General features: G+C 39.8%; 3 protein-coding genes across 3 annotated transcripts; 2 read left to right on the plus strand and 1 right to left on the minus strand.

The window, feature by feature from the left end:
• Positions 1 to 338: 338 nt before the first annotated feature.
• On the plus strand, positions 339 to 7243 carry syt4 (synaptotagmin IV). Its single transcript, XM_037480625.2, has 5 exons — positions 339 to 661; positions 2302 to 2921; positions 3039 to 3362; positions 5347 to 5467; positions 5888 to 7243. Exons 1-5 carry the CDS (start codon positions 628 to 630, stop codon positions 6205 to 6207), a joined length of 1419 nt encoding a protein of 472 aa, XP_037336522.2. The 5' UTR covers positions 339 to 627; the 3' UTR covers positions 6208 to 7243.
• A 5725-nt stretch (positions 7244 to 12968) lies between these two features.
• Positions 12969 to 25521, plus strand: si:dkey-183c6.7 (urea transporter 2). The gene is made up of 8 exons (XM_037479279.2): positions 12969 to 14370; positions 14652 to 14841; positions 15285 to 15413; positions 16053 to 16242; positions 18769 to 18916; positions 23289 to 23423; positions 24227 to 24276; positions 24492 to 25521. The coding sequence occupies exons 1-8, from the start codon at positions 14244 to 14246 to the stop codon at positions 24672 to 24674; spliced, it is 1152 nt and encodes a 383-aa protein (XP_037335176.1). The 5' UTR covers positions 12969 to 14243; the 3' UTR covers positions 24675 to 25521.
• Positions 25522 to 25670: 149 nt separating this feature from the next.
• si:dkey-183c6.8 (protein O-GlcNAcase) lies at positions 25671 to 36301 on the minus strand. Its single transcript, XM_037479277.2, has 17 exons — positions 36068 to 36301; positions 34698 to 34749; positions 33292 to 33389; positions 33021 to 33151; positions 32778 to 32949; positions 32575 to 32673; positions 31517 to 31786; positions 30718 to 30804; positions 30058 to 30530; positions 29805 to 29979; positions 29536 to 29592; positions 29043 to 29128; positions 28767 to 28871; positions 28555 to 28646; positions 28229 to 28418; positions 27278 to 27437; positions 25671 to 26872 (listed from the first exon to the last, which is right to left on the minus strand). The coding sequence occupies exons 1-17, from the start codon at positions 36105 to 36107 to the stop codon at positions 26736 to 26738; spliced, it is 2424 nt and encodes an 807-aa protein (XP_037335174.2). The 5' UTR covers positions 36108 to 36301; the 3' UTR covers positions 25671 to 26735.
• Positions 36302 to 70754: the final 34453 nt, after the last annotated feature.

A 70754-nucleotide genomic window follows, 5' to 3' on the forward strand; every position in this document is an offset into this window, starting at 1 on the left:
ATAAATAGAGAGAGAGAGAGAAATATGGATGCTGATTGTTGTAAATAGTGGTGAAGTTGTTATTCTAATTACTAGCAACATCTATGTATCCTCGGAAGACTCCCTGGATAAAAACATTTAATGGATGCAACACCGAAAATCACATCTACAGACACAAACAGAAGTACAGCGATATAGACTTAGGCCGTTCAGTCCCAATCAATCAGGGGAATTGGCAGCCCCGTTGCGCTGCAACTGGGGTCCTGATTATTTCCTGGCTAGCCTCCGTCACAACTGCGTCAGCACTGATGAGCTAAGCGTTACCGGTGGGGAGGGGGAGGGGTTGGTGAACGAAGGGAGAGAGAGAGAGAGAGAGACAGCACACGAGGAGAGAGAGAAAGCGATCGAGGGTGAAGAAGGAACTGGGTGTTGCCGCCTCTGAGACACACTCACGCATCGCAGAGTAACAGCAGCAGCGTGAGGACATCCTTCCATCCGTCTTTTCGGGAAAGCAAGGCTGACTTTTCAATTATTGAAGCCTCAACAAAACCCCTTTCATTATTAAACGCGATCAAAGCTAAGATTTTGTAAGAGATTTTGAAAATCTGCGAAATCCGACGGAGCGTTTCAGCACCTTGGACAGCGAACATGGCACCAATGGTGGAGGAAGGAGCTCGGCTGGGTGAGTGAGACAAGTTGGAGTCATTCAATTGATACAGTTGTTAATGTGTGATTTTGTTGGTGGTGGACTTCGGTTTGGTTGATCATTTTGAAATTTTTACAAATCCCTTGTCTCAAAAGTATTACCTGGCTCTTTGTTGTAGTATCTTAATCATTTTAAGGTGCAAATTGGCCAGAACAAGCAGAGGTGTTTCCTTTTGATTCTCTTGTTTTCAAAAAATGTATGAATAGATATGTTTGAGTAACCTATTTTGTTATAAAATAGTCAAGTAAAAGTGAATGGCTTCATCCAGTGTGTTGTTCAGGGGCGTGTCAGGGGGTCCAAATTATGATTGGCCCCTCTTGTGCTATAGGGAAATCCTCCAGCTTCCATTTTACAGCTAGCTTAAGGGTGACAGCATAGCATCCGGAAAACCAACCAATGGACCACAGAGGACATGTTTCACAACATCAATAAAATATCAGATTATTAATAATATTATTATTAATAATGTTTTTGAGTACAGCAGGTTTTACTAAAGCACAGATGAAGCCTTTCCTCTCGATTCAGCAGCTCCCTCACCGCCCACCTATTGCCACATCCATCTGTCTGTTGTTGTTGTTGCCTTGAAAACCTCTCCACCCACGAAGTTAGGCAAAAATATTAATGACAAGGAAAGAGGGAAAACATTATATACGTTATGTGATCGGAAATTATACACAATACACAAGCTCACAGTCTTATTTAGAGGCCGTCCCTTCGGGTAAATATTGATTACATGCCGACAACTTTTACAGACAAATGTATGCCTGTTGTGACACATTACTGGTTACCTGTAAATTCTCACATGTCATTAACGGGAAAATAATAAGGAAAATGCATATTGTTTTTATATTTTGTGTTGGGATTTCCGTTTCACCATCACAATCACCCAGGCACCCAGGCTGCTCGATAAAGCGCCAATATGTGATCAAAAATGTCATGATCAAATACAAGTAAAATCTGGTGCAGATTGAACCACACGTAACAGATTTTCGTGACAAGTGGCCGACATTAGTGAAATTATCGGCCCCAAACCCCACCCTTTGCACTCCCTCTCTGTATGGGTGGTGACTGGAGAGCTTTTCCATTGGACTGCCCTCCTACCTGCAGGAAATTGTGTGCAATTCCTCCATTGAAATAGAACAATTAACTCATGAGAAGGCAGCATGATTAATCTTACTGATTACTGAGTCACAGTTCAAGACCACAAAACAAAGAAACCAAAGAACTGATACCCCACAAATATCACACTAATATCTCTACAGTAGTGATGCTACAGGAGACCAATTCATATTGTGAACCACAATATGCAGCAGTTTCCCAGTAGTTCATCATTTTCCTGTTGACTGACTATCGGCATGTGTTGGATATGAGCACCGTATTGATTTTACTGCTTCATGGTTGAACAGATTGCGTTGTCTTCATCTCCATCAGAGTGAAAACTGCGGCCTGCGCCAGTTACTCTCATGCAAGGGTTCAATTGCCTGAGTGCAACAATTAAATCTGTTGGGAACGATCTTTTTATGTGTTTATTTGGTGCTTGTTGCTCACTGTTTGTTGATTCATGTGGTCACAGATTTTTAATGAAAGTAATTTTCTCCCCCTGCCCTCCTCCACAGTTGCGGTGCCAGTAGGTGTTGCGGTGGTGAGTGTCTTCGGGCTCGTCTTCACTGTGTCGGCGTTTGCATGGATCTGTTGCCAGCGTAAAAACGCCAAGTCCCAGAAGACACCTCCCTACAAGTTTGTGCACATGCTCAAAGGCGTCGACATCTACCCCGAAAGTCTCAGCAACAAGAAGAAATTTGCTGCACACGCCACCATGACAGCTAGCGACACCGGTAAAACTGATGTTAACGGAAACTGCCACACCGTGGCGCCAATGAGTCCGACCAGCAACGGCAAACTGGCCTCAAGTCCAAACGATTCTAGACAGGCTCTCCATCTGGATCTGGAGAAGCGGGATCTGAATGGCAACTTTACCACCAAACCATTTCATCACCACAACCAGAAGGTGCGCAGCTCCCCAGACTTGGAGCTTCCCTCTCCCCACGCAGGGTTCACCCAACCTGAGGCGGTGGACCGCAGTGATCTGCCTTCCCCATGCAGCACCCTGTCCAGCCAGGCACCCACCCCGGCTGTGGAGAAGCCACAGGTAGAGGAGAGGGAGGGCGGACTGGGGACCCTCCACTTTTCCCTGGAATACCAGCCAGAGAAGAAGGCATTCATTGTCCATATCAAGGTACTGTCTGTGTTTGCGCTGGTTGTTTGACAGCGTTGTGTGTCTTGAAAATTATTTTTTTAATAAATATAGTTTCATCCATTCTTGTCTGATTGATTGATTTGATTTTTGATCCAGGAAGCCCACGGTCTGACTCCAACTGATGAGCAGTCGCTGACCTCTGACCCTTACATCAAGCTGACCCTGCTGCCGGAGAAAAAGCACCGGGTGAAGACTAGAGTCCTGAGGAAGACTCTTGACCCCGCCTTTGAAGAGACCTTCAGCTTCTACGGAATCCCGCTGGCCCGAGTGTCAGAGTTGGCTCTTCACTTCATGGTGCTGAGCTTTGATAGGTTCTCCCGTGATGAGGTCATCGGAGAGACCCTTGTACCCTTGTCTGGGATAGACTTATCGGAGGGGCGTGTCCTGATGAGCAGAGAGATCATTAAGAAGAATGTCAAGGTGAGATCTGGAACAATCCTTTTTGAACCTTTTGAATTCATGATTTGTATAATTTCTTAAATTAGTTATCAGGTTTCTTGAGCGCAACTGTTGGGTTTTAATTAATGACACATTTTGCATATTATTGCATGTAATTCATACCAGCTGTTCCTGGCAATTGGGAGGACTACAAACTTAAGCTCATTTACGGGGATTTTTTTTCTTCGTTTTAGAGGAATGTCTTGTACTTCAGTAACAGAAGCAGTTCTTTAAGAAGATTAAAAAAACATGGCTTCATTGCATTAAGTGTACTGGTGAATTTAAACGATGGATGACGATAGCGAAGTCTTTATCAAAGGTCTGTGGTCTAGTATATAGCATCGCAGATTGGTACTACGGGGTTTGTACATGAGCTCTCGTCCATTTGTAGGCGGAATGGGAGATGATATCAGGGTTATTGTAGATTCGTAGGCTGATACTTTACTCCGCTTTAATGGAAGCACCATGCTTCTGGCGTGGGAGGATATGTTGCCTGTTCCCAGGAGGAATGTGAGATATCTGTACTTTCTTTAAAGATCTCTGATGTGATATAGTACTCTAGAGAAATGCTGGGAAATGCGACAGAGTTCATTCCCCATCAGCAGAGCTCCTCTGTTATTTGATATTTTTCATCAAGAAGATACTATTTCTTAAAGTTGAGACCAAACCATATATTTTTTTTCAAATCCATTTCTCAATCGAGTCTTATGAACAGTTGACCAAATTTGTTTTAGCATCCACGACGCTGCTTTATTAGTGGGAATCGTCTCCTGAACTCTATTGTTCACTTCAGGTCTGTAAATGAAAAAGACTCTATTCATTTAATTAAACTGCAGTAATTTACTATCTATCAGCTGTAGTTATTCAAATATTTTTATTATTCTAAAGAGAACAGATGAGATAGAGAGACCCACTTTCATCACAATGCTAACAATCCCTTTTTGACAACTGGGCTTTAAGGTGATTAAGATTTGTTGATCCTCAAGATATTGAATATTTAACGTATCCATATGATGTACAACAGTATTCTATTGTTCTTGGATGAATTACCTCAGCATGAGTTATCTCATTTTTAAGCAGCCCTTTGCTTACAGGGTGGTGGCTCTCTTTGTCTGCATAGCATAGATCTAGTCTCACTGCTTTGTGCAGGTTAGTGTGCGTGTGTGTATGTGTGTGTGTGTGCCAATCTGTGTATGTATGAGCACAGAATCAATACATCATGTCTCAAGCAGCGTAGGCACTGCCCATCTATCCCGTTTTTGCCATCCTCCAGGGTGAAAAAAAGGAATAGATTAGAAATTGTGGGTGTGTCTGTGTGCGTGTGATTGTGTGTGCGCGTGTGTGTGTGAGAGAGACAGACTCTGCAGTCACTCGTTTTCTCATCTGTGATACATCTACACAAGAGCAATGCTATGGAAACACATATGTGGCACATTTGCATCTGTATCTTCAAAGACCAAAGTAGAGATCGTCTTGTGTGCTTCTTCTCATTGCCATGGCAACCATGAGATAACACGTCGCGTCCCATTAGGTGCGATCGCAGCATACGAGGCGTGAACTCCTTTTGGTGTGGACACAGACGTGAAAGCCCGTATGTGTATCACAAAGTTAGTGCAGAAAAGGGAGCCTCTACCTAGTTAGACATGATATGAGAGCATGACATTTAATCCATTTTATCCTCAGCAGTCACACCATTGGCAGTACAAGCAGCTGCAGGTTTCAGCACAAGGTTGTCAATAGTAGCTAATTAATAGCTGCGTTATTTATTGATGCACAGTGCAGCAAATAGTTACACCCCATTAGTGTTCATGAAATCCTTGTGTGCATTATTTTTTTTATATTACTACTTAGTACAACTTGCTTAATCGGGAAGAAACGCAGAACAAGGAAATGTTTTTAGCCTAACTCAACAATATGCTAATAACAAATTGTCTAACAATGACATCTCCCCCTCGTCTCTCTGCAGAAGTCCTCGGGCCGCGGGGAGCTGCTGCTCTCCCTGTGTTACCAGTCCACCACCAACACCCTGACCGTGGTCGTCCTCAAAGCTCGCCACCTGCCCAAGACTGAAAACAACGGACCTACAGGTACACACTTTCAGCACAACCTTTCTAAATGCAATCCGTTCACGTGTGCAGAAGCGTCCGCCACATTGCCGTAAACGGATGAGACGGAGATCATGTTCCTCTTCCTGCCAGGCAGCCCACACCACTTTGCATGCTGCGATAGTCGCGGAAATGACACCGCCACCGCCCTAAAGTAATCCGATCAGGATGTGATAGAGAGCACTTTAGTGACAAACACACACACACTCAAAATGTTTATACAGACGGCCTCTTTTGTCCCCATCACTAACATCCATCATCTCAGCTCTATTGATTACTGTATTGATCTGGCCTAGGAGCCTCTAAGCCTCTCTGAAACCGCTGCAGGGAAATTTCATATTCGTTTTTTTGGTGCTTTTGTTCTTACTTTGTTTGTCTGCTCTTGTTACTCCTTGTCTCTAGATCCATACGTCAAGGTGAACATGTACCAAGGGAAGAAGCGTGTGTGTAAGAAGAAGACCCACGTGAAGAAGTGCTCCCCCAACCCCGTCTTCAACGAGCTCTTTGTCTTTGATCTGCCCTCCGACGAGGGTCTGAGGGACGCCAGTGTGGAGCTGCTGCTGATGGACTCAGACGCGGGCATCTCGCGCTGCCCCAACACCGTCCTTGGGCGCCTGGTGCTGGGAACGTCGGTGGCTGGAACGCCTGGCGAGCACTGGAGGGAGATCTGTGACCACCCGCGTCGCCAGATTGCCAAGTGGCACGCCTTGTCAGAGGATTAGAACGCCGCGGTGGTGCCAGTGGATTCTGCCCCTCGGAGTCTGATGTGGTCCACCGCGTGAGAGATGGAGTGAGGATGGAGGGGATTTGACTTCCCGCTTGCCAGCAGCCATTGGACTAGTAAGGGCGAGGGGGGGGGGGGAGCAATTGTCGGGGGCAGGAGGGGGAGCTTTTGTGTTGTGGGCGGGGTCATTTCAAGTGATGTCATCATTCAATGAGTCATTCAATCATTCCGTTATTCACTCATCTTTGAAATTATTGGGGTTCAGCAGGCGAGGGCCGGGGGATGACAAAGAGAATCCTGTAGCTTTAAATAATCCCAAAGACTGTCACCGAAAATGACCTGGTAACGTGCAACGTCATCTCCATGGCAACAACCAATTGTCACTGCACCCGTGTGCAGTGCAAAATGTCTTAAATGTCGCTATTTCTCCTGCTCTTTTCTCCCTCTGCTCCTTCTTTTTCTCTTTCTCCGGCTCTTCCTCCTATAAATAGTAACCCTCGACCGTCTTAAGAAAACCAGAATGAACCACATCTGACAATGCTGTAAAAAATGTTGCATTACATTACATTTTATTTTGTAACGACAATGTCGTCCTCATAAAGATGTAGATTGTTTTAAAATATGTTTTTGTTTTGTACTCTTATGGTTATGTTTTGTAAGTACTAGTGGTATTTCATATATGATTACTTATTAAGTACAAAAAAGCCTAAATTAAGTGGTTTGCGAAAAGACTGGAACAGACTGAGTGCATTGGGGACAGTTAACTGTGGATGCATTTATGTGCGTGTGTTCGATGTGAGAGTGCTGGTACTGAAGCAACTATATATGTTTGTGTGTTTGTGAGTGTGTGTGTGTGTGTGTGTGTGTGTGTGTGTGTGTGTGTGTGTGTGTGTGTGTGTGTGTGTGTGAGAGCCACATGTTTTCTGTAGGTGTTTTGTCCCCCCTTACTGTGAGCACAAAGACAGCTGAAATGTAAATGTATGTACCTTACTATAAAATATGGCAAGTTCAAAGAAGATAACGAGTTCGGTGTTTTCATTTCAGTATGCAAATTTAGGTGTATTCAGAAGAACTTTATAACCACTGGAAGAATTTAGCTTCGTTTCGCTTAACTGATTGAGTTAAGGTTTAAACATGGTCACTTCCCTCATGATGCTTCCACAGTAAAAGCCTCATATTTTCTATGAATAATGAATAGTCTATCCTTGTCTGCATGTCCCCACTTTCAGCACCCTGGGGATGACATCATTGGGGCCGTTTCAAGGTCTGATGACGTAGTAACTGCTGAGAGGCTGAGTGCTCCGGGATGAAGTCGTCATTTCACAATTTAATATCAGCTAAGAGGTTTGGTGAAGTAAGCATACTTACCACTCTCCCCCTCTCTTTCACCGTCTCTCGTCTTACACACAGTTACATCATGTGTTTGCTGGTGAAGACTCTCGGGGAAGCGGGATGTTCTATCACTCTGCCCTCAGTGGTTCGGATCCGGGGCCTTCAGGCTGGAAGACGGCGCACTGGGACTGCTCTCTATTATCAGACCCCTGCTGTTATCTTTCAAAATAGACATGTACAACGTGCAGCGTTGCTAACCCATCGCTGTCTGACTTTTGTTCAAGGACATACTGAAGACTTTACAGTTTGATTGCAATCCAAAGGAAACTATGTTTGCAGAAAACATGTCCCCTTTTTCTTTTTAAAAGTACGACGTATTGACAGTCTTATAAACAGTCTGAATAACACTTAAAGTGCAGTTAAAAAATTCTTTTATCATGTTTTTGAAGGAATAATCATCATATTGCAAAACTGATACAAACATTTCTCTGTGGTAATTAAATGATATAGATGTTTATCTATGTATGGGGAGTTATAGCTGCCAAAGAGAGAACATAATGTGACCACCAGATTGTCACTGCACCCGAATGTTTCTTCTACTTTTCCATGGATCCTATTAATCAATGTGAAATAAACTGCTTAATTTGAGTATTCCGTCAATCTGGCGGTCTGTAGCCATCGGTGATGGACGACAGTCTGCTGGCTTTCATATCTGTCGCACTGATTAACAGCTCTGCAAGGCGAAAGAATTCAGCCGCTTTCCTGTGGACGTCCAATGGTTGGCTTTACCTTCCTGTCACACTTCCCTCTATAAACCCTTTACAGGCCAGAAGTCTGACATAGACCCTCTCGAGATTGATCCCCCCAATACCAACTGGGAGCAAATGTCAGTGAGGTAGGCTACAACTTGAGTTGCGTTTTAAAACACCATACACTGTCAACATAGAAGTGACAAAAAACATGTGGTTGATCACATGGCTACTATTTATTTATTGATAAATGGGGTGGTTTTCCATGAATACACCATCATTGTATCGTGTATGTATACCAGTTTTTCACGATAATTGGAGGGGAAAACATTATGTTTATCACTTGAATGTCAAACAGAATGAATACCTAATGTCGGGCAATGTCATTAACAAACCAAAGAAATAGTCTTCCTCCAAAAAGTCCCGTTAGAGGTTGTTAACAAATTGCATCCTCCAGTCCTTCAACCAATCAAGACACCTTGGGTATTTCAGCCAATGAAGAATGGAGTTAAGGATTCATACATGTTTCCGTGGCAACAGCACGAAGGCCAACCAAGCAAACGAGATAAACAACAAGATCCTGTTGGTTTTACGACACAGAACCAATGAAAGTTACAGCCACCTGGGGACCAGATTGTGTCTGTGTGTGTGTGTGTGTGTGTGTGTGAGAGTGTGCGCACAAACAAAAAGTTGCCTTAATATTATCTCGTCATGGCAACAGAGCGCTGTAGTGGCACTGAGGTAGGAGGGCGCTGGTGAACGTGAGTGGCAGAGACCGGGACAAACAAATTGGGCAGCAGGCATACGATTGATGCAGCGGGGGAACAGGTGGGAAGGAGGGACTGCGGGGGCGGGTAACTGAGCGGTCTCGCTCAGTCGGCCTGCTGAGGAGGCAGAAGAAAAGGAGAGGAGGCGGCTTGATACAACGGGCATGAAAGGAAAAGGCTGGCACGCCTGCACGGATGAGTATTTGTTTCCACTGACAGCTCCCAGAGTTGACGCTCCGTCACTAGTTTTTACAAAAAACAATAGTTTAGTCGAGGCTTCGAAGAAGTAAATGTATTGGAGGAGGTAGGCAACTCAACCATGACATTGACCAGTCTCTTGGGATCACTTCATCTTTCTCCTGGTGTCTGGGTGGATTGGCAAATCTTGAGGAATGCAAATCATGAAAATAGAGAGAATTTCTGATCCGTCAAACAGTAAAATACAATACAAGGACGTTCTGGTCTCTTGGGCGATGATCGTTGGGATTTACTTCAGCCCCCCCCTGCGACCCAGCGTGAGAGATGAGCAGCTTTGAAGATGGATGGATGCTCGTCATTTTCATCGCCTGGTATTTGCAGCAGCTTGAGGTGGTGGCTGATTGGTCCACAGGGAGGAAGGCAGAGGAAGATCAAGAAAACTACACGGTGTGAACACGGTGGATTGGTTTGAATTTAATTTATTGTTAACAGACGTTTTACAGCCCAAGGTGACAGCTGCCTTTTGATCTCACTATCTCTTTCTCTCCTCAATCTTTCATCATCTCATTTATAGTCTCCTTGCCTTTTGCTTTTACTTCTCGCTCTCGCTCCACCACTCTCTCCCTGAGCATTTCTCCCAGCAGCCTTGCCTTTTGCTCACAGCATCGTCTTTGAGATGCTGCTCTCCCTCCCCGTCTCACCACATTCCCTTTGGTCAGTAGGGGGCTGCCATGGAGAGCCATCAGTCACGCCCAAACACACGCACCCGTCATCTCTGACCCAGCGCTCCTCCCTGCCTCCTGCCATGTTGTATCGATTGTTGCTCACTTCTCATCCGGCTCTACCTTCAGAGGTCTTGTTCATCACGTTTTACCATCTGATATTTCTTTATTTTGACCAAAGGAAAATAAATGACTGAATACAGTGCTACACCATGACTCACCTATCAAGGCATTCAGCACACACACACACACACACACACACACACACACACACACACACACACACACACACACACACACACACACACACACACACACACACACACACACACACACATGCTCAACACATTTTACATTCTGCTCAGGCTTAAGGCCTAGCTCAGTTTAATCCGCTGCTTGACCTTTTGCTGACTCTCTATCACTCACTCCGAGTTCATGTAACTCAGTGAGTGCGTGTGTCTTCAGTCACAGTTTAACTGTGTTTTTTAAATCCATAAATGTAAAAAATAAAGAATAACAATTTACCAAATTAAAGTGAGACAGATCAAATGGTTGCAACATAACATATTGAGTTTTAGTAATAACCTCACATCTTCCATTAACGTCTGGAGTGATATGCCATCACAGTTAGACATTCATCCCCACTGCAGGACTAATAAAGGATTATCTTGTCAAGTTTTAATCATTTCGATCATTGAATGCTCCTATTAGTCACTTTTGTTATTATAAGAGAGCCTGTGATGCTTGTACGAGCAATCTTACAGCATTCAAAGAAGCTTTATTTAACATTCTGATCATTAACGTAGAGGCAAACACATATTATATGCAAATACATGAAATAGTAATATTTACCTGAGCAGAGAATAGAGTTGCTCTCCCTCTGTGTGGGTAATGTTGTAAAGCTCGCCTGAGTCTGCGACTAAGTGCAGCAGTCGTGAAGGGGGCACCTGGGGGTAGTTTTCCTCCACCAATTGTATTGTTATACTCAAACAAATTATCAGGAATCTGCTATAGGAACATAGGATATCAATAGGTCTCGTTCCCTCTTAATTGTATTGTTGTCCTTGGAGAAACAAATATGTGACAGGGCAAGCGACGCAGAATAGTTTCTTAATAAGGAAATTAGTCTCTTTTTATGTGTGTCTTTAACTTTATCCATAAAAGACTTTCAAATGCAGCTAAATAGATCAGCCAATTTAGATTTTTCCTTCCAACTTTTCCCAAAACCAAAATTCTCTGTCTAAACTGGATGCAAATTCAGGCTGCAAATGGATGGTTCTTGTGACGTCCCAGTAACTCTGACTCAATTAATCCATCCTCCTCCGCTTCTTATTCTCCAAATTTAGCAGAGGCGACCTGGATTTGAGGGGGTAAGTCAGTAAGCAGAGCTCAAAAGACAGGAAGCTTCCATGGGCTTAGTGGATGCTTACTGGTTTGTGATATGCATTTTCCTTCTACATTGAATTGCAATAACATAAACCTTCGGATATCCCATTTTCTCATCTCAGTCCTGTGGCCTTAGCAATGACCCTTTAAATGCTATTCACCTTAAATGATACAGAATCCTGTCCAACCTGACATTGCATCGGATCCAGCATTGCATTGAGAGGGAGTGCAGGGTTGGACTAAATCGAAGGTCAGGAATTAGAGAGGCTAGGCGGGGGCTATTGATTTTCTCGGTGTCATCGGCAGCACAAGCGACCTACACATTTACTGACACAGGAAAGAGAGGCGCAGACAGCAAGCAGGCCAACAATGTGACGCTCACTCACACACACAGGCTTAGCCTTAGTGATATTTTGTCTTCATCTGTTGCTGCTGGTTAATTGCTCAGCCGCCGGAAGGAAAAAGGAAGGTAATCGACCGGCTTGACACAGCAGTCACACTCACCTCCTTCACTTTACTCACTCAGCGAGCGAAAGGTTGAGCCTCTGCAGCCACGTTACAAGAAAGTTAATTGATTTAAATGAGGGTGTTGCTTCTTCTTTTGCACCTGAAAGTGGATTCCTGGGTGCATACCATACATTCATTCAATGCAAAATCTATGATCAACTGAAAAGGCTTTTTTCTAGAGCATTATTCATCTGGTAACGGGCCATTGTCCTCTGGCAATGAATGTGAGGAATAAAACTGTATTCAAAACATTTTAGTGTTTACTTCCCATAATGGCATTTGAACGTAGAGGAAATAATTGTTTTTTAAGGTCAAATGAGGCAAAAAACATTGTACATGTGTCACCTTTCAGACCTGAAAGAGACACAATGGGGTTGTTAAACAAATAAACAGGTGGCAAATACAAGAAGTAAAATCTGGGAGATGTTGTTTTCCCTCCAGCTGAGAAACAGCACAGAAGGAAGAAGATAAAATGCTGATCCAACATGCAGCCTTTTAGGGGATCACATCCCAGACTCCCTGTCAAGCTTTAAACGAAAACTGATGTTTTCACAGCCTGAGATCAAACAGCTGACATAAAGCTGCTGGATAAAATATTGGACATGGGCATCATGTATTCCTTGAAAAGCCAAATAAAAATGGATGGATTTTTTTGGATACATCATAAACATTTTACTGAGCAAAATCTTCACCACACAGACTATGTAGCACATGCTTTATTGAGTTAATAAAAGTTATTCAAGGTAATAGTCTTTTCTTTCCATAGAGAATTCATAACACTATCTCACACAAAAAGTTCTCTTTTAAGTGAAACCAAATAGGAGCGAAGGTCAAATAATGGTTTTAAAGGTTTGATGTCGTGTGGAGTGCTGCACTAACAAAGTGAGCTGTCATCAATTCTCCAGAGCTTAAATCATTTATGAGTTTTCTGCAAATTGATCAGCTAGGATTTTCTTCTTTATAGAGTAAACACAAAATGTTTTACAGGATTTATTTGGAAATGAGGAATATTTGGTCACCAGTATTTATTTATTTCATTATTTAGTTATGAAATGGCAAACTGTTACACAATAGTGCAGCCAATGCTGTATACTTCACTGTATATCCCTTCATAATGCATTGATTCACCTTTTGGTCTGTGTCTGGAATGGACCAGACACACACCGTGAATATTGAATGAATACTAATATTGACTGTAGCTGCAATATGGTGGCTTGCCCCAATGTGGTGTTTGTGTGCAGCTGCGCATGTCTGTGTGGTTCCACTTGACAAAACCAACACCTTCGCAGGTCAAAGTGTAGTCTTCCAACGTTCACCTGCAGCTGCTCTTCATGTTAAAGGCCTCGCAGTCTGTGATTGATGGAACGAGCTGAGCAGCACAGACAGAGAGAGGGAGGCGGATGCATTTATTGAAGCGAATAAACGATGGATCAAGCGAGGGAAACGTAGGAAGCGAGAGAGCGTGAGAAAGAGAGGGAGAGAGAGAGAAATGAGCTGAATGTGCCACAGCAGTTTCCACCTGCAAAAATCAGGCTCGGGAACTGAAGCGGCGCTGCCTCAGACCGAGTGAGGAGCATCTCTGTGATGCTATCTGACGTGCCGTTATTGCCTCGCCTCGTTGAACGCTACATCCACACATGGTTCTGCACAAGTGGCCACATACGCGCACACATCTCTCGGATGTCTGCTTTTTTTTGTGTTTTTGGAAGCAAAATCAAAACATTTCTCTGCTATTCGGGCCGTTAAGTGAGTGATGTCACTGAAGAAAGGTGAGGTGTGTATGCCCAACACAATCATCGACACATCCAGGCGCTTTTTAAGTCAGGTTGGTGTCAAAGCAAAACTATTGCCTCTCCGATATTAGAGAGGAATCTGGTCTGGAAAACTTCCATTTTTTCTCTGAAGGCAAAGCACCAGGGATGGCTGGGTTAGATATTACACCTGTCGGAAAGGCGTGAGATAACACAGCCATGTGTCACAGAGCTGTAAAAGGTGGATGATTAGCTCAAATGGACAATGGCCGGTAGAGAAAAGGGAAAGGAAAGGGGTGGTTTCAAAATAAGACAGATAAAGAGAAGGAGGAAGGGGTCTTCCAGTCTTCTTCTCCTGCACCAGACCCAATGGCGTTGGACTTTGTCCTTCTGCACGGCCGGAACAAACCTGAGTGAATATTTTAGCCGGCCCACTGGTCTGTTAGCCATCCTCTTAAACCCTCACTCGGGAGGAAGGAGGGAGAGGAGGAAAAGGCAATGACCGGATGCCTGAGAAGAAAGGGGAGCAAAAAGCAACAGCAGAGCAGACAGAGGGGCGAGGAGAACGAAAGAGAAAAAACATTTTTTTTTTACCACATGACTACAACATATTTGTCACATTATGTGGATTGATACCAAAACAGATGTGGAGGAGAACAGCAGGAATCGGGCCAGCCGCATTCAGCGTGTGATGAGCGGCCTGCTGTTGTGTACTGGGGACATGAAACATGTGGATACGTACATGCATGGTAGGAAAACTTTCACAACACACTGTGACTGCTTTATCCCAACATGTTTTCTGAATTCTAATCTTCAACCCAATGATAAAATGTGTTATATACAATAATCATGAACAACATAATCTTAATAATATGCAGACAGCACTCTACCTCCAAAATTAAACATAATCATGATCCTGGTTCTGGTATAAAAAAAAACCTTACCTCCTTAAGTTGGGAGTAACAACTCTTTTTTTCGGGGGGGAATTGCTTCCTATTGTGTAAAAAACATTTTCTTTCTGTGTCCTCAGACAAGCCGTTTGTGCTGCAGCTGGCGGTGTGGGGCCTGAGAGGCGTGGCCAGAGTGATCCTGGCCAACAACCCGCTCAGCGGGGCTCTCATTCTGGCTGCACTGTTCTGGGCCTCCCCCTGGCAGGGCCTGCTGGGAACTCTGGGTGTACTGGCCTCTACGCTAACAGCTGTGATCATAGGACAAGACAGGTGGACTGATATGCCCACGTACAGAAACACACACTAATGGCATAGAAGCTCATAAAGGTGCTCATTAAACAATGATGTCTATTTTTAGGTAATCAAACATCATTAAAATCCTGTCTGTTGCCTGGAAGCCAAGTCGGGAACACTAGCTTAGAATTTGCACCACCTTACAACTAAAGGGGATTGAGTGTTCTACTTTTGTGAGAATTACAGCTCCATAACTGATGGGCTTGTCTTCAGCTACACCCACCGACTCACAATTCTTATTTCACCTAATGGCACAATATTTACTCTATGCCATGCACATAATAATATGCCAATATGCAATCATTGTCTGTTAAAACTGAACTTGTTTCATGGGCAGATGCCAGATATGATCTTGCAGAAAATCACTGAATGACACAAATGAAATGTGAATCTTTCTCTTTCTCTTTGTGTGTGTGTAGTGCTGAGGTGCAAGGAGGTCTCCATGGTTTTAATGGCATGTTGGTGTCTCTGCTGATGGGAGTGTTCAGCTCAGCAGGACCCTGGTACTGGTGGCTGCTGCTGCCTGTCTGCTTTGGCTCAGCTATATGGTGAGTTTGGTATGTTTTATCGAGAGCCATCACCTTATATTACGTATATTATTTTACCTTGTAAAAGGTAATTGGGCTTCGAGGGCCTTTTTAGCTCACAGAGTCTACAAATAGATTTCTCTGTCACATCACTGGTTTCCTCAATGGTTTAAACTGATTAAATGGCACCTATTCGAATTTTGGAAATTATTAAAAAAAAGATTTATATTTTCCAAAATTATGGAAACTTTATGTAAAATGTGTAACCAAGAAGACTAATTTCAATAAAGTAAACTGGTTGAACTCATTTTGTGGTATTTTTGCAGATTTTTGTATTTACTGTAATAATTCTATCCTGTCTCCAAGGGAACAGAGACACTTTTGCTGATGTTAATTGATCTAGACAAATAATAGATTTTTCACAGGTTTGCAGACTGAATGCTAATAAGGAAACACACTAATGGCTCTACTCCCACCGCACCATCAAGGTGTCCCTTCACCTGTAACATGCAGCAAGAGAGAAATGGATACCACAACGAATCCATTTTGAAAAGGCTCATTAGCTGGAATGTGAACACGTATCTGCAAAAAGCTTATGAACAAAAAGTAATCAGGAATCCCGCTCTACTCCCCCGTCCCCACTACCGCCCCCATCTCCAGTGTCTTTCTGTTCAGCGGACTCTCCCCGGTGTTGGATCGCTGGGACTTGCCTGTCGCAGTGTTCCCCTTCAACATCATTATTGTCCTTTACCTCCTTTGTACCGGCCCAGACAACCCTTACTTTCCGCACCACCCGGCCGCGCCCCCGGGGCTGACGGACCACAACGGCACCGAACTAAGCGCAATAGAGGTGAGATTAATAAAATATTTGTTCTTGAGGTTAAACAGAAGCCATTTTTTAATACTTGGCATTAATAATTCCACCATCAGATATCAGATGTGGTACATGTGATGTACATACAGATCTTCAGATGATGTCTACTTTAGTAACGTTTTCAGACATAAAACGAAAAAGCTTGGAACTTCATCAGCTAATTCACCGGTCATCAGACGTTCACGTTACAAGAGCTGTCCAGATGTCCCCTGCAGGGATGTTGAAGATACTGAGGTTAATTTTGTCACGGTTTAGGTTTTCTTGTTTTATTTTGTAGTCTCATGTCTCTTGTGTCCCTGGGGTAACTTTTACTTCCTGCCTTGTCCTGTCTTCCCTGGTGATTGTCTGCAGTGCCCATGATTGTTTCTACCTGTGTCCAATCACCTGCACAACTCTCTTGTGTATTTAAGCCCTGTGTGTCTCGTGTCCTTTGCCGTGTCATTGTTACATGTTACATCACACAAGAAGACGCCTCAACAATCTAATTCATTTGAGTTGTGGAGCATAGATGTACTAAACGTATCATCATTGTAGAAGCCTGCTCTGACTGCTCCATCCAGGAATTGAATTTAATTCTATTGAATTAAATAATGTCTCCTTTTAAAAAAAGCACGCTTCCCTGCTCAAATGGAAGGTAAAGAAACAAAATGATCATTAGTAGTCTCAAAGGGAACTGTTGGAAGCGACTGGATCGTTTTTACAAGACAAACACCGAGCTGAACCAAGGGCAGTTATCTTCCGTTTGTCTGCCATGTTGCACCCAAAGCGAACAAGTGACTAATTGGAGCCAAACTATGAGTCATCAGTTACCAAGCAACAGTTACTGTGGGCGATTCTGTTCATAAATTAGCCCTAACGGTTTTTAATTGAATATTCTTAGTGATTGAAGCTCACAGTGGAGGTAAGGCATTCAACGTAGGGTCTGAGAGTGCAAACAATATTCAGAATGTGCGATGTACAGGGTAGTCTTTGTCAGTCCGGTTTCCAGGAAGGAAATACTGAGGTTGATTTAATAGCTGCTGTTACCTTTTGAAAGAATTAGCAGTAAAGCCAGAGGGCCTATTTGCTGCTGATGTCACCTTGATTTAAAATGCAAGCTCTAGAAAATAAAAAGGTTACTCTGATACACCAAATGGAAATGTACTGCTGTCACCTAGGACTGTTACTCATGAGACTTTGGCAAAAAGAATGCACTCTCACCAGCTGCTGCAGTCTGCTTTGATCTCTGAGAGCCAGCTGGCATCTCAATGCTGAAAGAGCAACCATTTGGAAACAGACTGAACTAATGTGATCCATTATTTCCCTCCAATGAAAACTTTCTCCCTCTTTTTTTCACTTCCCTCCATCTGTCCGTCTCTGGCCTCTTTTAACGCTATTCTTTTCACTTCATAAATTCTCTTTGGTTTGTTGCTTGGGGGATCTGAAAGCTTTTAAATACTTCCTCCTTAATGTCTTTGGCTCTCTTCCCCCCAGTCTGTGCTCTGCCATTCAATCCTTCCTCCGTCTCACTGGATCTTTTTTCATCAATTGGCCTCTTTTATCCTTTTCTCTCCATTATGAATCAATTAACAATTAACCGCTGGTAACCTTTTATTCATTATAATTACAATTTTTTTTTTACATTTCCTTCTCTTTTACCGCTTCTATTGTCCCATTTTTCTTTTCTCCTTTTTTTCTTCACCGCTCTCCATTTCTTCTTTTTTTCCTTCCCCCGCCTCCCGTCTATTTTCTGGCTCTTTCCAGCGATGGGTGTGACGTAGGTCCTATTTATATTTAATGTCTTCAGCATTCACTGCTGAGGAGGGCGCTCTGGCTGCACAACTACAACAGCATACTTTCACGCACAAAGAGTTTGTCTGCCTGCGATATAATTAAACACCATTCATGAAATATGCGTGACATGCAGATGCATCACAATAAATGATGTGCCTTTGTAAGTACTGTGATGCCACGATAGGAAGGGTCATCAATGGGAGATATTTCCTTTCTGTGGTTGCAGCAGAGACTACAACCCATCATGGCCACTGGTTAAAAGACTACAATTACCCTAGTCAGCAGGGCAGCAGGAGCAACGGCTGCTGCTGGGTTCATTACCCTAAGAATGCAGAACACAAACGAGCAGAATCAGGATGCACGCAAGAGGAAGAGGAGGGGCTCATTATGTGATGGTCAAGACAAGTAATGTAACTGAGAACTGATTACTGTACTAAGATGGGGGAGGTATATTCTTAGGAGTCTGCATGCGACATAGGAAGGGAAGCCATATCTCAACGGCTCAATGACTTCTGAGTGCTCTTCCACAGTTTGAAGGTTGTTCCTGCCAGAAAAACATGTTGTTGTACAAAGTACTAAAAATGTGTTTTTTTCCATGCTATTGAGTAGAATCCACAAATTATCATTATATTTTTGCGAGTTTGCTACATACTATATAAAATCTCTCTATATTAATTTAAAATGTGCTTAATTATATAATCCTCCCATGCTCTTTTCTGTCTTGCCCAGGTTACACGTGGCATCCTTCTGGGTGTGGGTCAGATCTTTGCCTGTGGAGCTTTGTGGCCCTCCCTCCTCATCCTCGGGGCTGTTCTGCTCTACTCTCCCCTGCTGGCCGCTCACGCTCTGCTGGGATCAGCAGTGGGAACGATAGCTGGTTTGTCTCCGCCTGAGTATTCATGTGTCCGTGGGGGAGAGTTAGCAAAGTGAGGATGTCATAATGTTCTCTTCAAGGGCGTTTGTTACTGTTCTGACCTCATACAATGGTTGGTGTCTTTCTGGTGGAAATAATCTGGGTTAAAGTTAAACATTTCCAGTGTCAATGGGCATCTTTTTTAATAAATTTTAAGTCTCAGTGAATAGATGCACTATGTAACATTTGGCTTTGGGTATCTGTGTTTAGACGGAAACGAAAACATTTTAGACATGCATCTAGTCATGGGGAGTACTTCTCAGCCTGTGAAAACAGTTGTGTAATAATGTCCTTTGTGGCTTTGGCGGAGCTTTGTGTTTGAGAAATAAGCAATCAGGCGAGTACTGATAACCACTGGCTTATGTACGAATATACACACCTGTGGCTGAGGGAGTCGTCTAAATCTATCACTATGACTATTCAGGTTGAGAGAGAGAGAAAGAGACATGCTCGATGTTTAAAAGATTTCAGCCCCTTCCGTCTGCAGGAGACAGTGTCCTAAAATACTTTGGTGTGTGTGTTTTCAATTATGACTCATACTGTAAGAAACAGAAGTGGAGTGAGCTCATATAAGACATACTTGTAGAAACACATGGTAACAGTAGCGGGCCCACACACACACACACACACACGCTGCTGCAATAAAAAAACAGTGTCATCAAAGAGATGGAATCTAATGACGTTTCTTAGCCAACACAGACAATGTGAATCCACAATCACAAAAACCTCTCTATGAGTCATTACTTTTGCAACCGTCTCATTCGTCTCCATCTTTTGGACTGACTTTTTGTCTTCAGTTTAATCGTTTTTCTTCAAGGACGAAGCTGAGGTGAAACACCAGAGGGCATTCAGGCAGACAGCCGATATTAAGAGTTGTGGGCATCCCCGATGAATGTCAGGGGAAATCACTGTGATTGTCTATGAGGAATCTCATAGAAAACCCAACAAGAAAACCCAAACCGTGACAATCTCATCACCTTGTTGATGCTGCATTCCTTATATGTGAGAAGGAGCCAGAATGACAGAGATACAGTTGCATGGGTCACACTGAGAGTGGCAAGAGACACCGAATTGGCCTGCGACAAGCACAATGAGGCTATACTGTACTTCGAGCTGCCACTCAAAGCAAAGTGGCGTAAACTATTCCCATAAGGGTTTTCCAGAGCAGTGGATCAGGGGCTTTGTGTAGACTAGAGCCTTCCACTGCGCATTCATGTTTTTGGGGAAAAATGTAGGATCAAAAACAATGTAGGATGTAGGATCAAAAACAATAGGGAAGAAAATGTAGGGCTAATGGAGAAGTCAACCTGGGTTTACCGTTTTATAGCTTTCTATTTATCATTTGACAAGAGATAAAAGGCATTTGTGAAGTTACAAACTGAAATCTGCATCCCTGGTTTGACATCCTGGAAATGCAGCAGCAGGGCTCAATGTGCTCCTGTAACACACGTATAGCTGCTGTAGAACACACATGCCATAATACGGGGATCAGAAATGACATTACGTTTTGATAACTTTAATCTGTGTTTTTTTTTATCAAGAAAGTACTTACCGAGAATTACTAATTATCTTAGAACTAAGATGGTGACCATGGTAACCATTTCCCACCATCACCATATTGGCATATTACCATTTAGCACAGAGTACCACCGTGTTCTAATAAATCCTCATAAAGCCACTAACCTTTATACAGTAAGTTAAATGATATAGCAATAATATAAAACACAAACTGTATTGGCACACTACTAAAAGCATTGGAAACATTCACAGAGAAAGAGGATTGCGGCAGAAAGTATTCATTCATTCATTGTACAGTATACTGTATAGTAGAGAGGAAATTAGCTGTATCCAGTTTTCCAGGAATAGCAAAGGCCAGTGAGTATGCAGGTATTCACTGTGGTTTAATGCAGGCAGCAACTGGACAAGAGGAGAGGAGATGATATGCTGCCTTTGATATGATAACAACTCTCTGACTCATTATATTTGCATAGACGCTATTGGACGGGGAGTGATGCACACGCACACACACACACACACACACACACACACACACACACACACACACAAATAAGTATACATACACAGAAATTTAGAAAAACAGTAAAAAATGTTCCTCCGGGCCTTCCCTGCCACATGGCCATTAGTCTTCAATGACACCCTTGTGTGGGCAGGGAAAGGCGTGGGGGAGACTGGAGTGGGGAAGGGACAGAGGGAAAAACTGGAAATGCAAAAGGGGAAATGTTGATGGTGACCAGGAAGATGGAGAGGAAGACAATGAAGTGTGGAAAGGGGAAGAGAGGAGTGTTTATAAGCAGAGGAGGGAGGCTGTGAAAGAGAAAAAAACAAACTGAGTGGAAAGAGGGAGAGGAGGATGGCAGAGTAGCCCAGAGAGACAGTGAGGAGGCAGTAGTGGGGTGTGGTCACTGCGATACAGGACCAGACTGCTAAACTGCAATGCCTGGTAACAAGGGAACCACAGCACAGTGTGACGGTCAATTAACCACCATTAATCTGAGACGGATATACGATGATATTGCATTTATACCGCTGACATTCTCCCTATCCATCTCTTGTTCAGCATTGATAGCTAAAGGTTTGGCTGCTATGTAGTGTATGGTTTGAAAGACCTTTTTTAACCAAGATGGGACAATGCAAATGACAGTAGTGGCTTCACACACAATTAAGTTAAGGATAATTCTCTCCCACTCCCCTAGGAGCATGTTCAACTTAATACCCGCTTTCAGCAAATAGTGGGCTATGCTGGACACTTTTTTTGTAGTCAGACAGCATTCAGTCATTGTTCATGCTATTGCTCTTACAGAGGAAAGGTAAAAATACATTTCTGCTTTAAGGGTCATATTCCTACAAATATAAGTACTGAATATATCAAGGAAATGTTCAGCAAGCTTTAAAGATGATTTCTTTCTGCAGCTGAGCAGTGGCAGCAGCCTCTGGGTGGGGCCATAGGACTGATGGCCTCTGATTACACACACACACACACACACACACATAGATGCAGTGTTTTCCCTTGCAGCTTGGTTTGCGGTGGGAGGCAGAAATACCCCAAAATGCTAAAGATTGCTGATCTCATCTACACAATGACGCCGTTTATTATGTTAATCCTTACCTGTTCAATTGCAAGCAATGCAATATATGCACTGCTCTGGTAGGTTTCCTCTTTGTCAATTATAATGTGATAGAAATGATCAATTCTTAGGTTGTCAGTGTTGAGGAAAGCTATTGTAAAGGTGTTTATAATGTTTTGTTTTGCAATATTTCATACTCATTGCACTCAAGAGTATTGTAAGCACAAATTGGAAATGCTCCTACAAAATATGGTTTGGTTTAAATAATCATATTCACCAAATAACACCCTTTGACAACCCCCAAAAATGGTGATGTGAGAGCTGAACTCAATTGTGTGTCAGTAGTTCCCCATGACATCACTGTTCGGTGTGGTTGTAGGTGCAGCACAGCAATGTCCTGACTCCAACCAGCAGTGAAGCTGTCTGTATCTGCAGTGTGCTCCTTGCTGCTTCTGAATGAGGCTTGCCAGCCTTTGCGGCTGATCTCTGTGGCCCAACTCTTTTTGATGACATCCTTATTCTCCATCCTGTGCGTGTTGAGAGACACGCTGCATCTGGAGCTTTAAGACCAGCGGAGAAAAGGTTGATTCTGGTATCACCGATATTTCTTTGGAGTCTGGCTAAAATTCATCAGACATTGACCTGCTGATCACACACACAAGGCTCTGCAGCACTACCAACTAAGAAACTGGATGATGAAATCAGCACTGGCATTGTTATTTTACTGTAATTACTTCTTATTCCAGGGATTTGTCTTCTCATTGAGAGCTTCTTCATTTTATCATGCCCTCATTTCTCATTACTACTTTCAGTGAAATAAAAACATTGAATGTAGTGGCTTACTGCAGAGGAGCCACGCATTTCCTCTATCATGCCCTACCCATCATCACCACATGGGATTGTGGCTGAATGCAGTCTTTTGCAAAGGAAAAATGCAATAGACAAAGGAGATGAATTACATCTCAGCTCCTCCTTAGTGCTGCATCACTTCCTGGTTCTGTTAGGATGTGAGGTAATTGAGAGGGCAAATCAACATTTCCTTATTAGGGTACAGTGCATGCAAACTACAATTTGAACTGAAGACAACCTCACAGGAGTGTGTGTCTAGCGCCACCATGTGGACAATGCTTCTTTTACAGTCAAATATCCGCATGCGTGTGTATTTACGTTCACACCAGTGACTCATTGTTTTTATGTAAAGGTTTAACTCTCACTTGGTGCGTGTCTGTGTGTGTGTGATTGTTTGATAGGTCTATCCATGGCGGTGCGTCATGAATCTCTGTACTCAGGCCTGTCGGGGTTTAATGGATCCCTGGGCTGCATGGCTGTTGGGGGACTCTTCTTCACCTTCAGCTGGAGGACACACCTCTTTGCCATCGCCAGCGGTAACGCACAAGCTCACGCAATACCTGCCATATATTGTGCATAACGACAGTGTAGGTGATCTCACATAAATAATTAATTGAAGTAGAACGACTGTAAAACACTTAGATCAAAACTTAAAGCTAATAGTGCTGAAACTAATGGTGTTCTCATATTGTCTCTGTCCAGGGTGCTGAAACACTCACATGCAAAGCAATGTACTGTATATCACATTGACAATAATGCTCGAACAAAACAAATAAACACCATTTAGAGCCTACAAAATCTTAAACTTTGAATCCTTTAAACAGGTTAGTGTATGTACATGTGAAGAGTGAAGAGTCGTATGGGGTTCTATTGATATTTCACATTTTTCCGACTACATAAGAGACTCGATGCAGCAACATTGCTCCGGCATTTTTCTGCGGAACTAAAGAAACTTGAACTCAGTTAGCAACAAATGTTTGTAATTGGTTAATAGTTCCTGTCCGTATGAGGCTTGATTTGATATAGTTGTTTTAGACTAGGCTGTCCTGTCTCATTGTGTCCTCATACATGAATACAGCAAAAATTAAAAATCATTCAAATACATTCATGTGTCTGAAATTGCAGCGGGGAGCACCGTAAGCATTAGTGCTGACCTGTTTGCCAGGTAGCAAATCTACTCACATTAGGTAAATTGGTGTTAATTGTGGCTTTCAGTTTTTCTCCGTAACAAGGTTAACTGCAGCCAACATCCGTACCTGTTACTGTATATATGTCAGCAAGAGATGAAGTAAGTCCATTGGGAATGTATTTGGCCTAATTTCTTCTCCTCTGTGCGCAGCCTTCCTCTCTGCGTATGCTGACATCGCTCTGAGCAATCTGCTGGGAACGGTAGGTACACACACCTCAAGCCGTATGTGTATGAAGCAGCAACATTTTGTGAACATTTTTCACTTTCTGGTATTGAATGATTTATTCAGATAGGTTAACTAAACATTAACAGCAATTGGGCTGTTGTATCCCTGCAAACTTTACATGTTTAGAGTCTTTATCACGCACACTGTTCTCCTTCACCCTCTTATTCATTAACATATTTCCTTCTCTAGGTCGGACTGCCAGCCTGCAGTTGGGCAGCTACTCTGACAGCTACACTCATGTTGCTGCTGACCGGCAGTTTAGCAGCATACCGCATCCCGATGGGTCAAGTCATGGCCCCAGAGCACAACCTACGCTTCCCACGGCAATGGGAAGCTGGAAACACTGCAGACATGGAGAGCACAGATGTATAACGTATTGTATCAGTACTTTTCTGTAGGATGAGCAGGACTAGAGAAAGTTATAACATTTTAGGAATTGATTGTATCAATAATAACCTTTTACAAGGTATAATAACAAATAACAGCCATTTAAGGGGAAAGAGAAAACATTTTAATAGTCATGGAATGAACAAGTCAGTTCAGTTATTGCCAATAGAAACCCAAACTGAATTCAACAGTGGTTATTTTTAACCCCTTCATTGACCCTGTAAAGACGCACAACAGTAGAGCACATGAACAACAGACACAAATGCAGAAAGACAGTGAGTACACACAGATGAAATGAGATGTGAGTGGTCAGCTGCCTCGGACAGGAAGTAAAAGGCAACCGTTTAATTCTTGAATCATAATTATGATTTTTAAATAAATTATTTTAAAATATAAAGTGAAGATGTTCCGTTGTTCATTAATTGATTTAGTATTTTTTGTCATAGTGCCCTATGTTACCTGTGTAAATTATTTTGCATATTTCCCATCAACATCTGTGACACCAAACACAAACAACAATACACCCCAGTTTAATGTAAAATGTTAAAATCTCATTTGAAAGGTTGTTTTTTTCCATTTATGTGAAGTCCACAAACAATACCCTCTAAAATGTTGCTTTACGTCATGCAATTCTATCTTAGTGCTTACAGGTTTTTATGTTGTACTGGGTTTTAAGTTCCTGTACTGGTTCTTTCATCACAAACTACCTCACAGACAATGGTGACGAGGTTGGTATCGAGACGAAACATACGAAAGTGACTCTCTGTCTGTGATTGATCAAGCAGGATAATACAAAAAGAAGAAAAAGTAGAAATATAAATACTAGCACAAACAGTACTTTTCTTTTAAGCTGCATTACAAAAAATGAACATTCATAGTTCTACTTTCATTTGAAGATCTGATTGTGAGTGCTCTTGTGCTTCTTTTAGAATGACGGTGTGTGTCTGCTTGTGTTCATAATGGTTCTGAAGGAAGGCAGAATGAATCTTAATTGGTATATATGCGTACACTTTGCACAAACACATTCAAAGGACCCACACAACACCGTGCATACTCATTGCTGATGATTACAGTATCTAAAAATCAATTTAGGGAGGTATTTATTATATCCAATTGAAAGTGTAAACCGATATGTGTATGTGGGTGTCTTTGTGTTTAATGTACGTATCGGCATGATTTCTTTCATGCACAATCTCTTTGAATATATCATTTTGATTTTGATGAATTTTAGCGTACATGCACTCACATCTTCTTGGGTTGTCTTTTTAGCTTTAATGGCTGAGAAATGTCCAATGAAAGATTTTCATTAATGTTGCTATGTTAGACCATTCCACTGAAATAAATGTCTGTTTGCATCAATGTCTGTATACAGCACATGTAATCTTATTACGTGACCGCTTTGTCTTTTATAATGTTTTGTTCTTCATGCATGTAAACAATCATCTAAAGTAATCAAGTGCAAACAGTGACGCTGTGCGTGCGTCCAGTCTGCAGTCAGACGCTATTAAAACAACAGGACAGGAGCTAGAAAACAACATCCTTACTTTAAAAATGAATTGTATCGCTTATGAACAAAATAGAGGGAGCAGAGCCCACCGGAAGGGATTGTTCTCTGTCAGTTTTAAGGAGTCATGTAAAATTATGTCTACACTTCATTTGAGCAACTCAATACACTCATGTCTGTCTGGTAAATAGGAAGCTTCAAAGTTTGGTCCAGGAAACCAAAACAATGAGTGAAGACGATATTGAGTTGTATGATGACTTGTTGTAGAATTCTTTGTAACATGACTAAACCTAGTAATCCGTAGCCTGGGGTTCAAATCCGAGAAGAGATTCTCACAACTCTGTGGAATGTTGGACTCGATGCTTATTTTATAACATTGAATCCTTCAGAATGCTTAGTATGCTTCCCCATTACTGCAGCCACACAGATTCAAGGGAGGTCCAGGAAAGTCTGTTAAAAAAGACTTAACTTCTTGACAGACATGTGTATTTGTGCATGTGTATTTACTGTTTGGGTGCAACGAGTCGGGTGTGTGTTTATTTTCACAGCAGCCTCCCCAACACCACTCCCTCTCTGCTCCTGGCTTCTCCTCTGAGGATCTCCAGGAAGCCCAGTTTTGTCAAGAACTCCAGCCTCTGGCGGTCTGTTGGCTGCACCTCGCAGAACACACCCTGAGAACCTACATACACAGGCAAGAAAGACCAATTAAGATCTTTTCCCCCGTCATACAAAAGAATGCATCACAAATACTCATGGTTAAAGGCAGAGGGTCATGTAAAAAGAAATGCATAATAGAGAACCTGTCATGGAACATTTTTCAAAATACAGCAATTCAACATTCAGGACTAGTGCCGGCACCGAAGCAAGTAAGTAAATAATTCAAAAGGACTGAATGCAATGGTAGAAATCATCTACAGGCAGCATATTTGGTAGATGCTCCTCTTAGCTTTGAGCCGGTGAACGTATTGCATGCCGCAGAGGTAATACGACGTAAATATTTTCCACAACATTTCATGCTGTACCATATACTTCCCTTTCAAGTTGACCCAACGTGATGGCTAATGAGTCCGCACCCTGTCCTTACCGTTGGCCTTGAGTGCAGTGAGGACGGCGGTGAGCAGGGTGCGGCTGACGCTGACGTCCACGAGCTCCGGCAGGGCGTCCAGTCGAAGCTGAGAGGGGAAGTGATAGAGGAGAGAGTCGGGGTACTCTCCCTGGTCCTCCTCCATCAGCTTGATCAGTTCCTACACAGAGGACAGCAGTGACACATGGACATTTGACCAATGTGTTGCTGATAAGTAAAACCCTGAAAGTTAACCCTGTCCTATTCCACTTATTTTCCCTGTCAGTTTGATGGAAGGTTGTGGAGAAGCCTCTGCCGCGCACATTCCTTTGTTGCTGTAGTTTGTAACAGCTGCCACTAGATGCTACTAAGGAGACACATTTTACGGATCACAGCTTATAAGAACTTGCAAGAAAAGCAAAGCATGAGTAACAAATCTTGTTGCAATAATAAGCAAGTATATTAAATATTGCTCTTGTGTTCCCTGTGGCTGCAGTGTGAATGATGTCAGCGTCCACCATGACGCACGGAGTGGGCAAACAAGTCCTCCACAGATGTCAGCGGCTGACAGAGCCTGGTGGTGAGCAACACCACCTGGTCGGTTTGGCTCTTTCCTTGAGATCAGTTTGTCGTGAAGCGACACTGTAACTAAGTACGTTGTTAACTCCCGTTAATAACAAAGACAAAGCACGAATGTAAGTGCGATGATTTCACAATTGAAAATATTTGATACGTCGTATTTAGGGGACCTGGAAACATTATTCTGCTGAAGTTCACCGCTAATTTTCCCTGTTTACCTGTGTGTGCAATTCACTTCCAAGTAGATTATTAGTCAGTCACAGAGGGAGCCAGACGGTGTGTGATGGGTGTAACTAAGGGTATGTCCATACACTCCAGTGCCCTATGTTAGAATACTTTTAGTAGGAACAAAAAAAGGGTTGTATAATGACTCCTTCCTCTCCACATATTCACCTGTGTGCTGGGGTGAGTGTTGCCCCCTTTATGTGGGTACTTGTCCCTCATGGCAGGCATCCAACTGGCCTGGCACCGTTTGGCAAACGAGCGGACATCCAAGATGCCCAACACACAGCCACACACACCCAGCTCGTCCTCCAGGATGAAGCAGTACTCGGGGCACAACGACAGGCATGGTCCAAAACATCTACGGAAATGAAAAGACATAACTCATTTAAAAATGTGTGTATATGTGAGTGTAGCACTCAAATACTATATATGTCTGTCGAGGATGTGTTTTGCGATGCAGACAATTCCTTTCCCTCTCAGTTTCACAAACACACCTATCTCCAACGATGTCCGGGTGAGCAACACTGGACTCTTGACCGCCCTGATTCCTCAGGTGGAGTTGGCGCACCATCCGATACATCTCCAACTACACACACACACACACAAAATAAAAAAGAACTGTAAAAACATTATTTCATTTTCCCTGTTGTTAAACACACCTCTTTGACATCAATGATATTGTAAAAACAATAACATGTAGGTTTACCTTGTCTTTGCTGTGGTAGGGCCTGATGTTATAAAGACGAGAGGTAGGGAAGAGAGGAGGAGGATGAGTGAAGAGTTCATTGTTGCTGCCTATTGGGAGAAGCATCTACACACCACACACACATACACAAACAAACAAAGACGTTAATCAGTCATAAACGGTTTGGACTTCAATGACACATATTCATATATTCATAATTTAATAATAAAAACGTGCATAAAAAAAGGAGGATTGATTCATAAAATGTGTGGAATATGACATGCAAACACACCCTACCTGCACCTCCCCAGAAACGCCCCCTTTGAATGCCCACGGTTCAGATTCCACTCCCAGCAGGTCTGCCCCTGTGGTCTTCCCACACACTACCACAAACCAGAATTGATTGTCAGTCGGGTGACATCATGTGGATCGGGCCAATAACAAGCCAGTGCAGATTGTAAATTGTTGCACAGCCAAATCAAGTTTAAACATTTGTGCCGTAGACACAGCAAAAGTGTGCCATTTTTGTACAGCAGCTCCCAAAGAGGTTTAAATGCTTCAATAATTTTTTTTAAGTATAAGGGTGGCTCAGCCATCACTGCCCTATTATCGGATGAGCATCATTAAGCCAATACTGCAAGATAATGATTGGATTTGGGGTTAATATTGGAAACCTTTTCAATTGAGTTGTGTTGTTGATAAGAATGATTTATGCAGAAGAGGCTACTTGTAGTTACTTAGTTCATGTATAAACAGGGAGATGAGAATTTCAAAGGTCATGCTTACTTACAGTGGAAGCAGTCCCTCCAGGTGCCTTGGGGGGAACTTTCACTCAACACTCGTCCATCTGAGTGAGATAGGTTGGTGGTTGGTATATCACTCCTATAATATACTGAACTATACTACCTAAACTACAGAACTAACATTCTATTTAGCATCGAAGATCAAGCAAAGCATAGTACAGTGTTTAACAGCATAGCAATTGTATGACAAAAGTAACCAGTTAAGCACATTATATTATTTCGTATTCCCATAGATCACTTATTCTCTTTCGCTCACCCAGCCAGCATATGAATGCTTTTGCCACAAGAGCCGTGTTCCTCAGATCCCACACATAAGGGTAAAGGTCATAAAGCACAGCCCTGTTGGCCCCCCCCACCACGCTGCAGTGAAGCTGTGCGATGTCTTCACACAGGGACAGGACCCTGGAGGAGCGGCCACGCCACTCATCCATCTGAGGACACACAAAGTAATTTATTTATGAACCAACGCGCCACACAATTAGAACCCAATCGGCACAAAAGACGCCGACCTTCTGAGGCGTCGTCTTCTTGCTGTTGGCGCTGACCAGGTGGCAGTTTCCTTTCAGCCAGGTCAGATCCTGCAACAGTTTCTGGGCAGACGTGCCGTGCTCGTGGGGCAGATAATAAAGACCAACCAGCAGCTGCACCTGGGACTCACTTAGCAGGTCCTTCCCACCACAAAGCCCCCAACTCTGGCCTTTCTGACCCCTCCCGCCGCAAGAGGCTGCGTAAGGCCTGGGTCCTTGAGTTTGGTGATTGATTGATTGATTTGGCTGGTTTGGCCTCTTCCTTTCCCCCTCTCGTCCCTCCGTCTCTCCCTTGACTGGCGACGACGGCGGTGAACTGGAGATCAGGGGAAATACAGGGAGCTTGGCCACGGCAGGCGGGCCTCTGAGGGCGGAAGGGCAGTCGGATCTGTCGGGAGTTTTGCAGCGAGTTGTTGAAACGGAGGCCCGCTGGTCTGCTCGAGTGCTCTGCCGACCTGTTGTCAATAGCAAATGTTGTACATGAATGTTACATTGTAACCAAAAGACATTTGAATATGTGGAAACCTTCAAAATGTCAGTTAGTTGTCACCAGTGCTGACACAATGCAACTAACGTATAAAACAAGACAGTGACTGAGCAGGTAGATTATTTAAGACACCGCTCTAAATCCTAGTGTTTTACCTGCTTGTAGTGGTTGGTTGAGTTCCTCCATCCAATCATGTAGTGCAGCAGACAGCGCTTTATCAGGACAGTATTCACACTCTTCATCTAGAACACAAATAGTATTGCATGATTATACATACAGTACAGCTACAATACAGTTGCGAAAACCACTTGAATTAATTTGTGCATGAATCAGTTCATTGCATTGCAGTTTGTACATTATCTTCACACTCACACATACATCTACTCTGCTTTTCTGTAATTCTGGTTTTTAATTTTTTTAGACAAATTTTGACAGCTCTCAAAACCAAAGATTGAATCTAGTAATTACTTCCCACTCTACTCTCACAGTCATGCAAATATTAAAATGCCTCTTTCATTTCTATCTATAGGCTGGTCTCCACTTTTCTCATCCCTTCCCTTGATGGTTATTTGTCCTTCAGCCCTACGCTTTGTTTCTGCTCCAATAGATGACGATTCATAAAATTGGTAAATTGTACAACTCCGTACAAGGTCAATATTTTAAATTCTTCTATGACAGCAACTGCTCATAAAGTAACTTGTCCAGGAAAACAGATGCCGCTTTAATTCCCACAAATTCATTTACATGCTAAGTACTATCAGACAGAATTGTGTTAGTTGCCAAGCAACACCGGCTTGTTGCACAATTTTTCCAGGAAGCAATGGGACTAACTGTTCATGGCCTTGATCTGGCAGAACCAACATTAGCTTATTAACTTGGGACATATCCTGTCTTATCCCTGCTACTTCCTCTGCCTTCCAACTGCTTATTAATATTTTCCCCTTTCTGCCTCACCTTTCCCCTCCTCTTTTCCAGCTCTGAACCAGCTCCCCAGGGAATGTAGAGGGATGTAGTTGGCTTCAAACTCGCAGTTTGGGTTGAGCAAGAGGCCTCTCAGGTGGCTCCTCAGCTGAGGCTCTCTTCCCTTAAAAGGCCCCAAGAAGAGACGTCGGGAGTCATAGTCATTAGCGTGCAGGTTGTCCCAGATGAGCGGGGGGCGCTGGAGGACGGACTCCACCTCGGCCAGGCAATCGACCGACAGCTTCCTGGAGATGACCTTACTGCCTGTGGGGCCGAGGGTGAAGGGAAAAGGTTAAAAAAAAGCCAGAAAGGTTTTCTCTAAAAACACACATTCAAATCTGTAAGATCATAAAGGGGACCCTTAAATGAGAAAAAGCGATTGGTGACTGGTTATGCTGGGACCAAACAGGTAGAGCGGACTGGTTGTATTAGGTAATGACAATGAATGAGTTAAGCAGTCAAGCCTGGACCAGATTGAAGAGGTCTTGCTGATGCTCAAGACTAACAGAACACCGTTTAAGATGGATGAGTACAACAAACTCACTGAACTCTCCCCAAATGAGAACATCAACCACCGCTTTGTTGCCAAGCAACAAACCAAAGTGCGTGCGCAACATTGTGTCTATAAACTAGGCAGCGTCTCCTTTGCTGCATGTTTGTTCGTGGCTGCAGCCGCTGTGGAGTTTATACTGTGTTTACATCTCTGTAGCTTAATAGTGCCACCATTGTGTCCATAGATCATTCTTATGATCAGTTTATTATATTTGAGGCTACACTAAGGAATGTGGTTGTGTAGGCAATTTATCATTCATAATCTGTTGTATGCTAAGGCTGCCAAGTGCCTTCTTTGAAAAGTTGTTTTTTAGGTTTCATGTTAGTGGCTTGTAGTACTCTCTACCTCCACCTAGCTCACAAATAGTTACAAAAATAAAAACAAGAGGCAAAAGGCCTTCGGGGGAAATTAAAGTGTAGACCAGATGTGCATTTAAATGGTTTTCTTCAATTGCACTTTGTGTGTTCTTCTATTAGCCAGGAGGTTTTCTGTGTCTCACCCGTCCATATCACTGTTATGTCGGGTAGCAGATCCTCTCCGATAGTCTGCAGGTAGGGAGACTTTGATACACTGGGAGAACACAGAGAACCACAGTACTCTACAGGGAGTGAGAAACAGAGGTGTGTGTCATTTTCAGTGAATATCTGCACACGTCAAATTTGACATGGCCCTGTAGGCCACAACTTCGGTCAGGACTCCTACCTGTGGGGCAGAAGAGGAAGACGGGCGGTTCCCCCAAAAAGCGATAAATGTCATTGGTTACAGTGACCTGAGCATGAGCGAATGAAGAAAAGTTCTCCCTGTCCGCCTGACACATGGAGTGATCGATGTCATCAAACAGAATGGCAAATGCCTCGCAACCCAGGTCTGATACCTGGAGGGAGAGAAGAGGTTGTGTGTGAGAGGGACAACATGTTTGGATCATATCCTCATTGTCCCACATACCTGTCTCAGCTTGCGTTTGAGTAGCGTCAAGTCACAGGATGATGAGAAGACAATGTCCTGACCAGGAGACAGGGCGTAAACAAACCTCTGGCCTCTCGACTGGGCCTCTTTAATAAGAGTACGCAACTGACCTGAGAGCAGGAGGGGAGGAGAGGCAATATCTTGAATTACAAATTCATGATGGGACAAAATGAGACTCAGCAGTCAGGGTTTTCTGAAAAATGCTAAAACTACTCTTCTATCAGACTTAGTGAGACTTGGATGTTCTTACCTTCCTCTTCTTGGGAGTAGACTTCTCGCCACAACAGTCTGTGTTTCAGGTCATCCTTCGGTCCATACAAGTAGGTGTTCAACCCCCAACTTTGCATCCTGGCACAAAGACGTGAACATGGGAGGTAAGGGAATGAACCTATTGAATGAAGTGTAGGTCTAACCATGACATTAACCACTACATATACAGTACCAGTCAAACGTTTGTACAAAGCTTTTAATCTATGACAACTGGCAAGAACTGCAACTAGTCTAACATATCTAAATATATATGTGTATATATATATATCAAGCCATATGCCATATGCTTAGCTCGGTCATGTAAGTAAGAGCCCTGGAAAGACTGAGGAGAAGCTGAGAAAGTGGCAGTGGACGCAAGGAGGAAAAAATAAAAACAGAAAGAAAATAAATCTACTGTATTGATTGTGGTGCCCATGATCAGTTACAGGAAATGACTTGCTAAATCATAAATAAAGCATAGTACTAGAAGTGAAATAATAACTTCATCACACACACACAAACACACACACACAAAAAGATGACTATTGCCCTCTCAGTACATGGACCAGCTCTTATCGTCCTCGTTTTTTGTGGGTGGCCTGGTGCTCACTCTCTTCCTGCTTCTCTTCCTGAACAGATGGTGTCGCCTCCACAAAGCAAACACACATATCAGATAAACAAACACACTCACATACACACACACACACACACACAGTAATCAACCAAACTTATGCAACTTATTGTGTTAACACTCTTGATTCCAAAAAAGACGAGCTATAAATAATCCTGGATCCCACACAAAGCTTAATGGGTTCGTCCTGGTAATGCATGTATCACCCAGAAATCAATAGACATTTAGGGCCACATTACAGTAACTTTGTTAGTGTTACTGATTGTATGTTCTTATAACAGATATATATTATACAATCATTTGGACTGCATCTCCAAGAGCAGAGAAAAGCAGAGAGCGGAGGGAACAACATATCTCAAGGGATGTAGTCGGTTTGTCACTATTGGCTACAAAACTGTGTCACAGTTCCCAAAAGGCACTTTTGTCGTTTCACTTTGTAGGATCAGTGTGTCATCAACAATTAATTGGTCCCATACTAACTACAAGGTGACATGGGGTAAAATAAATGCACTTGAAAAAGAAACGCCACATCCTTCATTTGTTTATCAGTTCATATTCGGTCCGCTTGGTACTGTTATAGAGGCCTGCAACTGGATTCAGCCCACAGGCTTCAGGTTAATTCACAAAATATACATCTATCTATCAGTTACTGAAGAGCTATCAAGGCATTGGTGTGAGAAACAAACCGGTTTATTAAGACATGGGCACTTGTCCTCACATGCAGAATGGTACATACATGTGAGCAGACACTGGTTTTGTTCAGTTTGCAGACTTACCATTGGAAGAGAACCTTCCTCTGATCCATAGTCCAAGGCCGGCCATAGAAACCTGCGGGGAAATAAATATCGTATGGATATTCTTCTCCAAACGCATCTTATATCCGTATGCACATATGCATGATCACTGAACATGCACCTTGGCATGTATCGTATCTGTGACTGTACCATTCTTTTCAGTGGCAAGCTCTGCTCCAATTATTCACAAAGTAGGACTGTTATCAGCGACTGGACACAGCTACCGTCCTGAATGCATGAGCACATGAAACGATGCAAGCTCTTCTTCTGCTCGCTTGGTCACACCCCCTCTGCGTTTGGCCGAGACATAATTAATCTCCAGCCGCACTCCCCATCACATTTTTTCTATATTTAGAAAAGGTAGCGTATCCAATGTCCCTCTCTCTACATTGTGAATAAGTCTGCAATGTGTGTGTGTGTGTGTGTGTGTTAGTGCTGCATCTTCTTTCATACTTTTAATATCACTGATATATATTTCAACAGGGCCACATCGCAAAAGGTTGTGAAATGATCTATTATGGGAATCATGGAGTTAAGACAATGGACAAAGAGAGTGAAACAATTTAATTGAAACATTTTTCCAACAAAAGCTATATATTTTAGGTTAAAACCTTAAGGTCTGGTAAATGGTAAAAGGTCTGAAATGTGGATGTTTTTTTCCTATTGTCAGTAATTTCATGGACTTCATTATTCTAATAATTAGCAATGATAAAAGGCACTTATTTCAAAACCATTATGAGCATTCCGGTCATTTTTTGGCTTTGTTGTTACCAGTGCTGACAAGGCATCTTTCTAAATCAAATCAATCAAATAATATATAGGGCTAAAAACAGATCTGGCATATCCCCTATTCTAGCTTCTGATCTTCATTATCTTTATCTTTATTATGTATTTATTGGGACTTCCTTCATGTTTCATCACAATCATCACACGACTATCCTATCACAGCATCTCTATCATGTCCAGCCACCATTATTCTAATTACCATCTCAGTCAGCATATCCTTTTTTTCACCAATATTCTCATCATCACTCCTTCCTCATTTCCACTGTCATCATCTTCATGTGCACCAGCTATCACCCAGAGTTTTCATTTCGTCTGGCTGCAGCCTTGGAGCCAGGATACTGAATCTTTTTCATTGCCCGCTCTTTGAGCTCCACTTCAAGCCTGACCGCTCATCAACACATCATCTCATGAAAGACCTTTACATCCTTTCCACGTCAGTGTGCATACACGCATAACCATTCTTCGGCTGCAGACGTGAACAAACAAGGATGATATGTAGGTCAAACGGTGATCTATTCAAACATCGTGTCCCCAAGGTAAGAGGGGGGAAAAAAACAGGATCTTACCTTCCACCACCCCACAAAGAAACTGCTTCTTCTCCTCCATGCTGTCCTCGGCCCCGCTGCCTCCCTCCGCTTCCAGTCGGCCCCTATCCAGGGAGGGAGGACGAGGTGCTCTCCCCGTCTGTATGCTCAGAGACCGGATCTCTTCTTCATGCTTCTCCTCGCTGCGCCTCTCCCTCGTCCTTTCGCCTCTCCTCCCCTGGGCTGTCGTGCTGCGTTCACGCGCTCAGCGAAAGCACGTGTTTTCTAGCACTAAATCTTCCCTAAACGTATTACTGTAACCAGAAGGAGCCTGACGAAGAGGTCGCTTTGGTGTTGAGTTTATTCGTCGAAAATGTATTTTAATATAGATAACCCGTACATACTAACGTACTTTCTGCTGCGGGGTCAGCGAGGCGTAGATAAATTGTTGATTGTTACATATGGTAAATTGGATTTCTAAACAAAGAATCTTTACATGTATGTTATATTACATGTCATTTAAATGACACTTTATCCAAAGCGACTTACAATAAGTGCACCTCAACCGTCGAGATACAAACTCAGAAGAATAAGTAACAAGAATGTATCATTTTCATCAAATAAGCAGTTTCAAAACAGGTTATAGATAAGTGCCATAAGTACAGTTAAAGTGCTACGATTTTTTAGTGCTATAGTTTGTTAGTGTTTTTAGTCAAGGTATAGTCTAGAGAGGTGTTGAGTTTTCAGGGGAAGATGTAAAGGCTCTCTGCAGTCCTGATGTCATCAGAGAGCTCGTTCCACCATCTGGGAGTCAGGACGGCAAAGAGGTGTGATCTTGTCGAGTGTTTTGCCCTCAGTGAGGGAGGAACAAGCCGCTTGGCAGATGCAGAGCGGAGTGTGCGGGTTGGGATGTAGGGTTTCACCATGTCCTGGATGTAGACTGGACCCGATCCATTCACAGCACGTGAATCAAGTATAGCCAACATGTACTGGGAAGGCCAAGAGCAGAGACGGTAAAGCAAAGAGAAGAATGACAACAGTGATACTGTTTGTCATTTTATTAGCCCTTTACTAAGACTTCATTGTATTGTGCGTTGTGGAAATACATAATAAAAAACGCTTTTTGAGATTTGAAAACCACAGGTGAATATAATAACATCATAAATAATGACTGTGTCCATTTAGTTTTAAAATCTTGCGCAGTTTTGGTACATTTAGCATTATTTTAAAAAGTAGGACTATATTCATATGTCACTTTTTCAAACATTTAGAGAGAAATTCATGTAAATACATGCAATAACTTTTCCAAGGATAATATTTGTAACACAAAGTTGTTAAATAATATTAATCATCTAAATGTAAATGTAACATGTTATATGTATATTTTAAATATAAATGTTAAATATAAATGAAAATGTAAATGTTACATCGAAATGTCAAATGTTGAGTCTAAATGTCAGACATGACGATTCATGCAGTAAGCGAAGATGGAAATTCCAAATGAATTAGCTCTTGTTATAGAGCAGGAGTATTTGAAATTGTTTAGAGTTGCAAATATACAGTATATGTATTTATATGTATATGTATTTCCAGCATTGGTGTTTGTGTGTTCAGGTTTAAACAAAGCAAATTATTTCTAAAAACATGATTAATTTCCACCAAAATAATTAAGTTTGTGTAAGAGAAGGGAAGGCTAAAATAGTTCCTCATAACTCATAAATTGAGTTGCAGGTTAATTTTATCCAGAATTTACAGACTAAGGCTTTAGGATACATTCTGTTTTGCAGGAAAGATGATTTTACTTTGATTTTAATTTGAATTGATTTGTTAAGACTAATATTAAGATCATGTTAGGACAAAAAGTAAATCCGCAATTGAAAAGTATCACTTTTCTCTTCTTCATTTTTTACTTTTTATTTCACACAAACAGTGCCTGTCACAAGGGCTGGGTGCAGGTTGAAGGCAGGCAGGCAGGCAGGCAGGACTCAAATGCAGGGTTCAGGTTTTCCAGAAGGTGCTGTTTATTCACCACAAAAACAGAAGCCTACGGCTGTGCACAAACGAGGACTGACAATGACGCGACAAGGGACAACAGGCACACAGGGCTTAAATACACAAGGGAGGTGCAGGTGATTGGACACAGGTGGAAGCAATCAGGCAATCACAGGACAGGTCAGGAAGTGAAGCTCCCCAGGAACACGAGAGACATGAAAACTACAAAATAAGACACAAAGCAGACCCAAACCGTGACAGTGCCTCCATTTATATGGTCTTTTGGAACGTTCCTGGGAGACAACTTACACCGTCACCACCACTCCTTATGCCTCACAGACATATACCACTAATGCAGCAAAACTAGAAAAGGTTTTCCTGCTTACCCTTGATGACATAGCATTTGGTCTGTGAAAGAGGAAAGGAGCTGCAACTCTGGTGTCGGTCCGGCCCGTGATCACTGGTATTTTCTAATTATTCTCTAACTCACAGCCTTTATCTATCTATACACATCCACACAGGCCAGGCACTCTCGGTAACACACATCCAATAGAACACACTGGAGATCCGATTCTTCAATTCAGAAGAATTATTGGAGCAACAACACTCAAATAAACCAAGCTCTTTCCGGAAAGACACCAACAAGGCGATGATACAACACATTAGTTTATATATTCCTTTGACCATTAGATTAAGTGAAGCCCTCCCCTTCGATCCTAACTGCATAACTCTTCGCCTATTGTTGACACCCCACTATTCTCCTCCTCGTCCTTCACTAGCTCCCCCATGTGGTGTGTTGACACTATTCTGGCTCCCTCATTCTGAATACTAACCTGATTAACCTGATGTTCTCCCACTATTCTCCCTCTATCTGGTATGTTGGCACTAGTCTAACTGGCTTATTCTGGTTGGTTGGCTCTATCTCGCTGGCCCTTTCGTTCTGTCTCGTAGCGTCTACATACACACACAACACCTTTGTCCCACTGCTAGTGTCTCTACACTATCTTGTCCTAAACCTTCTGCACTCTATAGTGCAATATATCTATATTGCACTATAGCATAGCATGTATATATATATACATATATATATATTGGACAATAAGAAACATTTCCCTAAACAGAACCATTTATAGTTCACCGTCTTGAGTTGTGAAATAGAGGACCAGTACTCAAAGTCAGACCAGTTGGGTGAGATCTGTACATTTTTGCTTTTTAAAATAGTCATAAACACAGTGAGTTTCAGGTTTAGCTTTCACTTCCTGATTCCTCAGGTTGTGTCTGTGTGAGAGGCCTTGGGGATGAGATCATGATGAATCTCCATCAGCAGTCATCATAAAATACCTTTGTAATAATAAACTTTATTATTTGGGTTTGGTGAGTTCGGATGGCCTTTTATGTATAACAACGGTTTAAACAATGCTGATTATGTCTAAAATATGATTAATTTCCCCCCCAAAAATGAGGTTCTTGTAAGAGAAGGGGAGGGTAAAATACTTCCTCTTTCACTAAGCGGGGTCGAGTCAATAAAAGTTCAGCATTTTGTTTGAGAACCAAAATCTATACTATATTTGTAAAGAGGAAGACATTTTATTTTTTGGTGACATTCATGAGAACCATGTTTTGTTCACCGCCTTTGTGTTTTAAAAGAATAGTCATGAAAACAGCACGGTATCAGGTTTGGCTTTTACTTCCTGATTCCTCGGCTTTGCCATTGTCCTCGTTGCAGACTACGGCAAGACATTGCTCTACAAGCAGCTGAGTGCTCATGCGTGTTGGAGGACTACGCTATCTTTCTTGAAGAGGTAAAAGTGACAATGGTTCATGGATTGAAAGATAAAACTTTAATCTGCGATTGGGAGTAATCACCATGTTTCTCACAGGAAAGATGTAGATAATTTGTTTGGCTTACACATTTTTATTCAGGTGCTTGTTTTTATCCAAAGGTTTAACTCATGGATTATTGGCTGATCAGATTTGTGCTCACAGGTTGGTGCCTCTTGTTTTTTTCTGGCTATCTTTTTTAAAATAAAAAAATCTTAGTGTTGCATATTGGTATTTCTGCATTACATAAGGGAGAAAAAGACATTTCCAGAATGACTGCAATTTCTGTTTTAATGTTTGTTATGTAATTTGTTGGTTTTCTATAATATATGAATTACTGTACACATTTTTTATATCAGATTTGTTTTGCATACAGCAGACAAGCATTAGGAAAATAGAGTATTGACAATCAGGATTACAGGTATAAAGATGAATGAATGTCATGGCACAGTGAAAAAAATAGATTATACAATATGTTTTGTCGATATTTTATTCATAAATGGTATTTTCTTAAAAATCAGTCCAATGCCTTGAGAGTTCAGTTTCCCAGGCAGTTGAGTTGGTTCTCTTTTTCTCATCAGAATTAACAGTAAACCATTATGATGGACAGGGAAGGAATCTTTATCCTACTCAAGCTGTCTGACTTGTTATTTCTGTCCCTGCAGGTAGTTATGCTACAGCTCAGCTCGTATAGGAAATGGTGAAGAGGGAGTGTGATTTTTCATAGCCAACGTAGTCGGGAATAATGTACAAACAATATTTTTTCCTGTTTACTTTTCTTTAATAAGTCTTAGTCTTATGAGTACCCATTTTAATACCAAGATGATGAAAAGTGTTATTGCACTGAATCTGCTTTGTTTTAGGAGCACTGGTGAACGTTGTCACCGCTCAAACTCGTCTGTACACCTTTGTGAGCACGCCCCTGAACTGGGGGGAAGCGCAGAGCGTCTGCAGACAGAACTACACGGATCTGGCCACTGCAGAAAGCACAGCTGACATCAGTGCCATTATCGGGACCACATCTAATTACACAGGCATGTGCTCAATATCGGTATCATACAGTAAATAGTATATACAGTACATATCATTACGTACTTACACATCAGTTGGGCAAAAGTAGGATAATAAAATATGATGTGGAATGTGAAGGTAAAAAAGCTCAATGAATGACAGACAACATCAACAAAGTGAACAAAGTGAGAATAATTTACATTTTATTTCAATTACTCATTTGTAAATGAACATCTTCGAACAGGTGGTGCCTGGATAGGTCTCCATGACGACTTGGTGAACAGCTGGAAATGGTCCCTGAGTTACGACAACTTTATTTACAGGGGGGTGGAGTGGGGGTTAAGAAACTGGAATGTTACTGAGCCCAACAATTTAGGAGGGTCAGAGCTCTGTGTGGAGATTCGTGCTGGAGTTTGGAATGACGAGAATTGCAATAGCCAACGGCAGTCTGTGTGCTACAACGGTAATTTTTGTTACATCTCTTCTGAACATGATTTTAACATGTATTTATGTATGTGTATATTGTCATTGGGAAAGGGACATAAGCAAAACTCTATGCCACTAAATCAAAAGCAAATACCGTATTTTCCACACGATAAGGCACACCAGATTATAAGGCGCACCTTCAATGAATGGCCTATTTAAGAACTGTTTTCATATATAGGGCGCACCGGATTATAAATTGCATAAGATCGAAGATACTGCAGTCAAACGTTTGACTGGGGTTGCGTTATGCCTCCACTAGATGGAGGTATGCTAAAGGGAATGTTAACAAAACAGTCACAAGCGTTCTGACAACTCTGTTCACTCCCATGGTAACGTTGTTCAAACGTTAATTTGCATATTAACAAAATCTCCCAGCCTTGCTCACTCTTCTCCCAAACGTGGAGGGGAACTTTTCCGCGATTCAGTAAACACGTAATAAAATAAACTGTCTGATACCAGTATCGCTGCTGTTGCCTGGCAGTTCAGAGATTATTCCTGCCTCGCACGCAGCTCGCAGTCTAGCTTTGAACGCCCCGTTGACACCAACATCTAGCGGCTGGAGTTCTTTAGTTAATCTACACGGAAGATCCGAATTAGTTTGCTTCACTTGTTTTTTGACAGCATCGGTGATATGGGCGCAAAATTTATGAGGGGCCGTTTAGGACTTAACTACTGTTACACTGGAAGGCATCTCAGTTACACCGCGAGGCCTTCCGGTGTAACTGAGATTCTCTCACATTGTATAGTGAGATGCTCTCACGCACACTAGTGAGATGGCATGAGTGTCTCAATAGTGTGTGTGAGAGTGTCTCAGTAGTTAAGTCCTAAACTGCCCCTTATAGAAATTGAGCTATTTATAAAGCACTCCGGATTTTAAGGCGCACTGCAGTTTTTTGAGAAAATTAAAGGCTTTTAGGTGCGCCTTATTGTGTGGATAATATGGTATAGCAAATTTGAAATCTTCCTGATATTGTTCATAAGTCCTCTTCATCCATATATATCCAGGTTATATAAATGACACACAATCCTTTGTTGTGGTTGACACATTATCAAGTTGGACTGATGCTCAGACATTCTGCAGGGAGAATTATGTTGATCTAGCAAGGTACAGTACTTCTTTTCCTCTTGTTTTAGTTCATTTGTTGTAGTTTTTTCTTGTTTTCTATATTCTTTAAAAAATCTTCAATTTTATTACTATAATTAGCTGTGATTAAGATTTTTTTCTTTCTCAGTGTAACAACACAGGAAGAGAATGACATCATCACTAGTCTGACAAACGAGTCTGTTTGGATCGGTCTATACCGGGAAAAACAATGGTCTGATGGAAGCACTTCCCTGTTTCGACACTGGGCAAATAATCAACCAAGCTTTGATGGAGAGGGATGTATCTCTACAGCGTTAAATGACATGGGACAGTGGTCGGAAGAGGACTGCTCCCTGACGTTCCCGTTCATCTGCTACACAACAAATGGTGCGTAATTTCTGCCCACAGATTGTAAAATATAAGTTATGAGTAAAAAATGTTATTGCTTCTATGGAGTTTGTCCTATTCATGGGTACAGCCTACAGTCTCATTAGTTGTCCTTTTTGTCTCAGCTCATCCAAACACAGACAGGTTTAGATCAATCGGACAAGATGAGACCAGTATTACTCTGCAGTGGAATCAAGTGAACACCGATGTCAGCTTTGTTCTCAAGTTCAATGGTACAGAGACAAACATCAGTGAACCAATAGGAGATGGACCAGTGAATTACACTGTGTCATCTCTTACTGCTGGAAATAAGTACACATTCACTCTGTTCTCTGTGTTTGAGAGTGTCAGAAGCAGTGGAGTCAACACGACTGCAGTCACTGGTAAGAAATACAGTTTTAACTTAGGCACAGTGTTGTTAATCACCAAGCCATCACTTTTTCTTCAGTGTGAAAACGTTAGAAAAAATACATTTTCTGTGTTTGCAAATGTGGAACTAAACGGCATTTTTCTCAACCTATTCAGTAAAACAAAGGCATGAAAGTTTTTAATTTTCTATTTTTTTCTATTACTACCATCACTATCAAGGATTTTTGAAATGGGATGTAAATCTTCCAACGTAAAATGGCTAAAAATGCTTTTGTTAACATTTTTGGAGAAATAAAGTTTCTCGTTTATTGTTGTTTCTCAGCTCCTCGAAACGCTGATGCCTTCAAATCAATCGGACAAGATGAGACCAGTATTACTCTGCAGTGGAATCAAGTGAACACCAATGTCAGCTTTGTTCTCAAGTTCAATGGTACAGAGACAAACATCAGTAAACCAATAGGAGATGGACCAGTGAATTACACGGTGTCATCTCTCACTGCTGGAAATAAGTACACATTCACTCTGTTCTCTGTGTTTGAGAGTGTCAGAAGCAGCGGAGTCAACACTACTGCAGTCACTGGTAAGAAATACAGTTATAACATAGGCACAGTGTTGTTAATCACCAAGCCATTTTCCTTCAGTGTGAAAACTTTAGAAAAAATACATTTTCTGTGTTTGCAAATGTGGAACTAAATGGCATTTTTCTCAACTTATTCAGTAAAACCAATGCATTAAAGTTCTTGCTTTTCTATTTTTTTCTAATACTGCCATCACTATCAAGGATTTTTGAAATGGGATGTAAATCTTCCAACGTAAAATGGCTAACAATGCTTTCGTTAACATTTTTGGAGAAATAAAATGTCTTGTTTATTGTTGTTTCTCAGCTCCTCGAAACGCAGATGCCTTCAAATCAATCGGACAAGATGAGACCAGTATTACTCTGCAGTGGAATCAAGTGAACACCAATGTCAGCTTTGTTCTCAAGTTCAATGGGACAGAGACAAACATCAGTAAACCAATAGGAGATGGACCAGTGAATTACACGGTGTCATCTCTCACTGCTGGAAATAAGTACACATTCACTCTGTTCTCTGTGTTTGAGAGTGTCAGAAGCAGCGGAGTCAACACTACTGCAGTCACTGGTAAGAAATACAGTTTTAACATAGGCACAGTGTTGTTAATCACCAAGCCATTACTTTTCCTTCAGTGTGAAAACTTTAGAAAAAATACATTTTCTGTGTTTGCAAATGTGGAACTAAACGGCATTTTTCTCAACTTATTCAGTAAAACAAATGCATGAAAGTTTTTAATTTTCTATTTTTTTCTATTACTACCATCACTATCAAGGATTTTTGAAATGGGATGTAAATCTTCCAACGTACAATGGCTAAAAATGCTTTTGTTAACATTTTTGAAGAAATAAAAGTTTCTTGTTTATTGTTGTTTCTCAGCTCCTCCAAACGCTGATGCCTTCAAATCAATCGGACAAGATGAGACCAATATTACTCTGCAGTGGAATCAAGTGGACACCAATGTCAGCTTTGTTCTCAAGTTCAATGGTACAGAGACAAACATCAGTAAACCAATAGGAGATGGACCAGTGAATTACACGGTGTCATCTCTCACTGCTGGAAATAAGTACACATTCACTCTGTTCTCTGTGTTTGAGAGTGTCAGAAGCAGCGGAGTCAACACGACTGTAGTCACTGGTAAGAAATACAGTTTTAACATAGGCACAGTGTTGTTAATCACCAAGCCATTACTTTTTCTTCAGTTTGAAAACGTTAGAAAAAATAAATTTTCTGTGTTTGCAAATGTGGAACTAAACGGCATTTTTCTCAACTTATTCAGTAAAACAAAGGCATGAAAGTTTTTAATTTTCTATTTTTTTCTATTACTACCATCACTATCAAGGATTTTTGAAATGGGATGTAAATCTTCCAACGTAAAATGGCTAAAAATGCTTTTGTTAACATTTTTGGAGAAATAAAGTTTCTCGTTTATTGTTGTTTCTCAGCTCCTCGAAACGCTGATGCCTTTAAATCAATCGGACAAGATGAGACCAATATTACTCTGCACTGGAATCAAGTGGACACCAATGTCAGCTTTGTTCTCAAGTTCAATGGTACAGAGACAAACATCAGTAAACCAATAGGAGATGGACCAGTGAATTACACGGTGTCATCTCTCACTGCTGGAAATAAGTACACATTCACTCTGTTCTCTGTGTTTGAGAGTGTCAGAAGCAGCGGAGTCAACACTACTGCAGTCACTGGTAAGAAATACAGTTTTAACATAGGCACAGTGTTGTTAATCACCAAGCCATTTTCCTTCAGTGTGAAAACTTTAGAAAAAATACATTTTCTGTGTTTGCAAATGTGGAACTAAATGGCATTTTTCTCAACTTATTCAGTAAAACCAATGCATTAAAGTTCTTGCTTTTCTATTTTTTTCTAATACTGCCATCACTATCAAGGATTTTTGAAATGGGATGTAAATCTTCCAACGTAAAATGGCTAACAATGCTTTCGTTAACATTTTTGGAGAAATAAAATGTCTTGTTTATTGTTGTTTCTCAGCTCCTCGAAACGCAGATGCCTTCAAATCAATCGGACAAGATGAGACCAGTATTACTCTGCAGTGGAATCAAGTGAACACCAATGTCAGCTTTGTTCTCAAGTTCAATGGTACAGAGACAAACATCAGTAAACCAATAGGAGATGGACCAGTGAATTACACAGTGTCATCTCTCACTGCTGGAACTAAGTACACATTCACTCTGTTCTCTGTGTTTGAGAGTGTCAGAAGCAGCGGAGTCAACACGACTGTAGTCACTGGTAAGAAATACAGTTATAACATAGGCACAGTGTTGTTAATCACCAAGCCATTACTTTTCCTTCAGTGTGAAAACTTTAGAAAAAATACATTTTCTGTGTTTGCTAATGTGGAACTAAACGGCATTTTTCTCAACTTATTCAGTAAAACAAATGCATGAAAGTTTTTAATTTTCTATTTTTTTCTATTACTACCATCACTATCAAGGATTTTTGAAATGGGATGTAAATCTTCCAACGTACAATGGCTAAAAATGCTTTTGTTAACATTTTTGAAGAAATAAAAGTTTCTCGTTTATTGTTGTTTCTCAGCTCCTCCAAACGCTGATGCCTTCAAATCAATCGGACAAGATGAGACCAATATTACTCTGCAGTGGAATCAAGTGGACACCAATGTCAGCTTTGTTCTCAAGTTCAATGGTACAGAGACAAACATCAGTAAACCAATAGGAGATGGACCAGTGAATTACACGGTGTCATCTCTCACTGCTGGAAATAAGTACACATTCACTCTGTTCTCTGTGTTTGAGAGTGTCAGAAGCAGCGGAGTCAACACGACTGTAGTCACTGGTAAGAAATACAGTTTTAACATAGGCACAGTGTTGTTAATCACCAAGCCATTACTTTTTCTTCAGTGTGAAAACGTTAGAAAAAATACATTTTCTGTGTTTGCAAATGTGGAACTAAACGGCATTTTTCTCAACTTATTCAGTAAAACAAAGGCATGAAAGTTTTTAATTTTCTATTTTTTTCTATTACTACCATCACTATCAAGGATTTTTGAAATGGGATGTAAATCTTCCAACGTAAAATGGCTAAAAATGCTTTTGTTAACATTTTTGGAGAAATAAAGTTTCTCGTTTATTGTTGTTTCTCAGCTCCTCGAAACGCTGATGCCTTTAAATCAATCGGACAAGATGAGACCAATATTACTCTGCAGTGGAATCAAGTGAACACCAATGTCAGCTTTGTTCTCAAGTTCAATGGTACAGAGACAAACATCAGTAAACCAATAGGAGATGGACCAGTGAATTACACGGTGTCATCTCTCACTGCTGGAAATAAGTACACATTCACTCTGTTCTCTGTGTTTGAGAGTGTCAGAAGCAGCGGAGTCAACACTACTGCAGTCACTGGTAAGAAATACAGTTTTAACATAGGCACAGTGTTGTTAATCACCAAGCCATTTTCCTTCAGTGTGAAAACTTTAGAAAAAATACATTTTCTGTGTTTGCAAATGTGGAACTAAACGGCATTTTTCTCAACCTATTCAGTAAAACAAAGGCATGAAAGTTTTTAATTTTCTATTTTTTTCTATTACTACCATCACTATCAAGGATTTTTGAAATGGGATGTAAATCTTCCAACGTAAAATGGCTAAAAATGCTTTTGTTAACATTTTTGGAGAAATAAAGTTTCTCGTTTATTGTTGTTTCTCAGCTCCTCCAAACGCTGATGCCTTCAAATCAATCGGACAAGATGAGACCAATATTACTCTGCAGTGGAATCAAGTGGACACCAATGTCAGCTTTGTTCTCAAGTTCAATGGTACAGAGACAAACATCAGTAAACCAATAGGAGATGGACCAGTGAATTACACGGTGTCATCTCTCACTGCTGGAAATAAGTACACATTCACTCTGTTCTCTGTGTTTGAGAGTGTCAGAAGCAGCGGAGTCAACACGACTGTAGTCACTGGTAAGAAATACAGTTTTAACATAGGCACAGTGTTGTTAATCACCAAGCCATTACTTTTTCTTCAGTGTGAAAACGTTAGAAAAAATACATTTTCTGTGTTTGCAAATGTGGAACTAAACGGCATTTTTCTCAACTTATTCAGTAAAACAAAGGCATGAAAGTTTTTAATTTTCTATTTTTTTCTATTACTACCATCACTATCAAGGATTTTTGAAATGGGATGTAAATCTTCCAACGTAAAATGGCTAAAAATGCTTTTGTTAACATTTTTGGAGAAATAAAGTTTCTCGTTTATTGTTGTTTCTCAGCTCCTCGAAACGCTGATGCCTTTAAATCAATCGGACAAGATGAGACCAATATTACTCTGCAGTGGAATCAAGTGAACACCAATGTCAGCTTTGTTCTCAAGTTCAATGGTACAGAGACAAACATCAGTAAACCAATAGGAGATGGACCAGTGAATTACACGGTGTCATCTCTCACTGCTGGAAATAAGTACACATTCACTCTGTTCTCTGTGTTTGAGAGTGTCAGAAGCAGCGGAGTCAACACTACTGCAGTCACTGGTAAGAAATACAGTTTTAACATAGGCACAGTGTTGTTAATCACCAAGCCATTTTCCTTCAGTGTGAAAACTTTAGAAAAAATACATTTTCTGTGTTTGCAAATGTGGAACTAAACGGCATTTTTCTCAACCTATTCAGTAAAACAAAGGCATGAAAGTTTTTAATTTTCTATTTTTTTCTATTACTACCATCACTATCAAGGATTTTTGAAATGGGATGTAAATCTTCCAACGTAAAATGGCTAAAAATGCTTTTGTTAACATTTTTGGAGAAATAAAGTTTCTCGTTTATTGTTGTTTCTCAGCTCCTCGAAACGCTGATGCCTTCAAATCAATCGGACAAGATGAGACCAGTATTACTCTGCAGTGGAATCAAGTGAACACCAATGTCAGCTTTGTTCTCAAGTTCAATGGTACAGAGACAAACATCAGTAAACCAATAGGAGATGGACCAGTGAATTACACAGTGTCATCTCTCACTGCTGGAAATAAGTACACATTCACTCTGTTCTCTGTGTTTGAGAGTGTCAGAAGCAGCGGAGTCAACACTACTGCAGTCACTGGTAAGAAATACAGTTTTAACATAGGCACAGTGTTGTTAATCACCAAGCCATTTTCCTTCAGTGTGAAAACTTTAGAAAAAATACATTTTCTGTGTTTGCAAATGTGGAACTAAATGGCATTTTTCTCAACTTATTCAGTAAAACAAATGCATTAAAGTTCTTGCTTTTCTATTTTTTTCTAATACTGCCATCACTATCAAGGATTTTTGAAATGGGATGTAAATCTTCCAACGAAAAATGGCTAAAAATGCTTTCGTTAACATTTTTGGAGAAATAAAATGTCTTGTTTATTGTTGTTTCTCAGCTCCTCGAAACGCTGATGCCTTCAAATCAATCGGACAAGATGAGACCAGTATTACTCTGCAGTGGAATCAAGTGAACACCAATGTCAGCTTTGTTCTCAAGTTCAATGGTACAGAGACAAACATCAGTAAACCAATAGGAGATGGACCAGTGAATTACATGGTGTCATCTCTCACTGCTGGAAATAAGTACACATTCACTCTGTTCTCTGTGTTTGAGAGTGTCAGAAGCAGCGGAGTCAACACGACTGTAGTCACTGGTAAGAAATACAGTTATAACATAGGCACAGTGTTGTTAATCACCAAGCCATTACTTTTCCTTCAGTGTGAAAACTTTAGAAAAAATACATTTTCTGTGTTTGCTAATGTGGAACTAAACGGCATTTTTCTCAACTTATTCAGTAAAACAAATGCATGAAAGTTTTTAATTTTCTATTTTTTTCTATTACTACCATCACTATCAAGGGTTTTTTAAATGGGATGTAAATCTTTCCACGTAAAATGGCTAAAAATGCTTTTGTTAACATTTTTGGAGAAATAAAGTTTCTCGTTTATTGTTGTTTCTCAGCTCCTCGAAATGCTGATGCCTTCAAATCAATCGGACAAGATGAGACCAGTATTACTCTGCAGTGGAATCAAGTGAACACCAATGTCAGCTTTGTTCTCAAGTTCAATGGTACAGAGACAAACATCAGTAAACCAATAGGAGATGGACCAGTGAATTACATGGTGTCATCTCTCTCTGCTGGAAATAAGTACACATTCACTCTGTTCTCTGTGGTTGAGAGTGTCAGAAGCAGCGGAGTCAACACGACTGTAGTCACTGGTAAGAAATACAGTTTTAACATAGGCACAGTGTTGTTAATCACCAAGCCATTACTTTTTCTTCAGTGTGAAAACGTTAGAAAAAATACATTTTCTGTGTTTGCAAATGTGGAACTAAACGGCATTTTTCTCAACCTATTCAGTAAAACAAAGGCATGAAAGTTTTTAATTTTCTATTTTTTTCTATTACTACCATCACTATCAAGGATTTTTGAAATGGGATGTAAATCTTCCAACGTAAAATGGCTAAAAATGCTTTTGTTAACATTTTTGGAGAAATAAAGTTTCTCGTTTATTGTTGTTTCTCAGCTCCTCGAAACGCTGATGCCTTCAAATCAATCGGACAAGATGAGACCAGTATTACTCTGCAGTGGAATCAAGTGAACACCAATGTCAGCTTTGTTCTCAAGTTCAATGGTACAGAGACAAACATCAGTAAACCAATAGGAGATGGACCAGTGAATTACACGGTGTCATCTCTCACTGCTGGAAATAAGTACACATTCACTCTGTTCTCTGTGTTTGAGAGTGTCAGAAGCAGCGGAGTCAACACTACTGCAGTCACTGGTAAGAAATACAGTTATAACATAGGCACAGTGTTGTTAATCACCAAGCCATTTTCCTTCAGTGTGAAAACTTTAGAAAAAATACATTTTCTGTGTTTGCAAATGTGGAACTAAATGGCATTTTTCTCAACTTATTCAGTAAAACCAATGCATTAAAGTTCTTGCTTTTCTATTTTTTTCTAATACTGCCATCACTATCAAGGATTTTTGAAATGGGATGTAAATCTTCCAACGTAAAATGGCTAACAATGCTTTCGTTAACATTTTTGGAGAAATAAAATGTCTTGTTTATTGTTGTTTCTCAGCTCCTCGAAACGCAGATGCCTTCAAATCAATCGGACAAGATGAGACCAGTATTACTCTGCAGTGGAATCAAGTGAACACCAATGTCAGCTTTGTTCTCAAGTTCAATGGGACAGAGACAAACATCAGTAAACCAATAGGAGATGGACCAGTGAATTACACGGTGTCATCTCTCACTGCTGGAAATAAGTACACATTCACTCTGTTCTCTGTGTTTGAGAGTGTCAGAAGCAGCGGAGTCAACACTACTGCAGTCACTGGTAAGAAATACAGTTTTAACATAGGCACAGTGTTGTTAATCACCAAGCCATTACTTTTCCTTCAGTGTGAAAACTTTAGAAAAAATACATTTTCTGTGTTTGCAAATGTGGAACTAAACGGCATTTTTCTCAACTTATTCAGTAAAACAAATGCATGAAAGTTTTTAATTTTCTATTTTTTTCTATTACTACCATCACTATCAAGGATTTTTGAAATGGGATGTAAATCTTCCAACGTACAATGGCTAAAAATGCTTTTGTTAACATTTTTGAAGAAATAAAAGTTTCTCGTTTATTGTTGTTTCTCAGCTCCTCCAAACGCTGATGCCTTCAAATCAATCGGACAAGATGAGACCAATATTACTCTGCAGTGGAATCAAGTGGACACCAATGTCAGCTTTGTTCTCAAGTTCAATGGTACAGAGACAAACATCAGTAAACCAATAGGAGATGGACCAGTGAATTACACGGTGTCATCTCTCACTGCTGGAAATAAGTACACATTCACTCTGTTCTCTGTGTTTGAGAGTGTCAGAAGCAGCGGAGTCAACACGACTGTAGTCACTGGTAAGAAATACAGTTTTAACATAGGCACAGTGTTGTTAATCACCAAGCCATTACTTTTTCTTCAGTTTGAAAACGTTAGAAAAAATAAATTTTCTGTGTTTGCAAATGTGGAACTAAACGGCATTTTTCTCAACTTATTCAGTAAAACAAAGGCATGAAAGTTTTTAATTTTCTATTTTTTTCTATTACTACCATCACTATCAAGGATTTTTGAAATGGGATGTAAATCTTCCAACGTAAAATGGCTAAAAATGCTTTTGTTAACATTTTTGGAGAAATAAAGTTTCTCGTTTATTGTTGTTTCTCAGCTCCTCGAAACGCTGATGCCTTTAAATCAATCGGACAAGATGAGACCAATATTACTCTGCAGTGGAATCAAGTGGACACCAATGTCAGCTTTGTTCTCAAGTTCAATGGTACAGAGACAAACATCAGTAAACCAATAGGAGATGGACCAGTGAATTACACGGTGTCATCTCTCACTGCTGGAAATAAGTACACATTCACTCTGTTCTCTGTGTTTGAGAGTGTCAGAAGCAGCGGAGTCAACACTACTGCAGTCACTGGTAAGAAATACAGTTTTAACATAGGCACAGTGTTGTTAATCACCAAGCCATTTTCCTTCAGTGTGAAAACTTTAGAAAAAATACATTTTCTGTGTTTGCAAATGTGGAACTAAATGGCATTTTTCTCAACTTATTCAGTAAAACCAATGCATTAAAGTTCTTGCTTTTCTATTTTTTTCTAATACTGCCATCACTATCAAGGATTTTTGAAATGGGATGTAAATCTTCCAACGTACAATGGCTAAAAATGCTTTTGTTAACATTTTTGAAGAAATAAAAGTTTCTCGTTTATTGTTGTTTCTCAGCTCCTCCAAACGCTGATGCCTTCAAATCAATCGGACAAGATGAGACCAATATTACTCTGCAGTGGAATCAAGTGGACACCAATGTCAGCTTTGTTCTCAAGTTCAATGGTACAGAGACAAACATCAGTAAACCAATAGGAGATGGACCAGTGAATTACACGGTGTCATCTCTCACTGCTGGAAATAAGTACACATTAACTCTGTTCTCTGTGTTTGAGAGTGTCAGAAGCAGCGGAGTCAACACGACTGTAGTCACTGGTAAGAAATACAGTTTTAACATAGGCACAGTGTTGTTAATCACCAAGCCATTACTTTTTCTTCAGTGTGAAAACGTTAGAAAAAATACATTTTCTGTGTTTGCAAATGTGGAACTAAACGGCATTTTTCTCAACTTATTCAGTAAAACAAAGGCATGAAAGTTTTTAATTTTCTATTTTTTTCTATTACTACCATCACTATCAAGGATTTTTGAAATGGGATGTAAATCTTCCAACGTAAAATGGCTAAAAATGCTTTTGTTAACATTTTTGGAGAAATAAAGTTTCTCGTTTATTGTTGTTTCTCAGCTCCTCGAAACGCTGATGCCTTTAAATCAATCGGACAAGATGAGACCAATATTACTCTGCAGTGGAATCAAGTGAACACCAATGTCAGCTTTGTTCTCAAGTTCAATGGTACAGAGACAAACATCAGTAAACCAATAGGAGATGGACCAGTGAATTACACGGTGTCATCTCTCACTGCTGGAAATAAGTACACATTCACTCTGTTCTCTGTGTTTGAGAGTGTCAGAAGCAGCGGAGTCAACACTACTGCAGTCACTGGTAAGAAATACAGTTTTAACATAGGCACAGTGTTGTTAATCACCAAGCCATTACTTTTCCTTCAGTGTGAAAACTTTAGAAAAAATACATTTTCTGTGTTTGCAAATGTGGAACTAAACGGCATTTTTCTCAACTTATTCAGTAAAACAAATGCATGAAAGTTTTTAATTTTCTATTTTTTTCTATTACTACCATCACTATCAAGGATTTTTGAAATGGGATGTAAATCTTCCAACGTACAATGGCTAAAAATGCTTTTGTTAACATTTTTGAAGAAATAAAAGTTTCTCGTTTATTGTTGTTTCTCAGCTCCTCCAAACGCTGATGCCTTCAAATCAATCGGACAAGATGAGACCAATATTACTCTGCAGTGGAATCAAGTGGACACCAATGTCAGCTTTGTTCTCAAGTTCAATGGTACAGAGACAAACATCAGTAAACCAATAGGAGATGGACCAATGAATTACACGGTGTCATCTCTCACTGCTGGAAATAAGTACACATTCACTCTGTTCTCTGTGTTTGAGAGTGTCAGAAGCAGCGGAGTCAACACGACTGTAGTCACTGGTAAGAAATACAGTTTTAACATAGGCACAGTGTTGTTAATCACCAAGCCATTACTTTTTCTTCAGTTTGAAAACGTTAGAAAAAATAAATTTTCTGTGTTTGCAAATGTGGAACTAAACGGCATTTTTCTCAACTTATTCAGTAAAACAAATGCATTAAAGTTCTTGCTTTTCTATTTTTTTCTAATACTGCCATCACTATCAAGGATTTTTGAAATGGGATGTAAATCTTCCAACGTAAAATGGCTAAAAATGCTTTCGTTAACATTTTTGGAGAAATAAAATGTCTTGTTTATTGTTGTTTCTCAGCTCCTCGAAACGCTGATGCCTTCAAATCAATCGGACAAGATGAGACCAGTATTACTCTGCAGTGGAATCAAGTGAACACCAATGTCAGCTTTGTTCTCAAGTTCAATGGTACAGAGACAAACATCAGTAAACCAATAGGAGATGGACCAGTGAATTACACTGTGTCATCTCTTACTGCTGGAAATAAGTACACATTCACTCTGTTCTCTGTGTTTGAGAGTGTCAGAAGCAGTGGAGTCAACACGACTGCAGTCACTGGTAAGAAATACAGTTTTAACATAGGCACAGTGTTGTTAATCACCAAGCCATCACTTTTTTTTCAGTGTGAAAACGTTAAAAAAAATACATTTCCTGTGTTTGCAAATGTGGAACTAAATGGCATTTTTCTCAACTTATTCAGTAAAACAAATGCATGAAAGTTTTTAATTTTCTATTTTTTTCTATTACTACCATCAATATCAAGGATTTTTGAAATGGGATGTAAATGTTCCAACGTAAAATTGCTAAAAATGCTTTTGTCAACATTTTTGGAGAAATAAAGTTTCTTGTTTATTGTTGTTTCTCAGCTCCTCGAAACGCTGATGCCTTTAAATCAATCGGACAAGATGAGACCAATATTACTCTGCAGTGGAATCAAGTGGACACCAATGTCAGCTTTGTTCTCAAGTTCAATGGTACAGAGACAAACATCAGTAAACCAATAGGAGATGGACCAGTGAATTACATGGTGTCATCTCTCACTGCTGGAAATAAGTACACATTCACTCTGTTCTCTGTGTTTGAGAGTGTCAGAAGCAGTGGAGTCAACACTACTGCAGTCACTGGTAAGAAATACAGTTTTAACATAGGCACAGTGTTGTTAATCACCAAGCCATCACTTTTTTTTCAGTGTGAAAACGTTAAAAAAAATACATTTTCTGTGTTTGCAAATGTGGAACTAAATGGCATTTTTCTCAACTTATTCAGTAAAACAAATGCATGAAAGTTTTTAATTTTCTATTTTTTTCTATTACTACCATCACTATCAAGGATTTTTGAAATGGGATGTAAATGTTCCAACGTAAAATTGCTAAAAATGCTTTCGTTAACATTTTTAGAGAAATAAAATGTCTTGTTTATTGTTGTTTCTCAGCTCCTCGAAACGCTGATGCCTTCAAATCAATCGGACAAGATGAGACCAATATTACTCTGCAGTGGAATCAAGTGGACACCAATGTCAGCTTTGTTCTCAAGTTCAATGGTACAGAGACAAACATCAGTAAACCAATAGGAGATGGACCAGTGAATTACACGGTGTCATCTCTCACTGCTGGAACTAAGTACACATTCACTCTGTTCTCTGTGTTTGAGAGTGTCAGAAGCAGTGGAGTCAACACTACTGCAGTCACTGGTAAGAAATACAGTTTTAACATAGGCACAGTGTTGTTAATCACCAAGCCATCACTTTTTTTTCAGTGTGAAAACGTAAAAAAAAATACATTTCCTGTGTTTGCAAATGTGGAACTAAATAGCATTTTTCTCAACTTATTCAGTAAAACAAATGCATGAAAGTTTTTAATTTTCTCTTTTTTTCTATTACTACCATCACTATCAAGGATTTTTGAAATGGGATGTAAATGTTCCAACGTAAAATTGCTAAAAATGCTTTTGTCAACATTTTTGGAGAAATAAAGTTTCTTGTTTATTGTTGTTTCTCAGCTCCTCGAAACGCTGATGCCTTCAAATCAATCAGACAAGATGAGACCAATATTACTCTGCAGTGGAATCAAGTGGACACCAATGTCAGCTTTGTTCTCAAGTTCAATGGTACAGAGACAAACATCAGTAAACCAATAGGAGATGGACCAGTGAATTACACGGTGTCATCTCTCACTGCTGGAAATAAGTACACATTCACTCTGTTCTCTGTGTTTGAGAGTGTCAGAAGCAGTGGAGTCAACACGACTGCAGTCACTGGTAAGAAATACAGTTTTAACATAGGCACAGTGTTGTTAATCACCAAGCCATCACTTTTTTTTCAGTGTGAAAACGTAAAAAAAAATACATTTTCTGTGTTTGCAAATGTGGAACTAAATGGCATTTTTCTCAACTTATTCAGTAAAACAAATGCATGAAAGTTTTTAATTTTCTATTTTTTTCTATTACTACCATCACTATCAAGGATTTTTGAAATGGGATGTAAATGTTCCAACGTAAAATTGCTAAAAATGCTTTCGTTAACATTTTTAGAGAAATAAAATGTCTTGTTTATTGTTGTTTCTCAGCTCCTCGAAATGCTGATGCCTTCAAATCAATCGGACAAGATGAGACCAATATTACTCTGCAGTGGAATCAAGTGAACACCAATGTCAGCTTTGTTCTCAAGTTCAATGGTACAGAGACAAACATCAGTAAACCAATAGGAGATGGACCAGTGAATTACACGGTGTCATCTCTCACTGCTGGAAATAAGTACACATTCACTCTGGTCTCTGTGTTTGAGAGTGTCAGGAGCAGCGGAGTCAACACGACTGTAGTCACTGGTAAGAAATACAGTTTTAACATAGGCACAGTGTTGTTAATCACCAAGCCATTACTTTTTCTTCAGTGTGAAAACGTTAGAAAAAATACATTTTCTGTGTTTGCAAATGTGGAACTAAACGGCATTTTCCTCAACTTATTCAGTAAAACAAAGGCATGAAAGTTTTTAATTTTCTATTTTTTTCTATTACTACCATCACTATCAAGGATTTTTGAAATGGGATGTAAATCTTCCAACGTAAAATGGCTAAAAATGCTTTTGTCAACATTTTTGGAGAAATAAAGTTTCTCGTTTATTGTTGTTTCTCAGCTCCTCGAAACGCTGATGCCTTTAAATCAATCGGACAAGATGAGACCAATATTACTCTGCAGTGGAATCAAGTGGACACCAATGTCAGCTTTGTTCTCAAGTTCAATGGTACAGAGACAAACATCAGTAAACCAATAGGAGATGGACCAGTGAATTACACGGTGTCATCTCTCACTGCTGGAAATAAGTACACATTCACTCTGTTCTCTGTGTTTGAGAGTGTCAGAAGCAGTGGAGTCAACACGACTGTAGTCACTGGTAAGAAATACAGTTTTAACATAGGCACAGTGTTGTTAATCACCAAGCCATTACTTTTCCTTCAGTGTGAAAACTTTAGAAAAAATACATTTTCTGTGTTTGCAAATGTGGAACTAAACGGCATTTTTCTCAACTTATTCAGTAAAACAAATGCATGAAAGTTTTTAATTTTCTATTTTTTTCTATTACTACCATCACTATCAAGGATTTTTGAAATGGGATGTAAATCTTCCAACGTAAAATGGCTAAAAATTCTTTCGTTAACATTTTTGGAGAAATAAAGTTTCTCGTTTATTGTTGTTTCTCAGCTCCTCGAAACGCTGATGCCTTCAAATCAATCGGACAAGATGAGACCAGTATTACTCTGCAGTGGAATCAAGTGAACACCAATGTCAGCTTTGTTCTCAAGTTCAATGGTACAGAGACAAACATCAGTAAACCAATAGGAGATGGACCAGTGAATTACACGGTGTCATCTCTCACTGCTGGAAATAAGTACACATTCACTCTGTTCTCTGTGTTTGAGAGTGTCAGAAGCAGTGGAGTCAACACGACTGCAGTCACTGGTAAGAAATACAGTTTTAACATAGGCACAGTGTTGTTAATCACCAAGCCATCACTTTTCCTTCAGTGTGAAAACTTTAGAAAAAATACATTTTCTGTGTTTGCAAATGTGGAACTAAATGGCATTTTTCTCAACTTATTCAGTAAAACAAATGCATTAAAGTTCTTGCTTTTCTATTTTTTTCTAATACTGCCATCACTATCAAGGATTTTTGAAATGGGATGTAAATCTTCCAACGTAAAATGGCTAAAAATGCTTTCGTTAACATTTTTGGAGAAATAAAATGTCTTGTTTATTGTTGTTTCTCAGCTCCTCGAAACGCTGATGCCTTCAAATCAATCGGACAAGATGAGACCAGTATTACTCTGCAGTGGAATCAAGTGAACACCAATGTCAGCTTTGTTCTCAAGTTCAATGGTACAGAGACAAACATCAGTAAACCAATAGGAGATGGACCAGTGAATTACACTGTGTCATCTCTTACTGCTGGAAATAAGTACACATTCACTCTGTTCTCTGTGTTTGAGAGTGTCAGAAGCAGTGGAGTCAACACGACTGCAGTCACTGGTAAGAAATACAGTTTTAACATAGGCACAGTGTTGTTAATCACCAAGCCATCACTTTTTTTTCAGTGTGAAAACGTTAAAAAAAATACATTTTCTGTGTTTGCAAATGTGGAACTAAATGGCATTTTTCTCAACTTATTCAGTAAAACAAATGCATGAAAGTTTTTAATTTTCTATTTTTTTCTATTACTACCATCACTATCAAGGATTTTTGAAATGGGATGTAAATGTTCCAACGTAAAATTGCTAAAAATGCTTTCGTTAACATTTTTAGAGAAATAAAATGTCTTGTTTATTGTTGTTTCTCAGCTCCTCGAAATGCTGATGCCTTCAAATCAATCGGACAAGATGAGACCAATATTACTCTGCAGTGGAATCAAGTGAACACCAATGTCAGCTTTGTTCTCAAGTTCAATGGTACAGAGACAAACATCAGTAAACCAATAGGAGATGGACCAGTGAATTACACGGTGTCATCTCTCACTGCTGGAAATAAGTACACATTCACTCTGGTCTCTGTGTTTGAGAGTGTCAGGAGCAGCGGAGTCAACACGACTGTAGTCACTGGTAAGAAATACAGTTTTAACATAGGCACAGTGTTGTTAATCACCAAGCCATTACTTTTTCTTCAGTGTGAAAACGTTAGAAAAAATACATTTTCTGTGTTTGCAAATGTGGAACTAAACGGCATTTTCCTCAACTTATTCAGTAAAACAAAGGCATGAAAGTTTTTAATTTTCTATTTTTTTCTATTACTACCATCACTATCAAGGATTTTTGAAATGGGATGTAAATCTTCCAACGTAAAATGGCTAAAAATGCTTTTGTCAACATTTTTGGAGAAATAAAGTTTCTCGTTTATTGTTGTTTCTCAGCTCCTCGAAACGCTGATGCCTTTAAATCAATCGGACAAGATGAGACCAATATTACTCTGCAGTGGAATCAAGTGGACACCAATGTCAGCTTTGTTCTCAAGTTCAATGGTACAGAGACAAACATCAGTAAACCAATAGGAGATGGACCAGTGAATTACACGGTGTCATCTCTCACTGCTGGAAATAAGTACACATTCACTCTGTTCTCTGTGTTTGAGAGTGTCAGAAGCAGTGGAGTCAACACGACTGCAGTCACTGGTAAGAAATACAGTTTTAACATAGGCACAGTGTTGTTAATCACCAAGCCATCACTTTTTTTTCAGTGTGAAAACGTTAAAAAAAATACATTTTCTGTGTTTGCAAATGTGGAACTAAATGGCATTTTTCTCAACTTATTCAGTAAAACAAATGCATGAAAGTTTTTAATTTTCTATTTTTTTCTATTACTACCATCACTATCAAGGATTTTTGAAATGGGATGTAAATGTTCCAACGTAAAATTGCTAAAAATGCTTTCGTTAACATTTTTAGAGAAATAAAATGTCTTGTTTATTGTTGTTTCTCAGCTCCTCGAAATGCTGATGCCTTCAAATCAATCGGACAAGATGAGACCAATATTACTCTGCAGTGGAATCAAGTGAACACCAATGTCAGCTTTGGTCTCAAGTTCAATGGTACAGAGACAAACATCAGTAAACCAATAGGAGATGGACCAGTGAATTACACGGTGTCATCTCTCACTGCTGGAAATAAGTACACATTCACTCTGGTCTCTGTGTTTGAGAGTGTCAGGAGCAGCGGAGTCAACACGACTGTAGTCACTGGTAAGAAATACACTTTTAACATAGGCACAGTGTTGTTAATCACCAAGCCATTACTTTTTCTTCAGTGTGAAAACGTTAGAAAAAATACATTTTCTGTGTTTGCAAATGTGGAACTAAACGGCATTTTTCTCAACTTATTCAGTAAAACAAAGGCATGAAAGTTTTTAATTTTCTATTTTTTTCTATTACTACCATCACTATCAAGGATTTTTGAAATGGGATGTAAATCTTCCAACGTAAAATGGCTAAAAATTCTTTCGTTAACATTTTTGGAGAAATAAAGTTTCTCGTTTATTGTTGTTTCTCAGCTCCTCGAAACGCTGATGCCTTCAAATCAATCGGACAAGATGAGACCAGTATTACTCTGCAGTGGAATCAAGTGAACACCAATGTCAGCTTTGTTCTCAAGTTCAATGGTACAGAGACAAACATCAGTAAACCAATAGGAGATGGACCAGTGAATTACACGGTGTCATCTCTCACTGCTGGAAATAAGTACACATTCACTCTGTTCTCTGTGTTTGAGAGTGTCAGAAGCAGTGGAGTCAACACGACTGTAGTCACTGGTAAGAAATACAGTTTTAACATAGGCACAGTGTTGTTAATTACCAAGCCATCACTTTTTTTTCAGTGTGAAAACGTTAAAAAAAGTACATTTTCTGTGTTTGCAAATGTGGAACTAAACGGCATTTTTCTCAACTTATTTAGTAAAACAAAGGCATGAAAGTTTTTAATTTTCTATTTTTTTCTATTACTACCATCACTATCAAGGATTTTTGAAATGGGATGTAAATGTTCCAACGTAAAATTGCTAAAAATGCTTTCGTTAACATTTTTAGAGAAATAAAATGTCTCGTTTATTGTTGTTTCTCAGCTCCTCGAAACGCTGATGCCTTCAAATCAATCGGACAAGATGAGACCAATATTACTCTGCAGTGGAATCAAGTGGACACCAATGTCAGCTTTGTTCTCAAGTTCAATGGTACAGAGACAAACATCAGTAAACCAATAGGAGATGGACCAGTGAATTACACGGTGTCATCTCTCACTGCTGGAAATAAGTACACATTCACTCTGTTCTCTGTGTTTGAGAGTGTCAGAAGCAGTGGAGTCAACACGACTGCAGTCACTGGTAAGAAATACAGTTTTAACATAGGCACAGTGTTGTTAATCACCAAGCCATCACTTTTTTTTCAGTGTGAAAACGTTAAAAAAAATACATTTTCTGTGTTTGCAAATGTGGAACTAAACGGCATTTTTCTCAACTTATTCAGTAAAACAAATGCATGAAAGTTTTTAATTTTCTATTTTTTTCTATTACTACCATCACTATCAAGGATTTTTGAAATGGGATGTAAATGTTCCAACGTAAAATTGCTAAAAATGCTTTCGTTAACATTTTTAGAGAAATAAAATGTCTTGTTTATTGTTGTTTCTCAGCTCCTCGAAATGCTGATGCCTTCAAATCAATCGGACAAGATGAGACCAATATTACTCTGCAGTGGAATCAAGTGAACACCAATGTCAGCTTTGTTCTCAAGTTCAATGGTACAGAGACAAACATCAGTAAACCAATAGGAGATGGACCAGTGAATTACACGGTGTCATCTCTCACTGCTGGAAATAAGTACTCATTCACTCTGGTCTCTGTGTTTGAGAGTGTCAGGAGCAGCGGAGTCAACACGACTGTAGTCACTGGTAAGAAATACAGTTTTAACATAGGCACAGTGTTGTTAATCACCAAGCCATTACTTTTTCTTCAGTGTGAAAACGTTAGAAAAAATACATTTTCTGTGTTTGCAAATGTGGAACTAAACGGCATTTTTCTCAACTTATTCAGTAAAACAAAGGCATGAAAGTTTTTAATTTTCTATTTTTTTCTATTACTACCATCACTATCAAGGATTTTTGAAATGGGATGTAAATCTTCCAATGTAAAATGGCTAAAAATGCTTTTGTTAACATTTTTGGAGAAATAAAGTTTCTCGTTTATTGTTGTTTCTCAGCTCCTCGAAACGCTGATGCCTTTAAATCAATCGGACAAGATGAGACCAGTATTACTCTGCAGTGGAATCAAGTGGACACCAATGTCAGCTTTGTTCTCAAGTTCAATGGTACAGAGACAAACATCAGTAAACCAATAGGAGATGGACCAGTGAATTACACGGTGTCATCTCTCACTGCTGGAAATAAGTACACATTCACTCTGTTCTCTGTGTTTGAGAGTGTCAGAAGCAGCGGAGTCAACACTACTGCAGTCACTGGTAAGAAATACAGTTTTAACATAGGCACAGTGTTGTTAATCACCAAGCCATTTTCCTTCAGTGTGAAAACTTTAGAAAAAATACATTTTCTGTGTTTGCAAATGTGGAACTAAATGGCATTTTTCTCAACTTATTCAGTAAAACAAATGCATTAAAGTTCTTGCTTTTCTATTTTTTTCTAATACTGCCATCACTATCAAGGATTTTTGAAATGGGATGTAAATCTTCCAACGTAAAATGGCTAAAAATGCTTTCGTTAACATTTTTGGAGAAATAAAATGTCTTGTTTATTGTTGTTTCTCAGCTCCTCGAAATGCTGATGCCTTCAAATCAATCGGACAAGATGAGACCAGTATTACTCTGCAGTGGAATCAAGTAAACACCAATGTCAGCTTTGTTCTCAAGTTCAATGGTACAGAGACAAACATCAGTAAACCAATAGGAGACGGACCAGTGAATTACACGGTGTCATCTCTCACTGCTGGAAATAAGTACACATTCACTCTGTTCTCTGTGTTTGAGAGTGTCAGAAGCAGTGGAGTCAACACTACTGCAGTCACTGGTAAGAAATACAGTTTTAACATAGGCACAGTGTTGTTAATCACCAAGCCATTACTTTTCCTTCAGGGTTAAAACTTTAGAAAAAATACATTTTCTGTGTTTGCAAATGTGGAACTAAATGGCATTTTTCTCAACTTATTCAGTAAAACGAAGGCATGAAAGTTTTTAATTTTCTATTTTTTTCTATTACTACCATCACTATCAACGATTTTTGAAATGGGATGTAAATCTTCCAACGTACAATGGCTAAAAATGCTTTTGTTAACATTTTTGAAGAAATAAAAGTTTCTCGTTTATTGTTGTTTCTCAGCTCCTCCAAACGCTGATGCCTTCAAATCAATCGGACAAGATGAGACCAATATTACTCTGCAGTGGAATCAAGTGAACACCAATGTCAGCTTTGTTCTCAAGTTCAATGGTACAGAGACAAACATCAGTAAACCAATAGGAGATGGACCAGTGAATTACACAGTGTCATCTCTCACTGCTGGAAATAAGTACACATTCACTCTGTTCTCTGTGTTTGAGAGTGTCAGAAGCAGTGGAGTCAACACTACTGCAGTCACTGGTAAGAAATACAGTTTTAACATAGGCACAGTGTTGTTAATCACCAAGCCATTACTTTTCCTTCAGTGTGAAAACTTTAGAAAAAATACATTTTCTGTGTTTGCAAATGTGGAACTAAATGGCATTTTTCTCAACTTATTCAGTAAAACAAAGGCATGAAAGTTTTTAATTTTCTATTTTTTTCTATTACTACCATCACTATCAAGGATTTTTGAAATGGGATGTAAATCTTCCAACGTAAAATGGCTAAAAATTCTTTCGTTAACATTTTTGGAGAAATAAAGTTTCTCGTTTATTGTTGTTTCTCAGCTCCTCGAAACGCTGATGCCTTCAAATCAATCGGACAAGATGAGACCAATATTACTCTGCAGTGGAATCAAGTGAACACCAAAGTCAGCTTTGTTCTCAAGTTCAATGGTACAGAGACAAACATCAGTAAACCAATAGGAGATGGACCAGTGAATTACACGGTGTCATCTCTCACTGCTGGAAATAAGTACACATTCACTCTGTTCTCTGTGTTTGAGAGTGTCAGAAGCAGTGGAGTCAACACGACTGTAGTCACTGGTAAGAAATACAGTTTTAACATAGGCACAGTGTTGTTAATCACCAAGCCATTACTTTTCCTTCAGTGTGAAAACTTTAGAAAAAATACATTTTCTGTGTTTGCAAATGTGGAACTAAATGGCATTTTTCTCAACTTATTCAGTAAAACAAATGCATTAAAGTTCTTGCTTTTCTATTTTTTTCTAATACTGCCATCACTATCAAGGATTTTTGAAATGGGATGTAAATCTTCCAACGTAAAATGGCTAAAAATGCTTTCGTTAACATTTTTGGAGAAATAAAATGTCTCGTTTATTGTTGTTTCTCAGCTCCTCGAAACGCTGATGCCTTCAAATCAATCGGACAAGATGAGACCAGTATTACTCTGCAGTGGAATCAAGTGAACACCAATGTCAGCTTTGTTCTCAAGTTCAATGGAACAGAGACAAACATCAGTAAACCAATAGGAGACGGACCAGTGAATTACACTGTGTCATCTCTCACTGCTGGAAATAAGTACACATTCACTCTGTTCTCTGTGTTTGAGAGTGTCAGAAGCAGTGGAGTCAACACTACTGCAGTCACTGGTAAGAAATACAGTTTTAACATAGGCACAGTGTTGTTAATCACCAAGCCATTTTCCTTCAGTGTGAAAACTTTAGAAAAAATACATTTTCTGTGTTTGCAAATGTGGAACTAAATGGCATTTTTCTCAACTTATTCAGTAAAACAAAGGCATGAAAGTTTTTAATTTTCTATTTTTTTCTATTACTACCATCACTATCAAGGATTTTTGAAATGGGATGTAAATGTTCCAACGTAAAATTGCTAAAAATGCTTTCGTTAACATTTTTAGAGAAATAAAATTTCTTGTTTATTGTTGTTTCTCAGCTCCTCGAAACGCTGATGCCTTCAAATCTATCGGACAAGATGAGACCAGGATTACTCTGCAGTGGAATCAAGTGGACACCAATGTCAGCTTTGTTCTCAAGTTCAATGGTACAGAGACAAACATCAGTAAACCAATAGGAAATGGACCAGTGAATTACACGGTGTCATCTCTCACTGCTGGAAATAAGTACACATTCACTCTGTTCTCTGTGTTTGAGAGTGTCAGAAGCAGTGGAGTCAACACTACTGCAGTCACTGGTAAGAAATACAGTTTTAACATAGGCACAGTGTTGTTAATCACCAAGCCATTTTCCTTCAGTGTGAAAACTTTAGAAAAAATACATTTTCTGTGTTTGCAAATGTGGAACTAAATGGCATTTTTCTCAACTTATTCAGTAAAACAAATGCATGAAAGTTTTTAATTTTCTATTTTTTTCTATTACTACCATCACTATCAAGGATTTTTGAAATGGGATGTAAATGTTCCAACGTAAAATTGCTAAAAATGCTTTCGTTAACATTTTTAGAGAAATAAAATTTCTTGTTTATTGTTGTTTCTCAGCTCCTCGAAACGCTGATGCCTTCAAATCTATCGGACAAGATGAGACCAGGATTACTCTGCAGTGGAATCAAGTGGACACCAATGTCAGCTTTGTTCTCAAGTTCAATGGTACAGAGACAAACATCAGTAAACCAATAGGAGATGGACCAATGAATTACACGGTGTCATCTCTCACTGCTGGAAATAAGTACACATTCACTCTGTTCTCTGTGTTTGAGAGTGTCAGAAGCAGTGGAGTCAACACTACTGCAGTCACTGGTAAGAAATACAGTTTTAACATAGGCACAGTGTTGTTAATCACCAAGCCATTACTTTTCCTTCAGTGTGAAAACTTTAGAAAAAATACATTTTCTGTGTTTGCAAATGTGGAACTAAATGGCATTTTTCTCAACTTATTCAGTAAAACAAATGCATGAAAGTTTTTAATTTTCTATTTTTTTCTATTACTACCATCACTATCAAGGATTTTTGAAATGGGATGTAAATGTTCCAACGTAAAATTGGTAAAAATGCTTTCGTTAACATTTTTAGAGAAATAAAATGTATTGTTTATTGTTGTTTCTCAGCTCCTCGAAACGCTGATGCCTTCAAATCAATCGGACAAGATGAGACCAATATTACTCTGCAGTGGAATCAAGTGGACACCAATGTCAGCTTTGTTCTCAAGTTCAATGGTACAGAGACAAACATCAGTAAACCAATAGTAGATGGACCAGTGAATTACACGGTGTCATCTCTCACTGCTGGAAATAAGTACACATTCACTCTGTTCTCTGTGTTTGAGAGTGTCAGAAGCAGTGGAGTCAACACTACTGCAATCACTGGTAAGAAATACAGTTTTAACATAGGCACAGTGTTGTTAATCACCAAGCCATTACTTTTTCTTCAGTGTGAAAACGTTAGAAAAAATACATTTTCTGTGTTTGCAAATGTGGAACTAAACGGCATTTTTCTCAACTTATTCAGTAAAACAAAGGCATGAAAGTTTTTAATTTTCTATTTTTTTCTATTACTACCATCACTATCAAGGATTTTTGAAATGGGATGTAAATCTTCCAACGTAAAATGGCTAAAAATTCTTTCGTTAACATTTTTGGAGAAATAAAGTTTCTCGTTTATTGTTGTTTCTCAGCTCCTCGAAACGCTGATGCCTTCAAATCAATCGGACAAGATGAGACCAGTATTACTCTGCAGTGGAATCAAGTGAACACCAATGTCAGCTTTGTTCTCAAGTTCAATGGTACAGAGACAAACATCAGTAAACCAATAGGAGATGGACCAGTGAATTACACTGTGTCATCTCTTACTGCTGGAAATAAGTACACATTCACTCTGTTCTCTGTGTTTGAGAGTGTCAGAAGCAGTGGAGTCAACACGACTGCAGTCACTGGTAAGAAATACAGTTTTAACATAGGCACAGTGTTGTTAATCACCAAGCCATTTTCCTTCAGTGTGAAAACTTTAGAAAAAATACATTTTCTGTGTTTGCAAATGTGGAACTAAATGGCATTTTTCTCAACTTATTCAGTAAAACAAATGCATGAAAGTTTTTAATTTTCTATTTTTTTCTATTACTACCATCACTATCAAGGATTTTTGAAATGGGATGTAAATGTTCCAACGTAAAATTGCTAAAAATGCTTTCGTTAACATTTTTAGAGAAATAAAATTTCTTGTTTATTGTTGTTTCTCAGCTCCTCGAAACGCTGATGCCTTCAAATCTATCGGACAAGATGAGACCAGTATTACTCTGCAGTGGAATCAAGTGAACACCAATGTCAGCTTTGTTCTCAAGTTCAATGGTACAGAGACAAACATCAGTAAACCAATAGGAAATGGACCAGTGAATTACACGGTGTCATCTCTCACTGCTGGAAATAAGTACACATTCACTCTGTTCTCTGTGTTTGAGAGTGTCAGAAGCAGCGGAGTCAACACTACTGCAGTCACTGGTAAGAAATACAGTTTTAACATAGGCACAGTGTTGTTAATCACCAAGCCATTTTCCTTCAGTGTGAAAACTTTAGAAAAAATACATTTTCTGTGTTTGCAAATGTGGAACTAAATGGCATTTTTCTCAACTTATTCAGTAAAACAAATGCATTAAAGTTCTTGCTTTTCTATTTTTTTCTAATACTGCCATCACTATCAAGGATTTTTGAAATGGGATGTAAATCTTCCAACGTAAAATGGCTAAAAATGCTTTCGTTAACATTTTTGGAGAAATAAAATGTCTTGTTTATTGTTGTTTCTCAGCTCCTCGAAATGCTGATGCCTTCAAATCAATCGGACAAGATGAGACCAGTATTACTCTGCAGTGGAATCAAGTAAACACCAATGTCAGCTTTGTTCTCAAGTTCAATGGTACAGAGACAAACATCAGTAAACCAATAGGAGACGGACCAGTGAATTACACGGTGTCATCTCTCACTGCTGGAAATAAGTACACATTCACTCTGTTCTCTGTGTTTGAGAGTGTCAGAAGCAGTGGAGTCAACACTACTGCAGTCACTGGTAAGAAATACAGTTTTAACATAGGCACAGTGTTGTTAATCACCAAGCCATTACTTTTCCTTCAGGGTTAAAACTTTAGAAAAAATACATTTTCTGTGTTTGCAAATGTGGAACTAAATGGCATTTTTCTCAACTTATTCAGTAAAACGAAGGCATGAAAGTTTTTAATTTTCTATTTTTTTCTATTACTACCATCACTATCAACGATTTTTGAAATGGGATGTAAATCTTCCAACGTACAATGGCTAAAAATGCTTTTGTTAACATTTTTGAAGAAATAAAAGTTTCTCGTTTATTGTTGTTTCTCAGCTCCTCCAAACGCTGATGCCTTCAAATCAATCGGACAAGATGAGACCAATATTACTCTGCAGTGGAATCAAGTGAACACCAATGTCAGCTTTGTTCTCAAGTTCAATGGTACAGAGACAAACATCAGTAAACCAATAGGAGATGGACCAGTGAATTACACAGTGTCATCTCTCACTGCTGGAAATAAGTACACATTCACTCTGTTCTCTGTGTTTGAGAGTGTCAGAAGCAGTGGAGTCAACACTACTGCAGTCACTGGTAAGAAATACAGTTTTAACATAGGCACAGTGTTGTTAATCACCAAGCCATTACTTTTCCTTCAGTGTGAAAACTTTAGAAAAAATACATTTTCTGTGTTTGCAAATGTGGAACTAAATGGCATTTTTCTCAACTTATTCAGTAAAACAAAGGCATGAAAGTTTTTAATTTTCTATTTTTTTCTATTACTACCATCACTATCAAGGATTTTTGAAATGGGATGTAAATCTTCCAACGTAAAATGGCTAAAAATTCTTTCGTTAACATTTTTGGAGAAATAAAGTTTCTCGTTTATTGTTGTTTCTCAGCTCCTCGAAACGCTGATGCCTTCAAATCAATCGGACAAGATGAGACCAATATTACTCTGCAGTGGAATCAAGTGAACACCAAAGTCAGCTTTGTTCTCAAGTTCAATGGTACAGAGACAAACATCAGTAAACCAATAGGAGATGGACCAGTGAATTACACGGTGTCATCTCTCACTGCTGGAAATAAGTACACATTCACTCTGTTCTCTGTGTTTGAGAGTGTCAGAAGCAGTGGAGTCAACACGACTGTAGTCACTGGTAAGAAATACAGTTTTAACATAGGCACAGTGTTGTTAATCACCAAGCCATTACTTTTCCTTCAGTGTGAAAACTTTAGAAAAAATACATTTTCTGTGTTTGCAAATGTGGAACTAAATGGCATTTTTCTCAACTTATTCAGTAAAACAAATGCATTAAAGTTCTTGCTTTTCTATTTTTTTCTAATACTGCCATCACTATCAAGGATTTTTGAAATGGGATGTAAATCTTCCAACGTAAAATGGCTAAAAATGCTTTCGTTAACATTTTTGGAGAAATAAAATGTCTCGTTTATTGTTGTTTCTCAGCTCCTCGAAACGCTGATGCCTTCAAATCAATCGGACAAGATGAGACCAGGATTACTCTGCAGTGGAATCAAGTGAACACCAATGTCAGCTTTGTTCTCAAGTTCAATGGTACAGAGACAAACATCAGTAAACCAATAGGAAATGGACCAGTGAATTACACGGTGTCATCTCTCACTGCTGGAAATAAGTACACATTCACTCTGTTCTCTGTGTTTGAGAGTGTCAGAAGCAGTGGAGTCAACACTACTGCAGTCACTGGTAAGAAATACAGTTTTAACATAGGCACAGTGTTGTTAATCACCAAGCCATTTTCCTTCAGTGTGAAAACTTTAGAAAAAATACATTTTCTGTGTTTGCAAATGTGGAACTAAATGGCATTTTTCTCAACTTATTCAGTAAAACAAATGCATGAAAGTTTTTAATTTTCTATTTTTTTCTATTACTACCATCACTATCAAGGATTTTTGAAATGGGATGTAAATTTTCCAACGTAAAATTGCTAAAAATGCTTTCGTTAACATTTTTAGAGAAATAAAATTTCTTGTTTATTGTTGTTTCTCAGCTCCTCGAAACGCTGATGCCTTCAAATCTATCGGACAAGATGAGACCAGGATTACTCTGCAGTGGAATCAAGTGGACACCAATGTCAGCTTTGTTCTCAAGTTCAATGGTACAGAGACAAACATCAGTAAACCAATAGGAAATGGACCAGTGAATTACACAGTGTCATCTCTCACTGCTGGAAATAAGTACACATTCACTCTGTTCTCTGTGTTTGAGAGTGTCAGAAGCAGTGGAGTCAACACTACTGCAGTCACTGGTAAGAAATACAGTTTTAACATAGGCACAGTGTTATTAATCACCAAGTCATCACTTTTTTTTCAGTGTGAAAACGTTCAAAAAATACATTTTCTGTGTTTGAAAATGTGGAACTAAATGGCATTTTTCTCAACTTATTCAGTAAAACAAAGGCATGAAAGTTTTTAATTTTCTATTTTTTTCTATTACTACCATCACTATCAACGATTTTTGAAATGGGATGTAAATCTTCCAACGTACAATGGCTAAAAATGCTTTTGTTAACATTTTTGAAGAAATAAAAGTTTCTCGTTTATTGTTGTTTCTCAGCTCCTCGAAACGCTGATGCCTTCAAATCAATCGGACAAGATGAGACCAATATTACTATGCAGTGGAATCAAGTGAACACCAATGTCAGCTTTGTTCTCAAGTTCAATGGTACAGAGACAAACATCAGTAAACCA

This window comes from Pungitius pungitius, chromosome 1 (assembly GCF_949316345.1).
Source record: "Pungitius pungitius chromosome 1, fPunPun2.1, whole genome shotgun sequence".
Lineage (NCBI taxonomy): Eukaryota > Metazoa > Chordata > Actinopteri > Perciformes > Gasterosteidae > Pungitius > Pungitius pungitius.

Coding starts and splice junctions, on each gene's coding strand:
- syt4 (XM_037480625.2), top strand. CDS start 628: ATGGCACCAATGGTGGAGGAAGGAGCTCGGCTGG. Junction 3,363..5,346: donor TCATTAAGAAGAATGTCAAG/GTGAGATCTGGA, acceptor GTCTCTCTGCAG/AAGTCCTCGGGCCGCGGGGA. Junction 5,468..5,887: donor TGAAAACAACGGACCTACAG/GTACACACTTTC, acceptor CCTTGTCTCTAG/ATCCATACGTCAAGGTGAAC.
- si:dkey-183c6.8 (XM_037479277.2), bottom strand. CDS start 36,107: ATGGAGGAGAAGAAGCAGTTTCTTTGTGGGGTGGTGGAAG. Junction 32,674..32,777: donor CTTCCTCTTCTGCCCCACAG/GTAGGAGTCCTG, acceptor CACTCCCTGTAG/AGTACTGTGGTTCTCTGTGT. Junction 30,531..30,717: donor CAACCAACCACTACAAGCAG/GTAAAACACTAG, acceptor TATTGACAACAG/GTCGGCAGAGCACTCGAGCA.
- si:dkey-183c6.7 (XM_037479279.2), top strand. CDS start 14,244: ATGTGGATTGATACCAAAACAGATGTGGAGGAGAACAGCAGGAATCGG. Junction 16,243..18,768: donor CCGAACTAAGCGCAATAGAG/GTGAGATTAATA, acceptor TGTCTTGCCCAG/GTTACACGTGGCATCCTTCT. Junction 18,917..23,288: donor AGCAGTGGGAACGATAGCTG/GTTTGTCTCCGC, acceptor ATTGTTTGATAG/GTCTATCCATGGCGGTGCGT.